The 66,286-nt window shown below is 38.4% G+C and overlaps 1 protein-coding gene across 5 annotated transcripts; it reads left to right on the top strand.

The window, feature by feature from the left end:
* The first annotated feature begins 14,797 nt into the window (after positions 1–14,797).
* Positions 14,798–29,231, top strand: RWDD3 (RWD domain containing 3). Of its 5 annotated transcripts, XM_025359375.1 has the most exons (5): positions 14,851–14,963; positions 20,149–20,281; positions 26,225–26,712; positions 28,544–28,659; positions 28,758–29,231. In XM_025359375.1, exons 3-5 carry the CDS (start codon positions 26,272–26,274, stop codon positions 28,870–28,872), a joined length of 672 nt encoding a protein of 223 aa, XP_025215160.1. In that variant the 5' UTR covers positions 14,851–14,963; positions 20,149–20,281; positions 26,225–26,271; the 3' UTR covers positions 28,873–29,231. The 5 variants fall into 5 exon arrangements, 4 of the variants coding, with proteins under 4 accessions (XP_025215149.1, XP_025215168.1, XP_025215180.1 ...); XR_003115922.1 differs by lacking the exon at positions 20,149–20,281 and having other exon boundaries at positions 14,798–14,963; positions 26,225–26,729; XM_025359364.1 differs by lacking the exon at positions 20,149–20,281 and having other exon boundaries at positions 14,798–14,963.
* The last annotated feature ends 37,055 nt before the right edge of the window (positions 29,232–66,286 follow it).

Here is a 66,286-nt window from a genome sequence, read left to right on the forward strand (position 1 = left end):
TACTGTCCTTATGGATGGAAGTCACTATGTGAAGTCTGTACTCAAGGAGTGGGCAATTGTATTCTACCTCCTTGAGGGTGAGGTTCTACATAAATTATTTGGAATTTTTATGCATCAGAGTTTTGTCTCGTCTCCCCAGGATAAATGGATTTTTAATCCTTAAAAAGACTGAATGACAGCCGGGTGTGGTGGCTCACACCTGTAACTTTGAGAGGTCGAGGCGGGTGGATCATGAGGTCAGGAGATCGAGACCATCCTGGCTAACACAGTGAAACTCCGTCTCTACTAACAATACAAAATGTTACCTGGGCATGGTGGCATGCACCTGTAGTCCCAGCTACTCAGGAGGCTGAGGCAGGAGAATTGCTTGAGCCCAGGAGGTGGAGGTTGCAGTGAGCCAAGATCACACCACTGCACTGCAGCCTGGGTGACAGAGCGAGACTCCATCTCAAAAAAAAAAAAAAAAAAAGACTGAATGACTTCATGCCTTGCCTACTAAGATTAAACTCATAGGATAAATTTTATCCAGGAAGCTAGCTATTTGGTTCATTTTTTTCAATACAGATTAACATGCTGATGGTAGCAGAAGTTGAGAGCAGTGAAGAAGAGCCTCACGAAAATAATATTGAACGTGTCTTATTCACATGTTTCTTTGCACAGTCATTAACATTTCCACAGGCCAAGTAAAAAGTCATATAGTGGAAACGACTTGTAACTGAGTGATTTGAATAACACAAAGCTGAAGTACTGGATCAAGATCTTTTTTTTAATATTTATTTTTTGAAACAGGGTCTTGCTGTGTCAGCCAAGCTGGAGTGCAGTGGTATGATTACAGTTCACTGTAATCTTGACCTTCTGGGCTCAAGTCATTCTTGCACCTCAGCCTCTTGAATAGCTGGGACCACAGGTGTATGTGTATTTTTAATTTTTTTTTTGTAGAGACAGGATCTTGCTATGTTGCTCAGGCTGGTCTTGAACACCTGGGCTCAAGTGATCCTCCTGCATCAGCCTCCCAAAATGCTGGAATTATAGGCATGAGCCACTGCACCTGGCCTAATTGTCACTTTTCATTTTCTGACTTCTGAATAGGTAGTATCGTGTAAAAAATTAGAGAGTTTCTGCTCTCTATAATTAGCATTGGGAATAGAAGAGAAACCGCAGAAGAAAGCAAACTGGTTGTGCTGGTCAGCCATAGTTCATCTAAATTCTACCACTTACTAGTTGTGTGACCTAGGGAAAATTACTTGACCTCTGTAAGCCTCAATTTTCTCACCCATAAATTGAGAAAAGTAATAATACCTACATAACATAATTTTGGGGGACTAAATGAGATAATATACTTTTAAGTGTATTTGTAAACTCTAAAGTTGCACTGGTTGCTCAAGCTGACACTCAATTGCTGGGGCTGACACTCAGCCAGGGTGCACTGCACCAGCCAGCAGAGATGTTTATACCTAGTGTTTGTTAGATTGGCCAGGCCTCAAGCTGCATTCACTGTTAAATATTGTGAATATCACCACTGCTAGCGACTGGGGAGCCATACTGAGTCAGCTTCCTCCTGGCAGTCACAGCCATTTATGTACTGTTGGAACTAGCACCGTAGCTGGGCCTCACTACATGTGGATGACTAAGATTCTCTGATGTCTGGGGATATGAGTGTGGGCAGCCAAAGATTTACCTTGATGGATTTTGAAACACAAACTTTCCTCTTGCAGAAGGCGTACTGGCTATCCTTGGGTCAGCATGTAATGCTGGTGTATTGCTTCACAGAGTATGCACAGACAGGCAGACAGACATTCCTGTATTCATTCTGCGGATGAAAACAGTGGACATAATTAGTATTTAGTAAATATAGTTTTGTTCCTTTCCTTGCTTTCCCTTTCTTAAAATGTTACCCAAAGTAATGAACACATGACGGAAATCATACCCTTGAATAATTGCTTAAGTATCAGTAGGTTAGGCATCAATACAAAGCTATCAAAAATTCCAAGCCATAAATATTACTGACTTTGGAGATGGTTCTTTCAGTGAATCATATCACACCATTAAATATAAAAATATATTGAGTCGCATCCCCTCAAATACATTATAACTTTAACGCTCTTTATTGAATCAATTCTACTTTTGTTGGGAAAAAAAATGATTTGTGCTTTTGAGAGAAACGATAATAGAATAATTTCCAAATTGCATCCTATGCTTTGTTTTTCCAAGTCAACATTTTGGCTAAGGAGTTTAGTTTTTGATTTGTAAAACTGTATCAATTGGCTAAGATTGAGTACACAAACTTTTTTATAATTGCAAGTTACTTATTAAGGTGGGCTTTTAAAAGGTCATGATTTTGGTGACAAAAGCAATCCCACATTCAATTTTGGTAATAAAAGTTAAAATCAAGCTGGGTGCTGTGGCTCACACCTGTAATCCCAGCACTTTGGGAGGTCAAGGCAGGTGGATCACTTGAGGCCAGGAATTCAAGACCAGCCTGGCCAACATGGCGAAACGTTGTCGCTACAAAAAACACAAAAATTAGTTGGGCATGGTGGTGTACTCCTGTAATCCCAGCTACTCAGGTGGCTGAGAGATGAGCCTTGCTTGAACCCATAAGTTGAAGGTTGCAGTATGCCTAGATTGTGCCACTGCACTCCAGCCTGGGCAACAGAACAAGACTGTCTCAAAAAAGAAAAAAATAAATAAAATCAATAGTCCATGAGGAAAAACAAGAACATTTCCATTTCCTTCTCATTATCTAGCTTTGAAGATCTGACTTCAACTGCAGGGAGAATGGAAACTTTCTGCACCATTTCAGAACTTAGTGATATTTCCTTTCCCCAGTCACAAGTCTTATAGTATAAAAACTATCATGAGGTAGTTGGAGATAAGGTTTATAACATCAGTTTATTCTTTTATTTCATCCATAGGTATTTCATAGTTCTTAGAAATTCTCACTACTGAGCACAGTGGCATTGTCTTCATTTAATTTTGTTAAGCATATCACTTGACAATACTGAATTTGAATTCTATTAAGAAGACAATACATATGATCAAAGAAACTGGGAGTGAAATGGGCCATGAAATCCACTGGATATACTCACATGTAACCCATGCAATGTCTGGATGACTTTAATCTGTGTGAGAGGAAAGAATTTTAAAAACCAGAAAGGTTCTCAGAAATCATCGTGTAATTTGCATCTTTTTACAGTGGAGGAAACTTTCATCGAAGTTAAGCAACTTACACTAAAACAGAGCTGCTCAGGAAAACTGAGCTGACTCATGGTCTAAGTTCTTTGTGCTTATTTTACTGCTTCTTACCCAGTGCTGATTAGGGCATAGTTTAATCCTACAGAGAATCAGATGCTTCCAAAGCCACAGACTTGTAACTGAAACAGTCAGCTTCATTCATTGCACTTTTAAAGAAGTGAGACAGCAGGGCTCAAATCTGGCTGTTAGAGGTGTGTGAAAAGTAATGTTTTATTATTACTAGTAAAATGTATAAATGGTATACATTACAATAGTATGCTTTTGGTTACAAGGAATAAAATCCCAAATAGAACTAGCTAAGGTAAAAAAAAAAAGAGGATGCTTTGATATTAGGATTCTAAGATATCTTACATAATTGAAGAAAGAGCTGCACCACCAAATCAAAGGTAAAGCTGGCTTTGAGAACAACCTGAACAGTGGCTGAATGTTGCTGGGATTCTCATTCTCTCTATCTCTTTCTAGCTCTCAGAACCTTCTTTAAGCTTTCACTTTGAACTCCTAGGGATGTTGGGGGTGGGGTGAGGGAAGTTGCTGAACAGAAAGTAAGAGCTTTTTTTTGAGGGGGGGTTACTCAAAACTAGGTTCAAATTCTGCTTTGCAGTTTTACCTTGGACATATTATTTAATGTCTCTGAAGGAATAAAAGTTCAATAATAACTGCCTTTTGGGGTTTTGGGGAAGAATAACATGCAACAATGTACATAATGCACTTAGCATAACTGTTGGCCTATAGTAGCTACTCAATAAATGGTACGGTTATTGTTATACATTTAAGATATTATTTGATTCCAGGTCTTTCGTCCCTACTCTTCCACCATAACCCTGGCTGAAAAGCCAACAGACACAAAGCCAACTGATAAATATCAGTTTTCATAGAATCTAAGGTGCCACCACAATTCCCCCCAAAACTCCACTAATACCTCCAGGACTTCTTTCCAAGATGTTAATAGTCATTTTGTCATTCTGTAAGATTTCATGATCTCAGAAATCAAGTCATCAAGGAAATGACAAAATAATGCATGTGCAAGCCATCTTGTCTGCTGCCTGGCTAATGCCAAGGCAAGATGCCATTGATGGTATGGAGCTTCTTGATTTCAGAGATGTTTATATATATATATATATATATAATGCATCTAAAAAGTGATATACAGTCTGGGCATGGTGGCTCACACCTGTAATCCCAGCAGTTTGGGATGCTGAGGCAGAAGGATCATTTGAGATCAGGAGTTTTAGACCAGCCTGGACAACATAGCAAGACCCTGTTTCTACAAATAATAATAATAAAATAAAAAGTGATATATAAAGAATACTAGACTGCCCATATCACTACAGGTACCTGACTTAGCAAAAAATAAATATCATTATAAAATTATTTGAAATAGTGAGTTCATTTAATGCATTAAAAATTATTTGAATAACGGCTGGCTGCAGTGGCTCATGTCTGTAATCCCAGCACTTTGGAAGACTGATGTGGGCAGATCATTTGAGGTCAGGAGTTCAAGACCAACCTGGCCAACTTTGTGAAACCCTGTCTCTACTAAAAATACAAAAAATTAGCCAGGTGTGGTGGCTCATGCCTGTAGTCCCAGCTACTCAGGAGGCTGAGGCAAGAGAATCGCTTGAACCCAGGAGGTGGAGATTGCAGTGAGCTGAGATCGTACCACTTGGTGACAGCGAGACTTGGTCTCAAAAAAAAATTTTTTTTTGAATAACAGTCTGTGTAAAATAAGGTGTACTTGAATCGATCATTTTTTTTTTCTTTTGGTTAATATTAACAGACAATGGTAGGCTGAACTTTTAGGCTAAAAACAATTTTCCCTAAGTGAAGATTTGGTTTTCTTCAATTCTACTATCATTTCATTCACAGAGACAGATTGGTGCCAATTGAAGACACTTGAAACTTGTATTTTTTTCTTGCCAAGATTTGTTGTTATAACATAAAAATCAAGCAGTAGCAAAGCTTACATATTTTTTAAAAGAATAAATTCCCTTTAGTTTTTAAGCTGAGAGCATACTCAGCTCAAATTCAGAAAAAAACGGGAATCTTGTGAAAATATGAACTTGCTTACCTGTCTATTTTCCCCCAATACTTTAAAAAATTGAGATGTACATAAAATAAAATGCACAGCTCTTAAAGGTACAGTTAAATGGCTTAAACTCATGTAACTACTACCTCAATTAAGAAATAGAGCATTTTAATCAACAATAAAAATTTCCCTTGGATCCCTCTCCAGTGAATCCCCTACCCCCTTCAACATAATCTGATCTGTTAATTTAAGCCATGGTCAACAACATATTGAAGCATCAGAAAAATAAAAGGAGAAGCATCAGAAAAATTAAAAAAAATACAAAAGAAAAAGAAGCTTCTTAAGAGATCATGACCTATAGAGTTAGATATCTAAATGCCTCTTCTTAATTTTAATTACTATGGTTATATTGTTACACATCACTTGCCTATCTATGAGTGACTTAGTTATTTTAAAAGTGATTAATAGTAACTTGTATAGTAACAAAACATTATACCCTACTCACTTATTCAGGTGGAAATACGATAGATTTCTAGCTAGCCTGGATCAGGTACCATGGGGTATCTCATTTCAGTTTGGGACATAAATACTGTATAGATTTACCTACCACATGACTTCCAGACTCAACCCAGTAATTTCAAAAGTTTATATTGTATAGTAGCTTTAAATTACTTTAAAAGCCATTTTTATTTGCGCATAATATAATCAAGTGAAGTAGTAACTGTGAGCAACTATTAGTCAAATGTGAAAAGTTACTGTAAAGGTGGCATGCACTCCTCTTTTCGGCTCCTGTATGAAACTGTGGGGTTTCGTTAGGATTAATCCATTGTTTCATTTGCCCATTTGTATTTTCTTCACTACTGTCAATGTGAATCAAGTAAAGACATCAGTATTAATCTACCTGCTTAACACTGATGTGTGTCAACATGTTCAAGATCTAACAAAATCTGGTAGACATCAGAGTGGAGGTAATAAGAAAAGTGAACCATAACATATTTACTTACACACTATAACCATGCATTCATTCATTCTTGACTCATTCCACAAATATTCAATGTCTTTTACATGCCAGGCCCTGTGCTAAGAGTTGGAGATACTGAGAGGTGACAAGGTGCTAGCAGCCCTCACTCTAGGCGCCTCCTAGGCTTCAGTATCCACTCTGGCGGGGCTTGAGGAGACCTTCAGCCCACCACTGCACTGTGAGAGCCCCTCTCTGGGCTGGCCGAGGCTGGAGCCGATTCCCTCTGCTTGCTGGGGAGGTGTGGAGGGAGAGGCGCGGGCAGGAACCGGGGTCGCGTGTGTCCAGGCCAGCGCGAGGTCCGGGAAGCGTGATTGCAGGCTCCGCGGGCCCCGTACACGGAGCCGCAGGCCCAGGGCAGTGAGGGGCTTAGCACCCGGGCCAGCAGCTGCGGAGGTTGCGCCGGGTCCCCCAGCAGTGCTGGCCGGCCTGCGCTGCACTCGAATTCTCGCTGGGCCTTAGCTGCCTCCCCGCGGGGGCAGGGCTTGGGACCTGGAGCCAGCCACATCTGAGCTCCCCCGTGCAGTGGGCTCCCGGGGTCCTGAGCCTCCTGCTCCGTGGCGCCCAGTCCCATGGACAGCCCAAGGGCTGAGGAGCGCAGGCGCGGCTCAGGACTGGTGGGCAGCTCTGCCTGCAGCCCCTGTGCAGGATCCATTAGGTGAAGCCAGCTGGGCTCCTGAGCCAGATGGGAATTTGGAGAACTTTTATATCTAGCCCGAGGATCGTAAATACACCAATCAGCACTCTGTGTCTAGCTCAGGGTTTGTAAATACACCACTTGGTACTCTGTGTCTAGCTAACCTAGTGGGGACTGGGAGAACTTTTCCCTCTAGCACTCTGTGTCTAGCTCAAGGACTGTAAACGCACCAGTCAGCACTCTGTCAAAACGGACCAATTGGCTCTCTGTAAAATAGACCAATCAGCTCTCTGTAAAAATGGACCAATCAGCAGGATGTGGGTGGGCTCAGATAAGGGAATAAAAGCAGGCTGCCTGCGCTAACCAGCCGCAACCCGCTGGGGGTCCCTTCCGCATGGTGGAAGCCTTGTTCTTTAGCTCTTTGCAATAAATCTTGCTCCCTTTAAAAGCTGTAACACTCACCGCAAAGGTGTGCAGCTTCACCCCTGAAGCCATTAAGACCACGAACCCACTGGGAAGAACAAACAACTCCAGCTGTGCTGCCTTTTAAGAGCTGTACCACTCACTGCAAAGGTTTGCAGCTTCACTCCTGTCAGCGAGACCACGAACCCACCAGAAGGAAGAAGCTCCAGACACATCTGAATGTCTGAAGGAACAAACTCCGGAAACACCATCTTTAAGAACTGTAACACTCACCATGAGGGCCTCTGGCTTCATTTTTGAAGTCAGCCAGACCAAGAACCCACCAATTAGGGACACAATACCACTAAAGATGACATAGAAATGCACCCTCATCTCATGAAAGTCATAATCTACTGGGATTATAGACATATAAGCAAATACAGTTCCATATGATAAGTGATGGGGAAGTATAGGAGGAGTGGGATTCAGATCTCAAGAATGAATAAGAATTCACCAAGGGGAGAAGTAAGGAATTAGGAAAAAGGGGAAAGAGGTAATGACAAAGTATGTGGTAATATGATCCCAATAGTAGAAGCTCTGGCTGTGTTTCATCTGGATGTATAATGTTCATTTTGAAACTAATGAAGCTATCGGTGAAAAAATTTCTGGCTAATTAATGTTTTGAACGGCAATGAGAATCACATAAATGTACAAAGATTTTACCTAAAACAAAAAATGACAAAGTATTATAGCCTAGCCTTTTATTCTTAGATAGCTTTTATATCACTAAGGCAAAGAGACAGAGAAAGAGAGAGAGGCAGACAGACAGATAGAAACAAAAGCCAATGTGGTATTAGCAGGTGGCAATTGTGCTTCAAGGGAGATTTTCTCTATTTTGACTTCTTTCCCCAACTAAAAACAGAAGGAAATAATATTAAAAATTGAAAAACAACAGGGAAATGCAGCAACACTCCCACAAAGGGGTTATTGTTTTGATCCAGATTGTGTTAGAAACACCAGCAAAAGAGTGCTTCTTTGTTTCATTGCCAGGAAGTACATCACCGTCACTGTGAAATTCTTGTGATTCAGACCGGCAATCATCTACTTCCATGATTTCTGCAGGCTGCAGATGACCACATGTATGATCTTTTAAGACCTGTCCCTCCCACTACACTACAACTTCTAAGAGATTCCTGTTGCAAACCAGTTTCCCTGGGACCTGGTGCAATACTTGGCACATAGTAAGGTGCTCAATGAATGCTTGTTGAAGAATAAAGTCAGAGATCTATCTTTCCAGACACATTTCCTTAAGCTTTCTTCCTCCTCCCCTAATCCTATGATGGGGAAACTCTACCACAATGGCCAAACCAGGCATCCTAGGCCTTCTCCAATGGTCTTTTACTTCTTTGGCAGGACCTTCATCACTTCATCCCAGGAAATGCTGGTGCTCCTCTGGGATTAGATTCCAAGTGTCTGGAGGGCAGTGACTGTCTGATTCACTCATAAAAATGCCTGAAATTTTATAAAATGACTAGCATATGGTAGGTGCTTGATAAGTCTAAGTTATTTTATCAAGAATTTATGAACTTTATGATGAGTTTAATTGTATCAATAAATATGTATTGAATTCCTAATCTGCCAGGCACTGTTTTAGATTCCTAAAATCTAGATACAGAGGTGAACAAGCACGATAAGGCCCCTGGAAGTTTAATGGAAGTTTAAATTCTAGTGGAGACAAACTAGATACCTATCTTTCACCATATACAAAAATCAATTCAAAATAGATTAAAGACTTAAATTTAAGACTAGAAACTATGAAACTGGCCGGGCGCGGTGGCTCAAGCCTGTAATCCCAGCACTTTGGGAGGCCGAGACGGGCGGATCACGAGGTCAGGAGATCGAGACCATCCTGGCTAACACGGTGAAACCCCATCTCTACTAAAAAAATACAAAAAACTAGCCGGGCGAGATGGCGGGCACCTGTAGTCCCAGCTACTCCGGAGGCTGAGGCAGGAGAATGGCGTAAACCCGGGAGGCGGAGCTTGCAGTGAGCCGAGATCCGGCCACTGTACTCCAGCCTGGGCGACAGAGTGAGACTCATCTCAAAAAAAAAAAAAAAAAAAAAAAGAAACTATGAAACTACTAGAAGAAAACATAGGGGAAATGCATCAGGACATTGGTCTAGGCAAAGATTTTTTGGGTGAGACCTCAAAAGCAGAGGCAACAAAAACAATAGACAAATGAGATTACATCAAACTAAAAGCTTCTGCACAGCAAAGGAAGCAATCAACAGAGTGAAGAGGCAACCTACAGAATGGGAAAAAAAATTTGCAAGCTATCCGTCTGACCCAAACTCATCTTGATGAGTACAGGGCCTCTCAGATTAAAACCAACATTTTCAAGCTCCCTTTTAACTGGCAGCAGTCATGGGGACTGAGTTCTAGCCAATGAAATTGGACTGAATCCCATTCTTCTGACTGGTGGCTGGAGCTCCAAAAGCCACCGTGGACCACAGCATGACCATGGGAATCAAATCTGTGCAGAGCAGAGCCACAAAATAGATGGAACTTGTATCCTGACACTGGAGAGCACCAAAGCTCTGCCTACCTCCAGACTTGAATGTTTAAGAGAAAACCAATTGTATCTTGTTAAAGCCACTGCACTGTTAGGCTCTGTGCTTTTTACACCCGAACTAATCCTAAATCACACATCTGTTAAACACATCACTTTAGAACCTGTCATCTTCTGTCTCTTAATATCATCCACCAACTCTATTCACTCCATTTGGCTCTGGTTTTTCCTTTTCCTTCCCTCCTATTTTCCTGATTTATTTTTGTCCTTTTTCCCTTAGTTAAGCATTATGCAAAACTCAAATATCCTGATGTATCATCTACTGAACACATTTTAAAAATTAACATTTATTAAAAAGAATATGAAATACACAAATGTAGAGGGAATGAAATACTGAATCTTCATGTACCCATCACTCTACCCCACCAATCATTAACCTATGATCAGCTTCTGCCCCACTCACACTATAGCCTCTTCCCCCCTCCTATATTATTTTGAATCAAATTTCAGATCTCATATTGTTATTGAATCAAGTTTCAGACTTCTTTATTTAAGAAGCAGGCAAGTCAATCTTTTTTACTTTTTCCTGACATAAAGACAAATTCCTAACTCATGACTTCTTTTGCCTCATAAAAATCATCCTTTTCTTTCTGTATTTCTCCTCCTTTTCCCCCCTCCCGTTCCTCCCACCTCTTTTTTTTCTCTTTCTGTTTCCCTTCCTACCTTCTTCCCTCCTTCCACTATAATTTTTAAAAGGGAAATCCAGTTCTAATTTTCCGAGTTTTACCTGTGGTTCCTTGATATACATCTATCTTTCCATTTGCAATCACTTTTGCTAAAATGGCAGAGTTTACTCATGGATAGTCCCTTTATGAGTTTGGAGAAAAGGATATCTAAAAAGTCACACAATCCTCAACCCTCTTTTAGATAATAAAAACTGGCTACACTAGTAATACAGTGGGAAAATATAATGAATAAAAAGAATCCATTTATAGTATCACCAAAATTAAATATTGGATACTATTTTAACTAGAAAAACTCAAAAACCCTAATGATACCAGTGACTTGTTTTTATAACATTGAGAAGGCATTGAGCTTTTATATTGGTAAATTTGGGCCATATGGATGGGTTCCCATAAAGCAAGCTGGAACTGTCTTGATATCATTCACGCATAGAAATCAAGCATGGCAGAGTGCAGCCAATATTTTGGAGGGAGTACAGATTACTTGGACATGATGGAGGCAGATCTTTCCACACAATGGTACGATCACAGAACCAGTAGCAAATTCTCATATATTTTATTTGCTTTTCTTTTATCATGATGAAAAATAAATTTATGATCTGTATACTGTAACAAAACAAAACAACTATGACCAGTTAATATCCCAGACTTTGTGTACTTTTGGAGGGCTACTGTGTTCCTGAGCATTTCCAAATTATTTCTCCTCTGGGAAATTGTGGGAGGTATATGCTACTCCTACTCTGTTACTTTAACCTATACCATAATATTGCACTTCACACTGCTAAGGAAATGTGATAATTCTTGTACCCTCAGCTTGGTGAAAGAACTTGTAATTGTTGCATATTGTGTTTACTTGTCTAGACCAAAGGCTGTAGTCACTGGAAACATGGACTTGTTTTCATCTCTTAACTCTCCTCCTCTCCACACTCAGCCTGCAGAGCCCGGCCAACAATCAGTGAGTATCTAAGAACATTTTGTGAAATGAGTATGCGATTGCAGAAACTCTTTAGACAGAACCAGTAGCACAGTTTCTTCAGATTTATTTAGGAAGTTCAGATTTATTTAGGAAGTTGGCATTTAAGTCCTCTTTTGGTTGTTTTGGTGGTTCATGAAAGCACTTTTACCTTTCTTTGATTTGATATTTTTTCTTATCACACTCCACTCCCGTATTAGGAGCCTCACCGTTTTTTGACATAACACTTAAGTCTCCTAATATTCTTGAAATTGTGCATTCTCATTTCTATGCTCATGTGAGTTTTGACTTAAGATTTCAAACTTAGAGTTGAGTAAGTCTACATACTACTCATGAGAAAGTGAGTAGAACTGTTTCCCCTCAAAATGAAAAGAACTATCTTCTGGGTTATTGGTTTTAACTGAAGGCAAAAGGTTTTAAACCTTTCCCCCTTATGGTCTTGGGGAACCAACTATTTAGAAAATTTGCTTGTAAAAATAATTGTTCTAGCAAATCATACACCTTTGTGTGTACAAGGATGAGAAGGGAGAGAGAGAGATGGAGATAGACAATGCTCTAACTGTAGACATTCATCCTACATTTAAATATTTTGAATTTTCAGTAGCCTGTGAATACGAGGAAACTTATTACATTAAGGTAGACTTTAGAGATTTGACATGTAGCTGATATTTTCACAGTGCGAGAAATATCAAGCTGACATTATGCAGTCTCTGAGATGATTATTTCCAAATGTCAGAGTGCAGAAACTAATTCATGGGACTTCAGTGCCTTAGGATAGTGTCAATTTAAAAGACATCCACATTGACTTCTTTTTTATTTAAACACGCTAAATGAGGTATGAAAAGCAGGTTAAGAAATCAACTGAGAAAGGAAGAGCAAAGAAGAAACCTATTGACAAGAAAATTTTAATAATAGATTGATGTACTCTTTAATCAATTTTCACGGACCTCTTGCTCACAGCGGGCTTCAGCAATTGCTTCCTAATCCTTCCTACAGCTGTAATTTTGCTCTTCGTGTTATTTCACTCATCTCACATATAGTAAATTTGGAAAATTAAAAATAAGTAAAAACTATTTGAATATTTTACAGATTTTTGTTTTGTTTTGTTTTGTTTTGTTTTTTGCTTTTGAGACAGAGTCTCACTTGGTCGCCTAGGCTGGAGTGGTGCAAAGGTGTGATCTCGGCTCACTGCAAGCTCCGCCTCCCGGGTTCAAACGATTCTCCTGCCTCAGCTTCCTGAGTAGCTGGGATTATAGGTGCCTGCCACCACATCCAGCTAAGTTTTGTATTTTTAGGAGAGACGGCATTTCACCATGTTGGTCAGGCTGGTCCCGAACTCTTGACCTCATGTGATTCACCCTCCTCGGCCTCCCAAAGTGCTGGTATTACAGGCGTGAGCCACTGCACCCGGCCTATTTTATAGATTATTTTCAATAAATAAGTCAAAAACCAAATTGTTTGACTTTTAGTCGTAACACTGGATTTTGAATTAAAATAACAGTGATATTTTAAATTAAAAATTTATTCTTTTGTTCAATCTCTTTAGCAGTTAATTTGAACCTACTGAACTGCTGGAACGTCTGTTATTTTGGAAATAAAGGAGTTTTTTTTTTTTTTTTTTTTTAAGCCAGTTGGCCATATAAGGGATAACTTGGTTTAAATAAGCCTTCATCTTCCCAATTATGTGCTCCTAATTACTCGGGGTCACTGAAATCCCATGGCATCTTCTGAAAAGCATTTTCCCTGCAGTCCATCTTGTTCGGTTTCCTTTCTGTTCCGGGAAGCCAGTATCTTTTCCTTTATCAGATTCCTTTTTTACCAATAGCGGGAATGGTAATGGTGAATGGATGCAGGGTCTTAAAATCAGCCAACTTTGTTCTGACTTCTGTAGGTCAGTGACAGGAGTCACTGCATAACGACCTAAATTCCCATATTTATCTCATGAAATGTGATTTCTCATACAAACAAAAGTTGTGAGAACTCCATGAGCAAGACCAGCTGCTTTTGGGGGCTGCCAAATTTTAAATTGTTACTGGAAAAGCAAAGACCAGGCAAACATCCGAGAGACAGACCTACTGCAGATAAGTATTGTAATCTTGTTCACTATAATCAAAACAGAATAGATTGCTTATTCTGTTACCCTATTGATATTGCTCACATTTTAAAATTTAGGTGCTGGACTCAAGAATGATAATTTCATTAAGCTTCAAGAGTCACATTGTATTGTATGCATCGAATATCACGAAATCGAAAACACTGCAAAGCTAGTGTTTACACCCTTGGGTCATACCCCAACAGCCAAGGATTCCCACTGGCCACCTGCAGCAGGGCTGTCCCCTGTGAAGGCAGGAGACAAACGAGGAGCCTTAGGACACTTTGCTCCCAGGACTTTGGCGCACACTTCCCATGAGTCCTGGTCCGTCAAGTCAACATCCCGAAGCCAGGACTGGCAGGTCCTGACCCTCCCTTTTTGCACCCGTAAGGGGAAGGGCTCGGGAATCCGGACCTTGTCTAGAGTCCCGGCGCCAGTACCAGTTCGGAGGGCATCCTGGAGGTTGTTACTAACCCGGGCCTCTTCCGGGCTTCCCAGACACCAGGGTTGCTAACAGCTCCACGGGGGCGAAGAATTTTATTTTGTTAACTGTGGTTATCTCCAACACTCAGTTCAAACCTGAGCAGGGCAAGGTCTCACCTCGTCTCTCGGTCACTTCCCTGCTTGTTTGTTTCTTCCTAACTCCCAAGTGTCCTTCGCCCAGTTCACTCCCACCTCAGCAGCCCAAGGCTGGGCGGGGACGGTGGGGGTTCGAAGCCTGCAGCTAAACTTAGAGGGTTTCAGGCTTTGCTGGGAGGCTTCCCCGTGCTCAGAAGAGCCGGGGGTAAGCTGGGCGGTCGCCTCGGGTGCAGACAGAGGCGCCGGGCCTCGACCTCCAAGAAAATCTCCAAACCGAGGGTCTGAGCTTCGCGTCTGTAGTTAATGAGCAAGAGCTTCCGGGCGGAACTTCTAAGGGTCCAGCCCGCCCAGTCTCCCCCCGCCCTCACCCCGTCTCGCCCCGCCCACGTTCGTTTCGCTCCGCCCTCGCCCCATCTCGCTCCGCCCCCGTGCTGCCCGGCTGCGGAGGTGCGGGGTGCCCCCGGGTGGCCGCAGGCAGTGCTGCTCCTGGCCAATGGAGGCGGCGGCGGCGGCGGCGTCGGCGGCGGCGGCGGCGGCGGCTACAGCGGAAGGGGAAGCGCTGAGGGGGTGAGGCCCATAGCCATGGCGGAGCTCGTGCGTGAGGAACTCTCGGCCCTGGCCGCGATTTTCTGCGGGCCCCACGAGTGGGAGGTGCTGAGCCGCTCAGGTGACTACCCTCGCGCGGGAGGGACAGGGCGCCCTCAGGGGCCACCCGCGTTCTCTCTGCGGCTCCTCCCCACCACTGAGCCTGGGCACCCCGCCTGGGCCCACGTATGGGGACCGGGTTAGTTGAATGATGGAGTGACACGTCCTGGAGGCCGGAGTGGTGTCGCAGCGGGCGGGAGTTTGAGGCGACCCCAGATACACTAAGAGAGCGGTGCGGCCCACTGGGGCCTCTGCCGCCGGTCCTGCTCCCGGAGCCGCGGGCCCCTGCGGTGCGCGTCCCCAGGCCCTTCCCCAGCCTCCCACCATTCAGATCTCACCCTGTAAAGAAGCGTGTGCTGAGGCCCCCTCGTTGTTCTGTGTCATTCCTAAGCACTATGCCCTAGGCCCACGAGAGCACTCCCCGGTTTTAACTTTACACGGGTATTTGTACGTCTTAAGTTGCAGGAGGGCAGGGTCTGTTTGGTAATAACTCCAGGCACCTAGAATGGTGCTGGCCAGGCACATGGTAGGTAGTTGGTAAATGTTTGTTGACTGAACTTTTTAATTTATCCAGTGCTCAACCTCAACTTTATCTGCATTCTATTTCCAAGTTGTTTGCTTTTCTGATACTTTTTTTTTTTTTAGGTGGAGTCTCGCTCTGTTGCCCTGGCTAGAGTGCAGTGGATCCATCTCGTCTCACTACAGCCTCCGCCTCCCGAGTAGCTGGGATCACAGGCGTGTGCCACCATGCCTGGCTAATTTATATATATAAGATACTTTTAAAAATAATTTTTATATATATATACTTTTTTTTTAGGTGGAGTCTCGCTCTGTCCCCCAGGCACGCGATCTCGGCTCACTGCGGGCTCCGCCTCCCGGGTTCACGCCATTCTCCCTGCCTCAGCCTCCGGAGTAGCTGGGACTACAGAGTAGCTGGGACTACAGGCGCCCACCACCACGCCCGGCTAATTTTTTTAATTTTTAGTAGAGACGGGGTTTCACGGTGTTAACCAGGATGATCTGGATCTCCTGACCTCGTGATCCACCTGCCTCGGCCTCCCAGAGTACTGGGATTACAGGCGTGAGCCACCCGCGCCTGGTCTTCCTATACTTTTTTTTTAGAACACGCTCTTGAGAGCTTTATTAGTCAGTTAGCCCACATTTATTGAATTCCTGCTGCCTGCAGACTTTGTCAGGGTTTCAAAGACACCGCTACCCATGGCCTCTAGGAGCTTACAGTGTAGAGAGGTTCTTTTCACTATTTTTTGATGATAGGTGAAACTTACTGTCCCTGTATGTGGCTTCTATTGAGAAAAAAAAAAAAAAAAAAGCCATTTATGAGAAAGTGCAGTGACTCAGTTTTCACTTAGCTTTCAGATACGTTATGTACATGTTTGGGGCATGAGAGTTATCGTTCTAATGTTATATTGTAGCTACTATTAAAATTGACTTTCTGACCATAAATTGGTTAACCTTTAAGAAGGTTACCTTTAAGAAGGTAGTCTAGGCCGGGCGCGGTGACTCATGCCTGCAATCCCCGCACTCTGGGAGGCCGAGGCTGGCGGATCACCTGAGGTCAGGAGTTCGAGACTAGCCTGTCCAACATGGCAAAACCCCGTCTCTACTAAAAGTACAAAAATTAGCTGGGCGTGGTGGCATGTACCTGTAATCTCCGCTACTCAGGAGGCTGAGGCAGGAGAATCAATTGAACCCGGGAGGCGGAGGTTGCAGGGAGCCAAGATCTCACCATTGCACTGCAGCCTGGGTAACAAGAGTGAAACTCTGCCTCAGGGAAAAAAAAAAAAAAAAAGTAGTCTAAAATTGGGCTGGATGTTGTGAGAAAACCATCTAAGATTAAGATCCTTCATGGTATCCATTGGATGTGTTATTCACTGAAGGACAGGGAGTTGACTTCCATTTATTCCTTCTTGCATTCATCCATTTACATCCACTCATGGGGCACTGTTATGTTCCAGGCACTATGCACCTATTAGTGTAATGGAGTTGCTTTCTTTTTAGTTCCCGGCCTGACTTGCGTCTTTTGAAACAATTGTTTAAAATCCATATGAAGGGATTTACTCACTTTTAGTGTTTTCTTGTCATCCCTCTTCTGATTGGATAATTCTTCACCATCTCCCTCTCTGTCTCCACTGTTCTCTTTAGTGATAATTACTTCTGCCTGAGGCAGCTATTTGAAGAGATCATCAGTTTTCCTAAATTCCTTTATTATGGCTCAGTTGGGATTATCCTGGAAAAATGAACCTGCAATTTCCCATCACACCTTAAAGAACTGGTAATGATCTGGGTCATTAGTACACAGCTGAGCATAAAACACTGCTGAAGGGTCAGAGAAAACCCAAAAATGTAAGCATAGAAAGAAAACAGTTTCTTAATCTTGAGAACACTGTGGACCCTTTATCAGCTGTTAAATTAAGCATGACTTTCAAGCCATGCCTCCTAATTAATTTAATTCAGTGTTCTGGCATCAGTAAGTAATTGAATTATAAAAGAATTCAGTGTAACAACTTAGGACATTTTGTTGCTGAGAGGTAGAACAATTCAGTGATTGAAACGGGGATGTTTGATGTTCACAACTTGGAATTAAGGGTAAGGTAAGGCCTTTTCCCCCCCCCCCCCCCATGGTTTTCGTAACATCTCTTTACAAAGTAAGGACTTCTTTAACAGACCACAGTAAACATGCAGCAGACTGCTGGCTACCACTCACCATCACTGTCAGTTTGGGTTGGAGGATACACGCCTGATACCAGAACACTCTAAACACCAGTTCTTTTCTGGCCTCCCCCAAATAGGGTTCTCCCTTTTGCTGCTGGAATCAGGAGAATGTTGCAGAGGAATTGCATTCCTGGTAACGTGATAACCCAGCAAGACTCAGACTGCTAACCCAAGGATCAACTATTAAGGCCGTAAGATTGAAGAAGCTGAATAATTGGATTCCATTTAGCTGGACTAATTTTATGCTGAGAATTTCAAGGGATTTTATCTGCCTTTTGATCTCTTTACAATGGTTATAGTAAGCTCATAGTAAGAGGCATAACCGTCTCTTAGGGGTGCAAATTAAGTAAGTCCCTACACTCTCATCTACAAGGGAGGGCAATGGATAGACCCCATTAGGGATATTCTGTTTTTTTCTATGCATTGTAGTCAGTCCAGGTGCCAGATTTGATGGGGTGACCTGCCATGTATGTGATACTTGAAATACATCTTACTTGATGAGAGTTACTATTGGTCTTATTTCACAGAGAAGATAACTGATACTTAGACTGGTTAAATAACCACCAGGCTCCAGGTGTATGGGCCTTTGCACTGCATCATGCTCCTTAATAGAGAGATGGGGCTGTTGCATCAGGAAAATAGTTCTTGGAAAGCAAGGAAATACTTGTCCAGAGAGAGAGATAATGAGCACCCAGAGAAAAGACATGAGTGTGAGCCAACTTATGTTCAGAGCAATCCCAAAGGGGAGTGTTTGTGCATATATGTGTGGATCTATGAGAGGCGTGAGATTGGTGTTGTATCGCCATTTTCCTGATGGGGAAATTGAGTGACACAGATTATGTGGCCATAGTCAATGTTCATTTTATGTGGCAGTTGTGCTTCTGGAAATAATCTCACAGATAAAGTTGTAAGATGGGAGAATCCAATATCATGTAGTATGTTTTCACAGAAGCTGCAGAGTGAATTTTTGTATTTTATCAACACTAATGTTCAGATTAGTTTGGATGCTTTTATAAAATAAATCATGACTGTCACACATTGACCCTTCTAAACCTGCTCAGCTCGGTTTTCTGCTGATTGTCGGTATTGAGCTCACTTCTGTAAAACCGATGAGATTGCTACTTTTAGCTTCATTTATTTTTAGTTTTTTTTTTTTTTTTTCTTCTGAAGCTATATTGAAACTTATGTAAAAATCCAACTGAAGCATATAACAAGCACTGGTGTATGCTTGCCTGGGAGCTGCCCAGGAGCAAGAGGAGACAGTCTTGTCTTATCAAGTATGAGAGGGTGCTGGAGGTTTCTTAGTGGTTTTCTTCAAAGTTGTATGTTGAGGATATATAACAATTGCAAAGAAAAAAATACAAATATAGGGAAAGTCAGATGTATATGGTATGTAAATGATTTCTTAATGGGCTCTTAGTGAATCCTGAAGAACCCATTCTCTTCAATTTTACCTTTTTTAAAAGTGTTTTCTGTTATTTGCATTTATAGAGTTTCTGTCGTGTGTTGTATTTTATGAAGTATAATGAAACCTTAAATATAGCATTAGTGTGAATTTGGAGTTCTAAAAGTTTAGTTTCTCTAGTTTGAATTTCTGTTTGGAATGTGGTTAGGAGCATACTTTCAGATGTTTGTAAGGAAGTATAAGGTTTGAAACCTGTTTCAGTTTGTGTTTTAGGTATGAAAATGACACACTTACTATAAGACAGAATGATTTTGGTTAGAAACAAGTAGTCGATTTGTATCAACTTCAACCAGAGGGCAAGACCTATATCTTTTGGTAGGGTCTTTAGCCTTGGACTTAGGAAATGTTAGTTTTCTGGGGGCAAGCCTTAAGTTTTCTAGGGCATAGATGTTTGTTGAGAATGATCAGTTTGTGAATTAAGCTTATTAACTAAAGTTTTGGGGGGCTATGGAGGGGCAGAGATTAGTGTTAGATTTAGAGCATAATTATTTTTCTGCTAATCACTGTTTCTAAGCTGTTAATAACCTTAAAGCAGATAGGGGCAACTTTGTTTTCTTTTTCATTATGGCAAAAAAGAAAACAAAAAATCAGACTTACAGTGCATGTGTTATATGAAAAATTCTGAGGCAAAAAGGAGCCAGTTTAATTGCTTGTACAATGTCAAGCAGATGAGAAATGGAAGAGTACAATACATACTTCTAGAGTTTTCAGGAGAAAATGAGTTTTTAAAAGTATGTAATTTTATTGCCACATTAAATACCAGAAGAATGGAGGATGTTATTGGGCTTGTCAGTTTCTTGTAGAGATGACAGTATCATTTTGTATAATCTTATTTTGCAGCTGGTGGGCAGGGGGATTTACCAAGACCAATTAGGAAGAATGCTAATCCTTTCCAGTTCCTAAAAGAACTAAGGCGGTTTTCTTCCAAACATATAACTAGTATGGGGGTCACAGTTTTCTAACGTGAAAGTCAGGAGTTTCACCCGTTGCTATTCTGTTTGCTGACTAGGACCAGAAAATAACACAGAGAAAAATGAAAATTAGTAAGGACTGACATGGCTGGTTCAATAGCTTTTCAAGACTTTCCCCCTGGACTACCAACATGTTTCTTTCATGTGGTTTCCTGCACTAGAGAGGACTCAGTGGGTGTTTATATGGCACAGGTTGGAGAACATTATGGGTAGTCTCAGGGTCTTGATCAGAAAGGAATTCTTCAAAGTTTGCAGCATAGCATCTTGCTTCAGTGTGGATACATTGCCTTCTTCTGTAGTAAAATCTCTGTCTTCTCCTTATAAGGACCCTTGTGATTACATTCAGGGCTCACCTGGGTAATCCAGGCTAATCCCCCCCATCAAAATCCTTAATTTAATCATGTCTGCAGAGACCCTCTTGCCACGTGAGAGAACATATTCACAGCTTCTGGGGAACAGAATGTACACATCTTTGGGCCCATTATTTAACACAGGTACCAGGGATTTCTGTACCTGTGAGATCCATGATTACAAGCTACTAGCACAATTCCAAAAGCTATATGACTGTAAAGTTTAAAAGTTTTTTTGTATCCCCCCATTTTGGTTGCTGTTTAAAAAGAAAATCAAGATATTTCAGTGCTGGAAAAATGTTAATTTAGTTTAACTACAATAATTCTGGGCATGAAAATACCATGAAATAAGTTTGAAATACCATGGAAGTCATTAGGTGGAACTTAAGGAGGAACTGTGGAACTGGACAAAATTTTAGTAGACAGAAAGTTAAGGGCCTTCTTGGAGATAGTAGGAGCAAGAGGCAGAGATGGAACACCTGAGACTGAGGACATGGTATAAAATGGGTAATGAAGCAAAGAGTGAGGGGAGAGGAAGTCAGAGTGGTAGGCTGGCCCTAGGCGTTGCATGGAGGAATTTGTAATTCATTTCAGTTTGGGAGAGTGGTATTGGGATGATTTGGTGTGGGGAGAGGCAGGCGGCGAGGAGACCACTATTGCAGAAGCCAGAGAAAGGCCTGAATTAGGAGGGTGGAAGGGAGAGAAATTCTGGAGGACTTGTGGGATTTGGCAGTTGAATGCTAAGTATGAAAGGAGGGAAAAAAAAAGTGGAAGGCAGCTTTAAGATTTTATGCCTAGGCCAGGTGTTGTGAATCACACCTGTAATCCCAGCACTTTGGGAGGCCGAGGCCGAGGTGGGCGGATCACCTGAAGTCAGGTGTTTGAGACCAGCCTAGCCAACATGGTGAAACCCCATCTCTACTAAAAACACAAAAATGAGCCAGGTGTGGTGGCGGGCACATGTAATCCTGGCTACTCGGGAGGCTGAGGCAGGCGAATTGCTTGGACCTGGGAGGCGGAGGTTGCAGTGAGCCGAGATCACACCACTGCACTCCAGCCTGGGCAACAGAGCGAGACTCCATCTCAAAAAAAAAAAAAAAGCCTAGATAACTGGAGGAAGAAAGTTGTTTGTGGAATTATGCTTTAGAGAATGCCTGTCATTTAGGGGTTTAGGAAAAGTAGAAAAACAGTGCAGCGATGAGCAGGGATGTAGAAAAAGAACCAGGACACTGTGGTGCCTGGGTGGTAAGGGAAGAGAATTTTGAGATTGGTTCAGCAGGTTCAGAAGCTATAGAAGGGTAGGACTGGATAAGGGCCACAGAATGTGGCTATGTCAGGGGTGCCCAAAGCACCCTCACACTCAGTGATTTGTCAGAAGCACTTATAGGACCCAGAAAAACTGTTATATTCATGGTTGGAGTTTATTGCAGTGTAAGAATACAGACTAAAATGAACAAAGAAAGAGTTGCATGGAATGAAGTCCAGGAGAAACTGGGAGCAAGTGTCCAGGTGTCTCCTCTAGTAGGGTCACACAGACATGCTTAAGTTTCTTAGCAATCATGTGTGACAACATGTGACATGTGCTCCCAACCAGGACAGCTCATTTGAGCCTCCTTGTCAGAATTTTAATTGGGGTCAATCTTGTCAGCATGTAATACTTACGTGATTCATTTCAGCTACTCAGACTCCAGTCTCTAGAGCAAGAAGATTTACCATAAATCACATTTTTAGCCTAAATCCTTTAATCAGACTGTGTGGTCCAACACTTCAGGCATACAAAAAAAAAAAAAAAAAAAAAGAATAAATAAAAAATGAAACCCATACTCTTTTTTTTTTTTGAGATGGAGTCTTACTCTGTTGCCCAGGCTGGAGTGCAGTGACGTGATCTCGGCTCACTACAAGCTTCACCTCCTGATAAAACCCACACTATTAACAGGTAGAATGTTACCAGGACTCTTAGCTCAGCTCTTAGGAGCCAGTCCTGAAGACAGGCTGTTCGTGGGAATGTGCATAATTTGAGCACCCCACTCCTGCTGAGTTTTCTCTTTCTTGCACAGTGGTAATTAGGAGGTCATTGGTAACGTTTGAGAAAGGAGCTTCAGAGACAAGGTATGTCGGAAGCCATGGTACAAGTAGTTGTGAAAAGAGTGGCTTGTGGCAAAATGGATGAGAGAATTATATTTTAAGAAGACTGCAGATGAAAGGATAGAGAATGATAGGTCAGTAGCTTAAGGGAATTAGTAGCACTGAATTTTTTTTTTCATACAAGAAGATAAATATTTTCTTAGTAGAAGAGAGGAATAATTAGAGGGAGGGATAGAAAATACAAGCACTGCCCAGGTGTGGTGGCACACCACCTGTAATCCTAGCACTTTGGGAGGCCAATATGGGAGGATTGCTTGAGGCCAGAAGTTCAATACCAGCCTGGGCAACATAGCAAGGCCCCCATCTCTACAAAAAATAATAATAAAAATTAGCCAGGCATGATGGTACATGCCTGTAATCTCAGCTACTCAGGAGGCTGAGGTGGGAGGACTGTTTGAGCCCAGGAGGTCAACACTGCAGTGAGCCATGATCATCCCACTACACTCTAGCCTGGGTGACAGAGTGAGACCCAGTCTCAAAAAGCAAACAAAAACAAAAAACAAGCACAAGACCAGTGATAGGGTTTCCTGTGGAAGGGAGGAAGACACTTCTTTCTCAGATAAAACAGTTAAAAAGAGCAAGATGATTAAAAATAAAAAAAGTGTAATCAAGTGGCCCAGCAGTTCTTAGGTAGCAATGACAACTGCAGTTCCTTGGTCACTAGCACACTTCCATGGATTCAGCCAGTAAGGAGACAGTGAACCCAGATGGATTTGGACAGTCACTGCTTACTGCACAGCAGGCAGCATTAGCTTCGTGTTCACATTGATTCTCCTTGTCCCCCAAGTTCAATGGTGTGATGTGGAGGTAGGCTGAGGTGCATACTATGCATTCAGTGGGTCTTTGTTATAGCTGAGGGGCAGTGAGCTTAGGAACCCTCTGGTCTTATGAGGGGGCTGCTAGTGATCCTGCTCAATCTTTGTCCTGAAGGAGTATGTTACCTTATATTGCTTAGGAAACAAATCTGCCCCCTGACCTGGAGGGAGAAACTCTAGCTTCTAAGGCTGTTGGTTATACACATGTCCTTGAACAAAGCTGTTGATGCCCTTTTTTCAGAAGGCATTTAGAAATGCTAGATTGTGGCCGTCTGACCTGCACACACTGACCTAGCGATGGATGAGAGATGTACACTGACACAGATATTTTGCCTGTCAGTGTGGCTAAGGGGGTTCTGCTCCTGAATCTGCAGTGTGGGCCCCAATAAGCCGGCGAAGTTCACATTTATTTAGTACAGATTGACAAAGGCGACGAGTAAACACCACTAGTGGGTAATTAACATTGCCATCCCCTCGCCCGCCCCCAGTAGAGAGCAGTCATGCACCCATGGAAAATCAAAGGTTGGTCTTAGGACCACATGAGTAAACAAGTTATTTAGGTAAACTCCCCCACATTCCCTTGTTATTTGCTCTTTTGCTATCAACTCAAGGTAAAGAGGATTAGGCTGCTTTCAGCCAAATCTTTTACTGAAGCTATGCAACGCCCCCGGCCTTCCAAGAAGGTTTGTGACTATTTCCTATAACTATCTTTTAATTTTTCTTCTACAATTTTTCCCACCACTCTGACTGAACGCCCACTCCGGATCCCTGGAGAATTATCTACCAACACAGACATTTATGTTTATATAAATTATATGTACATGTATATGTATGCATATTTATGAATAAAGATGAATAAAGAAATGTTTAGGTGTAGAAGAGAAGTCAAGGAAGATCACTTGGAATATATCCCCGCTCTCGTGTTCTGAAACACTGGATTGAGTCAATATGATGGGATCTGTGTCTTACCTATCATTTTCCCTCAGAGACTAGTACAGTGCCTTGAGCTTAGTAGGTGTTCAGTGAATGTTGAATGATGAATGATTGAAGATCTTTAAAAGTTCTCCTCCTCCTTGAAGAGAGAATGTCAACTCTCTAGATGATTACTAGAAAGTTTATTCAGCCTAAATGGTCATATGTTGTCTGCAGTTATGTTTGTAATGTCTGTTTTACATATTGAAATGTACTCTTTTAACATAGGCAGCCTACTTTAACAATAAAATATTTTTTTAAAAAGGATAAGTACTTAGGCTGGGTGTGGTGGCTCATGCCTATAATCCCACCACTTTGGGAGGCCAAGGCGGGCGGATCACCTGAGGTCAGGAGTTTGAGACCATCCTGGCTAACATGGAAAAACCCTGTCTCTACTAAAAATAAAAAAATTAGTTGGGCATGGTGGCACATGCCTGTAATCCCAGCTACTCTGGAGGCTGAGGCAGGAGAATCATCTCCTGAACCTGGGAGGCGGAGGTTGCAGTGAGCCGAGATCATGCCACTGCACTCCAGTCTGGGCGACAGAGACTCTGTCTCAAAAAAAAAAAAAAAAAAAAAAAAAAAAGGATAAGTAACTAGATAGAAGAAGAAGGGATTTTGAGAAGCATAATGGGTTTTGGAGGAATGTACAAAGTTACATTTGGAAAATTTTTCTTATGAAATACACCTATTTATAACGGTTAACTGTCTGTGTTTCCAGATGATGTTCTAAAATAGTCGTTCCTTGCAGCTGGTACTGAAGAGTATATGAAAGAAAAACTCTATAACAGATGTATCTGGTCCTGTATGAATCAATGTCTGTAGCAATGGCTTTTATATATGTGGAATCAGAAGGCTAGGAAGCAGTTTTAATGTTCTATAAAATGGGGATACATTCAGGTTTCAGTTGCTGAGGCTGTTGAGCAGCAGTCCAGGTATGAAAATAGGAAAGATTTGACTGCTTCTCTCATGCAGAGGAATAAAGCAAAGGCACATGCAGAGGGAAGTAGGGGTGGAGAGAGGCAAGTTAGCTTCAGAGAGATTTATTTGCACCCAGTTCTGTTCTACTCAGCCTGACGTTTTATCATCTTTTTGAAAAGTTGCGTGAAGTGGTGTGGAACACATCAGAGGGTGAAGCCAAGCAAATCTGAAAGAGAGCAGAGGATTTCATATGATATCCTATGTATGCTTTCCCCTTCCTTCTTAGGAGCTGGAAGAAGCAGAATTGATGTCCACTCAATTTCAGTTCATCTTGCCACCTTCATGTTACACTGATACTAATATATTTGAAATAAGAAGAGAACATTCCAGGCAGTTACTGTGTCACATGCAGTCATCAGTTTCTCTGCAACCCTACAACCACAGGGGATTCCATTGTTTGCTTTGACTTGGACTTCCCATAAAATGACTTTCGTTGGATTTAGTGTATAATTTTTAAATTAATTACTGATTTTGTATATACATGGTATTGTATCTTTGAAAGCGCATATGAGTTTATTAGGGATTTTCAGAATTATCAACTAAGTCTGGCTAGAAAAAAAATTATCTGATGAAAAACCTTTCTGGTAACTTAATAAAAATGGAGTGATAGCAAGTGTAAATGACAGTTAAGTCCTGGGCGCTGGTGTGTGTGAATACATGAATACATGTGTATGGTTGAAGGAAATAATTTGTGAATCATAGCTTTCCTAGTATTACGTGTCCCTTCATAAAATAGCTCAAAGTTTTCTCATGAAAAATAAATTGACGTTTGAGACAAAAGTTTGAACTTCCTAGTGTTCCATTCAAATTAAATAATGTACAGCTAATGATTATTTTTGGATGCCTTTCAGAGACAGATGGGACCGTGTTCAGAATTCACACAAAAGCTGAAGGATTTATGGATGCGGATATACCTCTGGAATTGGTGTTCCATTTGCCAGTCAATTATCCTTCATGTCTACCTGGTATCTCGGTTAACTCTGAACGGTTGACCAGGGCCCAGTGTGTGACTGTGAAAGAGAAATTACTTGAGCAAGCAGAGAACCTTATGTCAGAGCCTATGGTTCATGAGCTGGTTCTCTGGATTCAGCAGAATCTTAGGCATATCCTCAACCAACCAGAAACTGGCAGTGGCAATGAAAAGTGTACTTTTTCAACAAGCACGACCATGGATGATGGATTGTGGATAACTCTTTTGCATTTAGATCACATGAGAGCAAAGACTAAATATGTCAAAACTGTGGAGAAGTGGGCTTCAGATTTAAGGCTGACAGGAAGACTGATGTTCATGGGTAAAATAATACTGATTTTACTACAGGGAGACAGAAACAACCTCAAGGTGCCAAAAAGTTAAATGTTGAGTATGAATCTGGCTATTTTCTGCTTAAAATGGTGTGTCTTTAAGTGTGTTTTGTAACAATGGGATAGATTAATTATTAAGATGTTTCTGCTTTCATTGTTACCATCTTAATGGATCTTCCTTTTCTTTTTAAAGAATGTCTGACTGCTAATTACAAGTACAAACTTGCAAAGCTAAGAATAAGATTACATTTTAAAAATCATGTTACTTAATAAAGTGACAGGTTTTTTAAAAGCTCTGTGGCACATGAGTGTTTGTTTCTGTAATTAGCTATGAGCTTGAACTTTATAAATGTGCACTAAAAGTTTGTGCATATTAATACTTCTTCCCATAGTTAGGCACAACAAGGTGTGTATTTGTGGATAGTCTGCAAGATTTGTAACTTTCTGGCTGTTAAAAATACATTCTGACACTTTAATTTGGTATCTATAATACCTGGAAACAGGAGCTTGTCTGTTATAACTGAGATTTCATGTTAGTAGAAGTAGAATCATTAGGGCTGTCAACTTGTCACCTCCTACCTAACTTTTGCTTTCCACCTGACTTGTTTCAGCAGTTGCTTTCAAAATCATCATCTTCTTCAGATTTTTCAAGTTCTTATTCTAATCTCATCTGACCTGTTTTAGGTGGGACAAGATGAGGAAAACTTTTTTATATTTTAAATCTTAGAAGAGCTACAAATCACTTAATAGGTTTTATACTTTCAGATACGTTAGGTCACGAATAATTACATTTGAATTTATTTAAGACAAATTTAGTGTGAACAGCCTATAATCTTAAAGATTTGTAGAATAATGACCTAGTTTTTTCATGATGGGCTCTTATCACAAAACTACTTTGGCATTTGGTTAACCAGACTCATGCTGGGTTAAACTATATAGATACAACAGTAATTCGGATTTAATACATATCTTGGATTGGGGCTGACTGAGGAACCTCTTGTTTTAAAGTGATTTGTAGTATATCTATAACGTTTGATCCTTTTGGGTAAAATAATAGCTGACAAAAAATAAATACAAATTAATTTTCTTGCTCATCTTTACCTAAAAGGCTCAGATTTCTCTTTAAGCCAGCTCAGGAATATTAGGCTAAACACAGCTATTTTGCAGATGTTGTTACTCAGATTGAAACATCAATTAATTAACAAGTATTTATTTATATTTACTAGAACCCTGCTAATGTAGAGAAATAATACTTTTTTAGGAGATCTTTTTTCAGCTCTCTCTAAAATGTCATTTTATATAAATTTCTCATATTTTTATAAGATTGTATACTAGGATTGAGGATGTATAGGTACGTATTTATAGATGCTATCAATTTGGAATGCTAAGTGCTGTGTGCCTGGTAATGTCATTTAGCTGCTGAATTTGTAATAGTAAGAACAGTGGCTTGTGCTCTCAAGCGTGCCATGGTGCTATATCCAGGTACTCCTCTAGTGCTTTGCATGTATTATTTCATTTAATCAGTACAACTTCCCCATGAGGTAGATCCTGCTATTAATCCCATTTTATGGAGAAGGCAACTGAGCCACAGAGGATTTAAGTAACCAGCCAAGAGTAAGAACTAGTAGGCAGTTCAATCCAGATTTAAACTTGGGGAGTTGGATTATATTGTTCTTTACTCCTGTATTCACCACTACATTATTCTGCCAAGTATGTAAAAACAAGTATGTAAAAATTCTTACTGCTTGATTTAAAAAAGGGGTATTCTTTAAGCATGAAAATAAGCCTACAGGTTTATGGCTCCTTTACAATTAGGACTTTAAGATTCAGAGTAAGACACGTATTTAATGTACTGATTTATTATTTAGGAGTACCTGATTCTTCAGAAAACCTCCAAAGTAGATGTGGACTCAAGTGGAAAGAAATGCAAAGAGAAAATGATTAGTGTGCTGTTTGAAACAAAAGTACAGACAGAACACAAAAGGTATAATTTAGTACTATTGCAGATGGAAAAGCAACTGAATCGATAATTATACTCTGACAAATCTAGGCATATTCATGAGTTTCTCTTGTATAATGCAGGTTTCTGGCATTTGAAGTCAAAGAGTATTCAGCGTTGGATGAATTACAAAAGGAATTTGAAACTGCAGGACTTAAGAAGCTTTTCTCCGAATTTGTACTTGCGCTGGTAAAATGAAATGGAAGACAGGAATCTTTTAGTAAAATAGCAGTGTTTTTGTTGTTTTTGCATTGGATTTTGGGAGTGGTTAACTGAAATAGTCACCAGGGAGCAATTTTAGTTTCTCTGAAGCAAAATGATAGGCATCATTCTAACTTCAGGAACAAAAGCCAGTTCTGTTTTATGAAATATTAAACATGAAGAAAACTTGTATATTCTAATGTTTGCCAGGAAAGACTAGGTTCAGTAGATGAGACATTATTTAAAAGACACATTCAAAAACACGGTAAATGAACACTTGTTTTTATAGACAATATTTGTTTGGAACTATGTAATTTTCTGGCTAATTTTCTTGTAATTAAATGATTTTTTAAAAAGAGATTTGTTTTCATGTTTACTTTTTCTATGTTTATATTTTTAGCATTTGATCACCATTTTCCCCCATTCAGCTTATGTCTAATGTTTTAATAAATGTTAAGAAAAATATAACACCGATTTTTTTTTATGGAATTACATAAATTGTTAGTTTAAATACAAAGTTCTATAGGACCAGATTTACAGTTGCTTTTTGAGGGTGTTTTAGAATAGCATGATACTTGCTAGCCTTAGGACTAGAGATTTGATTCCAATTAAAATTCTTATTTGAAAAATTGAACTTCTTGTTTTATAAGAAGAGAAATGTTCATACAGAATGAACCTGCCTTGCTAGATGGAGGAAATTATATAAAAATACTATTTTTATTATGAAATCTGTCAAAATATGGTAAAATATATTTATCATGAACTAATGAGAGAAGAAGCCATAAAACTTATATTAAAATCTGTAATAAAATATAAGTAGACATTTATATCTCAGAAAGGATATTTGTACACATGAAGCCACCTGGGCTGCTAAAATAAGGGGCTGAGTCATGGAAGAAAGGCCAAGTGAATCCCTTTCACTGCCACCTATGAAGTATAGTGGTATCATTATACAATTGTAACTGATGGGGGAGGGAAGTGAGGAGAATGTGGCTTGCTGAGCGGTGTTTCCTGACAGTAGTGTTCTGTGATGATGTCAGTTCAATCTGATTGTCTTATTTTCAGGTACCTTTGTAATTTAATTATACCTATCTGTTGATTATTTTATGGGTTTCTTTAATGAGGAGATGTTCAGTTTATTTACTCTTATTCTAGTGTGTGGTGTGTGTGTGTGTGTGTGTGTGTGTGTTTTGGAGAACTGGTAAATGTAGTTAGATTATTCTATGGCAAAAGCATGTAGAACAAGGAGAAGCTACCCTTCTGGTACGCAGAACTGAGAAAATAGGCTTGAAAATTTGGGGTTGCTCATTATTACCCCTTCATTTGATTTACTGAAGTTTCAGTGAAAATTAACATAACGAAAAAGAAAAGAGTGGAGAATATTGGCCATGTGGTTGAGATGGATTGAGGGGATCATGATATAATATTTTACCTTGACTCTTCTCTGCAAAAATATCTTCCTGCTTATGCTTTCTGTTGCCCTTTTAGCCTTTCATCCTCAAATTTGACTCTTTACAGAAGAGCTTGAATCAGATCAACTTGAATGTTCGCTGTAATGACTTTCTCCAACTTAATGATATTTCTATCTGCTAAAATTATTTTTTAAAAGTATTGGTTATTATTACTTTCTTAGATGTTTACATGTAAGTCTTTCACAGATACATACACATCAGAATAGAAAACTAAATCTTGACAGAGTTAGCGATTTATATAAATGTAATTTGACCTTTGGATAAAATAAAATTTTAAATTATATACCAAAAAGCTATGAGTCTCTTTGGTATTTCTTGAGTATTAGAGGAAGAGACTCTTAATTATTTCCATTGATATTTTTGCCTCAAACTCTGCTTTCTTTTCAGCTTGAGATACTTATGAAAAGATAATTAAGACTTCTGCTTCAGTGATGGCGGACCAGCTTTTCACTGAAGAAAACTAAAAACAAAATATAAAACACATCCTCTTAAAAAGAATCAAAGTCAGTAAGACAGTGAAAATTGCTGGGCTAAATCCTGGAGGGGAGAGGAATTCAGAGAAGTAAACCTAGCACTTAGGGCTATTTCTTCCTATGCGTACATTTGCCACCCTGCAATAGTCAGCTGAAGGGCTGAGTTCATTTTTGTCAGCTTGAAGATCTAGGGAGTAAATTTGGGGTCTGGAGGATAAAGCAGGTGGGGCCAAGAGGTAGGACCCCTAAAGGACTACACTGTGTTAATAAAGGTGAACTGTACATAAACCAATTGTCCTAGACTATAGGTAAGGTTTGAGAATTCTGGTGGGTCCAGAAAATCTTAAATCTTCAACTTGGATGAAGGTCTCTGTGATTCTAATACTCTCAAGTCCTCCAAATCTTCTTTGAAGGAAGCTAACATCTTCCTAAGGCCTCAAATTATATCTATAAATTATTTCAAAATTTAGTATCTAGCAAATGATCAGAGGTAACTGAATACAGGAAGAGACAAGATAGAAACAGCAGAAAAAACAGGCAATAGAAATGGTTGTGGTAGCTCGCATCTGTAATCCCAGGAACTTGTAAGGCTGAGGTGCGTAGATTGCTTGAACTCAGGAGTTCAAAACCAGCCTGGATAATGTGGTGAAACATGTCTCTGCAAAAAATATATAAACTGTTAGCTGGGCGTGGTGGCATGCACCTGTAGTCCCAGCTACTCAGGAGGCTGAGGTGGGAGGATTGCTTGAGCTGGGGAGTGAGCTGAGCTGAGATGGTGCCACTGCACTCCAGCCTGGGTGACAGATTGAGACTCTATCTCAAAAAAAAGAAAAACTCTGGAACTGAAAAATGCAGGCACTCAAGGGATGGTTAATCAGTTAAGGTCCAGTTAGGAAATCAGAAACTAGTGTAGGCATTTCAAACAGTAAATTTAAAACAGACATTGATTACAAATTAAAAAGGCTGTAAGAGTTAAAAGGAGAGGGAGTGGGGCTGGAGAAAAGAAAAGAAAAGGAGAAGGGTGAGACACTCAGAGTTTAGAAACTGCTAAGAGCCTACATCTGCTATTGCACTATTGGAGACTCCTCAAATCCTTCCTAGACCAGAGCTAAAATTGCTAACAGGTGCTGTCTCTGGTCCATTCGAATCTGGACTCACTCCACCCCTGTTACCGCTATACCGACTGCCAACAAGGATCACAGTGCTATCTGTGCTACCTTCTGATCTCCCAGAAGTGCCTTCTATTGACAAGCCTAACAGGAACCAAGCGGGCAAGGAAGTCTGGGGAATGTAGATCGCAGAATTTCAGCCTCAGGAGAACAGAGCTGACTATAGAAGGATGGCTATGTGTGTGTGAAATGGGGAGAGGGCTCAGTGCCCACAGAAAATAACCAACCAGTACCCTTACTTTCAGATATTAAGCATCCACACACATCTTTCTACCCATATTTAAATTTCTGTGCTGCAATAACAGTTTTATGCTTCTGTCTATGTAGATTTAACTCTCTGTTGTTTATGAAACTCATCATTGCCTCAGAAAGGGGAGAAAGAGTCCCACCAATTACTATTGTTCTCATTGGTGTTAATTCTTCTAGTTTAGTCACAGTCCCACCTGGATATTCTATAGCTTGAAGATTAAACTGTAAATCACTATCACTAGTATTAGTGGCATTCCTTATACTCCTAAGGCTTGAGAGGGGGAAGGAAAAAAATAGTTATTATATACAAAGATATTTAAACCAAGCAATGAAGCACATTTACACAACTACTTTGGTACTTGTTTCTGTAACTGGTCATGAAGCTGTAGTTGATATTTGTAACTTCTTCCTCTACTTAATTTTTCATTGCTCCTGGCCAGCACTTTAGCTGGCAAACGTTCTTTACCTAGTAGGGAAGCTGAATCTTCATTCTGGATTGGTCTGAGTCCTTAGTAGCTGAGGTGCTTATTAATTTTCACTATTAAATAGGTGTTAAGAGGCAATCCAGAGATTCCCCTGGGGTCCTTGACCTCATTGTGTAGCAGCAAACCAATATCCCTAATAATACTCTAGGTCAGTCACCCCACCAATACAGGGATCTCTTTGTTTTTTAGTTTAGTGTCATAAGAAGCCTAATATATTTAGGCATCAGTCTCAATTTTCAATTCATTTGAACCATTTTATGTGCCCTGGTAGAAGCATTCTTCCCTTGTGAACTAAGACCTGTAAACTAGCATAGTCCAAGTTTACAGGGATGAGAATTAGAAATTCTGTGAGAGGTTTATTAAGTATACTACTAAGAGGAATCAGTCCTATTTTTATCCCTTGATTCCTGGACCCATGTATTCTGGCAATGGCAGAAATATAATTGTATGCTGATCACTGGTTCAAACTATATGCTACATTTTCTATAATAGCAATGAAATCTCTCAGGGGCTTGTCTCCCACCAGGACTAATAACTGAGTTTGGTGTTTTTTTTTTTTTTTTTTTTTTTTTTTAGACAGTCTTGCTCTGCCACCCAGGCTGGAGTGCAGTGGTGTGATCTCAGCTCACTGCAACATCTACCTCCTGGGTTCAAGTGATTCTCATGCTTCAGCCTCCTGAGTAGCTGGGATTACAGGTGCATGTCACCACACCCAGCTATTTTTTTTGCATTTTTAGTAGAGACGAGGTTTCACCATGTCGGCCAGGTGGGTCTCGAACTCCTGACCTCAAGTGATCTGCCTGCCTCAGCCTCCCAAAGTGCTGGGATTATAGACGTGAGCCACCACACCCAGCATAACTGAGTCTTAACAGGTCATTATGTTATTCTACCAAGCCAGCCACTTTGGGGTGATTAGGTATATGGAAAGGCCTATGAATTTCATCCATTGCTACATTTATTTTGTTGTGAAATGAGTTTCTGATTCAGAAGTTATATTGTGAGGGATATCATGTCTATAGGATCATAGTTGGTTGTATTAGAGGAAGGGACTTCAGATTCATATCCAGAAGTATCAGTTTAATAAGGACAATTTGCTGGCCCTTCCATTAGGGAAGGGATCCCATGTAATTAATCAGCCACCAGGGAGCTGGTGTTTTTTAGGAGGGGAGGCCTTTTTGGTGGCTCACTATGGGTCTTTGTTTTTAGCAGGTTAGGTACTCAGCAGGTTAGCAAGATTACCCTTGGTGAGGGAAATTTCATGTTGTTGAACCCATGAATAACCTCCTTCCCTGCTGCTGTATTTAATTTGTACCTGAGCCCACTAAGCAAGCACTGGGGTGCTAGGGAAAGAGGCTGACTAACATGCACAGGAGGATTCAACTCATCTATTTGATGGATGGAGGTCTTCTCTGCAGTGGTTTCCCTTTGATAAACATCACATGGGACACAAATATCCTCACATTTTGTGCTCAGCCTGAGAACTCCATTCATATACCTCTGCCCCATGTCTCTTTTTCATTAGTTCTTTTATTTTGTTCTTCAAAGTCTGTGACCTTCTGATCAACCTGTTAGCTGCTGCTCATGAAATACTATAAAAATACCTCGGGGTATCTCTTTACCTAGAGAAGGTACACAACCAGAATTACTGCTCCAAGTTCTACCCACTGAGTAAATTTCTCTTGACTTCTATCTTTCGGAGACACTCCAGATTGGAGTCGAAATTGCTGAAGTGAAGAATATTGTGAAGAACCACCCATAAATCAGGCCTGAAATCTGTCTTCCTTGGTTATCAAGTTATCGGAACTCCCCATAAGATCCTCAGTGTGGACTGAGAAAGAGGAAGCTGTGCAGAAGAGTAGCTACTACAGATAACTGAGCCACTTGATCATGCAGTTTACTTGTACCTTTGGGACCCACTTGTGCCTGATCTTATATATATTACTCCATCTGCACATGCCCAACTTCACAATTTCATGAATGAAGGAAGTAATTCCCAGTTCGTGATATGTAGCTCCATGTTCAACTGATGTCTCATGGTCAATTGTTCAATTTTATCTAAGACCCGGTACCAAGCTAGGAGCTCCTTTTTGAAAGAAGGGGCTGGCGCGGTGGCTCACGCCTGTAATCCCAGCACTTTGGGAGGCCGAGGTGGGTAGATCACGAGGTCAGGAGATCGAGACCATCCTGGCTTTAGTAGACACGGTGAAACCCCGTCTCTACTACAAATATGAAAAATTAGCCGGGTGTGGTGGTGGATGCCTGTAGTCCCAGCTACTTGGGAGACTGAGGCAGGAGAATGGCCTGAACCTGGGAGGTGGAGCTTGCAGTGAGCTGAGATCACACCACTGTACTCCAGCCTGGGCAACAGAGTGAGACTCCATCTCAAAAAAAAAAAAAAAAAGAAGAAGAAGGATAATTATTGCAGAAGAGGGCATGGCTTTGATTAAAATCTTAAGGCTCTGTTGGGCTTGTGAGTTCTCTAATATAGCATTATTATAGGCCATAACTATATTGAGCACCATTGGATCTTAAGGGTCATAAAGCCCAAGTAGCAGGGCAGCTTCATTATAGTCTGGATCTGTAGCCTATTATTTTGCTCTGGGCCCCACTCAAAACAGGCAACTCCAAGAATTAATCACTAAATAGGTCAGAGTATACATTCAAATATGAGATATATTGCCACCAAAATCCAAAGATACCTAGGAAACATCATACCTTAATGGTAGGAGTACAAGGTAAAGTAAGTACCCTTTCACATTGGAATATTCTGGGATATACCTTAAAACACTAGACCCTTAAAAACTTCACTAAGGTAATTGGCTTCTACATTTTCATGGGTTTTATCTCCCTCCCTCTGATAAGTGTCTTCTAAGGCATTTAGGGTTTTTGCTACATTCTTTTCACCAGGTTCAATCAGCAAGTTTGGTGAGATGTTAAAATGAATGAAGTCCTTGAATACTGGTTTATGACACAGAAAGGTTGAGAGAGTCCTAAAGTAAGATACAGTCCTAAAGTGGAAGTTCGTGGTTGTGGTTACTTCTTGTGGCCTTTGCAAATTAATATAGAGTAAAAAGTATTTGCCAAATCAAGAGCTAGATATCAAGTACCCACAGGTATGTTGATTTGCTTCAGTATAAGACTATATTTGGAAGAACAGCTGTAATTAGAGCCACCAGCTATTTAAATTTGATAATCTGCAGTTACCCTCTAAGACCAACTTGATTCTGGACAAGCCCAAAAGGTGAGTTAAATGGGGATGTTATAGGAATCACACTGAGCACGAACAGTCTTTTCAACACATGGTCCTGGCACAACTAAATTTTACTCCTATCTCATATACTCTAGATTAATTTCAGATGGATTCCAGTCCTGTGTGAATATAGAATATTTTCTTGACTTTTGGATCCTAGTCTTAAACAGGACACAAAGCAATAATCCGTACAGAAAAGACTGATAGATTGTACTACATCAAAACTAGGAACAACTGCTCATCAAAAGATATCATTAAAGATAACAGAAAAACAAAACTCAGAATGGGAGAAGTTATTTGAACACATTTAATTGCTATTGTTCAAATATTTAGAACATTAATAAGAAATAGCAACCTAATAGAAAAATGGGCACAAGAATTTTGAACAAGTGTTTCACAAGTGACAATATCCAAATAGCCAAAAAACATATGGAAAGGTGCTCAACTTTATTAGTAATCAAGGGAAATGCAGAGATAAAACTATAGTAAGATACCACTAGTCACCCACTAGAACAATTAAAATTTAAAAGACGAATATTTGCATCCACTGAAGTACAGAAATAAAATGTTTAAAAATATATATATATATATATTTTAAAAGATGGATAATAGCAAGAGTTGGCAAAGAAGTGGAGCAATGCCAATGCTGATATACCATTGGTGGGAGTACATATTTTGACCCAACTGTTTTGAACAAACAGTTGGATATTATCCATAAAAACTCAAGATTCTATACCTTATAACCCAGCAATTCTACTTCCAGGTACATACCTAACAAAAATGTGTACATATGTGTAGGAAGTTACATGTACAAACATGTTTGTGACATTATTTTTAATAGCCCAAATGAAACAACCCAAGAATTTATCAGCATAAAATGGACAAGTAAATTGTGGTATATTTATACAATGGAATACTATATAGCAAACTAAATGAGCGAATTACAGCCTCATAGGGCAACATGGATCCATCTTTAAAAAATCAACATTGAACCAAGTGAAGTAAACACAAAAGAATATATACTATCTGATTCCAAACATTCAAAAGTAGGCAAAACGACGCTTAATTATGAGGGACACATACTTAAGTGGTGAAACTAAAAGATGAGCAAGGAAGTTGTTATAATAAAAGTTAGGATGGCAGTTACAAATCGGGGCATGGAAGGGGTTGTGACTGGAGAGAGGCATGCAAGGATATTTTTTGGGAGATGGCGACCTCCTGTTTCCTGACCAGGGTGCTGGTTTATCAGACATTTTGGTTATAATAATTCATTAAGCTATACAATGACTTTAAGATATATTTCTGTATTTCTTCCCCCAATAAAAGTAAGCTTGGCTTAAAAGTGCCAATTATTACAATATTTTTAGTAAATAAAAATATTAAAGATAATTCTTAAATCTTTGTAATTAACAATAATATTTCAATCCTAAAATTTGACTTAGCCACAGACAAAATTGTAAGGTAGATGCTGAAGGGTAGGCTATTATAAGTAGAGTGGTTAGAGAAATCTCCAAGGAGATGGCATTTGAACCAACACCTGAATGAAAAGGGACCAACCACTGGAAGATGAGCAAAGTTGAAGACAATTTGGTTTAAAATCAACTGGTAGAATTGGGGAGTATCAGTCACTGTTTTTTCCTCCTACTGGTAATTTTGGTGAATCACGGACTAAGTAAATTTGCAATGTTTGCACTTTTGAGTCTCCCGTAACCTTGCTACTCAAGCTGCAGCTAATGGACCAGCATCATCTATTGTTAGAAATACAGAATCCCATGCACTATCCCAGACCCACTAAATTTGAATCTACAATTTAATAAGATTCCCAGGTGGTTTGTGTGCATATTAAAGTTTGAGAAGCATTATCCTATAATTATATGTTCATAAATAGATATGAGGAGATTGAATGTGAAAAGTTGAAAATAGACATACATATTGTAAAGGACATTCCAGTCCTAGAAAGCTAAAAATATATAAAATTCATAATTATCCTTTGTCTGTCAGTCAAACAATATTGATCATATTGCTTTAGCATTCTTACATATTTTAAATTTTGTTCTTTGCCTCATGATTGAACACTCAAGTGAGTAAAGATTAATGATTGTTGTATGATACAAGTTGTACATCCACCTTTCTTAGCATGACAACTGATCTCCATCTTATCTCAATTATGCTAACTTTATGAGAACTTTTCTTGTTAGCACTATTTTTGATCCTTCAATTTGTTGTTTTTCACTTATTTTTATACGAAAGAGAACACACACCATTCAAATAATAGTACAAATACAACTATGTAAGATGAAGATGCTGTTGAAATTTTGGAACCTTCACAAAGTAGTTTAATTTGTTAGTTGATGCACAAAAGTCTAACTATGGGCAATAAAAAAAGTTTTAAAGTATTCACTATTATAAAATGTGTAGGGCAAGAAAATGAATTTGAAATTAAAAGATTCAAAGTAGGAGCAATCTCCATACTATGAAAAACAGACAGAAATACCTAAAATTTGCAAAATTGCCAATGATGCATAAAAATTACCAAGAAGTGAAAAAAGTTGGGGAATGGAATCTTCATGTTTGATAAGTTAATGATTTCAACTAATTTAATATCTCAATCAGTTTGCTTTCCACCATTTTGTTTTTGAGAAGATTGCTTTTTTCTAAGTAACCTGGATCATAGGTTTCAATTTCTTCAGATCACTTGGTTATGTTGCTTTATTCCTTCCATCCCTTTTGTATTAGTAAGGGTTCTCCAGAGAAACAATACCTGTGTGTGTGTGTGTGTGTGTGTGTATGACAGAAAGGGAGAGAGAGATTTATTTCAAATAATTGGCTCATGCATTTGTGGAGGCTAGCAAGTCTGCAGACTCAGAAACAGCCCGTGTTGCAGTTCAAGTTTGAAGACTCTGAAGATGGATACCCAGGGAAGAGCTAATGTTGCAGTTGATGTCTGAAGATAGTCTGCTGGCAGAATTCCCTTTTGCTTGGGGGTGGAGTTGGAGGGTGGGGTCAGCCTTTAATTTGATTCAGGCTTTCCACTGATTGGAAGAGACCCGATCACATTATAGAGGTCAATCTGTTTTACTCAGAGTTCACCAATTTAAATGTAAATCTCATCCAAAATACCCTCACAGAAACAGAATAATGTTTGACCAAGAACCGGGCCTATTCGAATTGCCACATAAAATTAACTATCACACCTCTCAAGAAATACCCTGTCAGTTGCTTTGCTTTTAGAGGTGAGGAATGTGGCTTTCAGTTCATATCTGCTTAACTCATTGCCATCTCTTCCCTACCATGGTTTCATTGCTATAAAACATTAAATACTGATATGAATTTGTAGTAGCATCGGTAAAACAGATACCTTTTACAAAATAAGTTAACAACTTGACAAACTATAGTTTACTTTGGCTTGAGTGACTCCTGTTGAGTCACAACTAACCATGATAACAGATTCCACAAAAAACTACATTTCTGCTAGCCTAGGAGTATAACAAATGTTGATTGAAGGATATATTTTGATTTTTTTTTTTTTAAAGTGAGCTCATCTGCATTGGGATATCTCTCCAAAGCTGTGAACTTGTGTTTGCTCAGTTCACTGTTGGCAAGACACCCTGAAGTAGTTATAAGGAAGAAATTCAGGAATTGCACTTTTAGCTGTGTGAGCCTTCACCTGGTGCATTTCTGGTGCTTCTGATAACGCTGCCCCTCTATCACTAAGGCATGGTTAGCATTTGTTAATCTTTAGCAATAGATCTTTCATGCAGCCAGGAGAACTATGCTGTAAAGTGCTCACGATTTACCAAAATTCCATGCATGAATTTCTTGATTCTTTGAGAATTCCATACATTTTCATAACTTTCATTGTTCCCCTCTATGTGGTTGAGTCTCATATTTACACCTCAGGTCCTGACCTCTCACCTGACCTCTAAACACTCATTTCTAACTCTCTGCCTCACATTACAACCTAGATGTCCTTCCAACACCTTAAATCCAGTATGATTAAAGTAAATCCATCAGTGATCTCATTTTTGTTATTGTTGACTGTTGAAATTACTACTAGGCTTCCAGGATTAATCTTGGATTTTCCTGACTTCTTCCTTACTCCCTTACATCCAGTTAGCTTCCAAGTATAGTGTCTAGTGATTCTTATATTCACCCATCTTTTCCATTCTCATGGCCACCACTGTATGTAAGTGACCAGGACTATTGGAGGTCACGAAACTGGCCTTCTCACCTCTGTTCTTCCACTTATTCCATTCTATACATTGTTACAGTTGATAATCCCTCATCTAAAACTGTTGGTATTAAATCTGTTTTTAGAATGAAGATTTTTCTTTTTAATTTTTGCAGTTTTAGAAAGTTAATATGGTTGTACCATATATTTTTAAAAAATCTACCCAATGGGGCTGGGGCAACATCCTGTAATCAAACACAGTTACTTCTTCAGTGAAACACGTGAATACTCACATTAAGATAAATAAAGAGTATAAATATTCTCACTTTGATTCAGGTTAAACTTGGATGCTAAATGAATTCAGATTAGACTGACTTTTTAAGCTTTCAGAAAAAAACCTTAATATGTTTTGTTTTTTAGAACTTTGTGGATTTTGGAATTGTGAATTAGGGATGGCAGACGTGGACTAGATAAATCTTCCTCAAGTAATAGTATCACTCCCGTTTCCTACTGAATTAGTTGTAAACTCTTCACTCTGGTATCTTCAAATGCCTTCTCAATTTGACCCCACATCATTATTTTCTGGGTTTATTTTCCACTCATTCTCTATGTAGCTTTTTTTGCCTCAGTCAAACTGTATAAGTATTGCTTATTTTTCTTTCCTCTGCATATAATCAAATTTGTCCTTCTTCTTGAAATGTTATTTTTTTCTTGTCCATTCTTCTACAAACTGTCTGTTGACATCTTTTCTATATTTCCAGAGCTGTTTCCTATATAAACTGCTCGATCCCTATTTTGGGATCAATAATTGTTCTCTGATCTGAATTCCTGTAGCAAGCTTCAGTTTTGACATATGTACAATCAATCAGAATAATACCCCTTTCTTATCTCTTAGACTTGTCATTACATTAAATAATGCACAAATGCCTCTAGCACGGTGTCTGACACATAGTAGGAACTAAATTGACATTAATTATTCCCTTTTCCTCTCTTTCTCCTTCCTTTCCTTTTCTTAGTATATACTGTATGTTATCATTTTAAATGTACTTTGTTCTTCCCATTACTGGATCGGAAGTTTTTGAGGGTAGGACCTTACTTATTGGAGGCACAGTAAATATTGAGTTATGTGAAATGAAAACGAATAGTGTTACTAGAGAAAGTTAAACTCCTCTTCTGGATTCTGGAAAGACACTGGTTTGTGTATATATGAATGTACATTGAAACTTCAAACAAAACAAAACCTATGATCACAAATATAAGTTAAGTCTTCAAAATCTCCATCAATAACATTCTAACTGCCAGAGATCACCCAGTATGACCTTCCATATACTTCCTCTGGTTCAAATATTCTTTGTATTATTATTCCCTTCTCCTTCCTAATCTGGAGACAGAATGGTTGTCTTTTGTAAGATAAGACCACTTGCCTATACACTTGATTCCATCCTCTGTCTTCTGTGAGATTTCATAACATTAATTTTCTCTTACATTTTTAATCTTCAATAATACAAATGCTCAAATATTTCCTCTTATAAATAGTGTTCTCTCTTTGATTCCCACTTTGTTTTGTTCATTGAACTGATATCTATTATGTTATTATGTCATCACCTCCCATGCCTCTTTAAAAAATTGTTCGTGTTGTGAAATATAACACTCATACATAAATGAATAAGATATAATTGTACAGCTAAAGAAATTATTATGAAGTAAAATCTGTATAAATACCACCTGTTCAAGAAATAGAACTTTGCTAGCATCTTTACACTTCCCAGTCTCAACCCCCTGAATTGACCACTATTTGGATGTTTATGGCAATAATTTCCTTGTTGTTCTTTTTTTCTTTTACTACCTAAGTAAGCTGACAGTATAATTTAGTTTTTTAACTTTTTAAAACTCTTTATAATAAAGTCTGATCATTTCTGCTCAGTCTTACATTTGTAAAATTCATCTATTTTATTGTATATAGCTATAAGGCATTCATTTTCATTGTTGTATGGTATTCCATCATATTTATATAGCACAATTTATTTATTGAGTCTACTATAGATTGTTATTTATCTAAATATTTAAATTTTTTGCTATCACAAATGGTGGTACAATAAATATTGTTGTAGCTATCTCCTGGTACATGTAAATACACATAATTGTTGAGTATACAACTAGCAGTGTGAGTACAAGGTTTTAATGTTTGCATATCTTCAACTTTACTGGATGATGCTAAACTGTGCTCCCAAGTGGTTGGGGCAATTTACACTCCTGCCAATACTTGGTACTGACTGTCTTTTTAATTTTAGTCATTAGAGTGCATATCTAGTGATGCTGGATATTAATAATATTGAGCACATTCTAGTATATGTTAGCCATTTGGAGATCCTCTTTTGTGAATTGTATATTCAAATCCTTCATTCATTATTCTACTGGGCAGTCTGTTGTTTTCTTATTGGGTGTACATTATGCATTCTGGATATGAGCTCTTTGTTGGATATATATATTGCAATTAGCTTCTCTCACTCTGTGGTTTGCCTTTTCCTTGTGTCTTTTGATGAACAGTTCTTTTTTTTTTTAATAATATGACTATAAAAATAAAATTCACTCATTTTAAGGTTACAATTTGATGCCTTTTGACTCATGCACACATCTGTAATCATCAACCACTACTTCAATTGTTGGGTCTGCCAACATCCTCTCTGCCTTCTTCCTGTGTCCTGGCCAAGAAAAACAGAGTGCCTTGACCACTCTGTGACCTGGCCAGCTACCTGTTTTTCCTGTGTCCTTAAATCCAAGCTAGGACATTGAACATTCTCAGCTACTGATAAAGCTGTTTAGGTTGTTGCTGGAAACACAGAGATTGATCATATTACTATACATGTAGAAGGCGGCTCAGAAAAATTCTTTAAGCCCTCACATAAACTCCATAACCGAACCCCTCATTGCAGACACACCCAGGAAGAACATCTCCCCTCGCTGTCGCTCAGACAGACCTGTTGAGCTTCCTCCTGTGTAACTTGTAAGTTCCCCTAATACATGCTTCAGATTGGTCACCCTGGAATTTAGCGCTTCCTTCTCTGAAACCCAAGCCAGCTCAATCTCAGGAAGGTTTGGGATAGTCCCTTGAAGGGATTCCCCTGTCACTGCTCTTGGGGTGACTCCAGCTGCTGGGTTTGGCCAGAGAGAAAACCAATCTATACGTACAACCTTTCCACCTTTCCACCTCCCCAGAACCTTTCCACCTCCCCAGAAATTTCCCTCAGCCCCATTGCAGTCAGTCTCCTCCCCTCCTCTCCTTAGGTAATCACTGTTCTGATTTCTATCACTGTAGATTAGCTTTGCCTGTTCTAGAATAAAGGTGTTATTGAATAATGTGTACTCTTCTGTGTCCAGCTTCTTTCACTGTCTGTGATTTCATCTACATTATGTTGTGTATCAGTGCTTTGTTCCCTTTTATTGGTGGCCAGTAGTCCACCGTATAAATTTGTTTAGCCATTCACTTATCGATGGATATTATTGATAAAGCTGCATAAATATTTAGGTATAAGTCTTTTTATAGATACACATTTTCACATCTTTTGGTAAATATCTAGGAGTGGAATTTCTATGATATGTCTGTTTAATTTTATAAGAAATAGCCAAATTGTTTCCAAAGTGGTTGCACCATTTTATGCTTCCATTGGCAATGTATTAGGTTGGTGCAAAAGTAATTGTGGTTTTAGCCATTACTTTGAATGCAAAAACTGTGTTTATTTTTATTTTATTTTATTTTTTTTTTGAGATGGAGTTTCGCTCTTGTCACCCAGGCTGGAGTGCAATGGCACGGTCTCAGCTCACTGCAACCTCTGCCTCCTGGGTTCAAGCGATTCTCCTGCCTCAGCCTTCTGAGTAGCTGGGATTACAGGTGCCCACCACCAGATCCGGCTAATGTTTGTATTTTTAGTGGAGACGGAGTTTCGCCATGTTGGCCAGGCTGGTCTTGAGCTCCTGACCTCAGGTGATCTGCCTGCTTCAGCTTCCCAAAGTGCTGAGATTAGAGACGTGAGCCACTGCGCCCAGTCAAAAACCGTGATCACTTTTGCACCAACCTACCTATGTTCCATTCCTTCACCAAAAACACGTATTGCTATTCTTTTTCATTTTAATCACTCTAGTGGGTGGGATATTACATCAAGGTTTATGTTTGGTTATCTGTAGTTTTCCTTAAATAGTCTGAAATAAGTAATTAGCTCGGAATAAAATATTTTAGGAACCAACGCTGGCAGGATTACATCTATAAAGAGGATATTTTTCACCAGTTTTGGTTCTGAGCAATCTTGAGCTAGTCCTGTGCTGGTGTGAAGTGTGCTGGTGCGAAGTGTGCTGGTGCTTTTTTATACAATCAGGATGCATCTTGATGGCTGGTGTAATAAGTAATAATTTCTGTTTCAGTGGTCTTCTGAATGTCCAGAGCCATTGTAAGGGGGATTGCCTATGCAGGCCATGCCAAGTCTCAGAGCATAGCAGAACATATTATAATACTTCTGGTGCAGTTATAGGCCACTGTGCTTTTGGGGGTCCCTTTCCAGAAACTAGTGGTCAGGATGATTAATGAAGATCTTCTGCACAGTGAGATAAGGTGCTCACTTGAATGAAACCTGGGTAGTGGCAGGGCATTGACTCTGTTCCCAGATCGTTCCCTGGGGCTCACTCTAGGTGGTCTATGAATACCACCTTTGCCTTTGTCCACCTGGTCCTTTCAGTTTGGTTCCCCTTATCTTCAATCTCTACTGTCTCACCCTCTCAAAACAATTCCTCTAAAGGCTCTTAAACCACAACCCAGAGAAAATTATGTTCTCTAGTGGGAGAAAAGCTAGTGATGGTAGAGATCACTAGGTATTTACATAGTTTCCATTTTAACCTTCCTTTATAGTAATGAGCCCCAATTTCTACCTAGGCACAGTGCCATTTAGAATAAAATCCATATTTTTTAGATTTCCTTTAAACTAGGCAGGGCCATAAGGCCAAATTCTGGGTCCTGAATGTGACTTCCAGGAAGGCTTCTTGAAGGTGCTGGCTCACTGGGCGCTGTCTCTTTTGCCCTCCCCCTTCCTCCCCCTGGCATGTGGACACGGTCCCAGACATTCTAAAGGCAGTCTGGGATGATGAGGTGAGCTTGAGGGTGAAAGTGGAGCAGACAATAGGAGTTACCCTCTAAATGTTTTTTTTTTATGTGAAAGAATGTAACTCTGTGGCTTTCAGCCACATTTTAAGTTTTCTATCACATGTCATCAAATCTATTCCTGATGTACATGTATGAAATTTGGAACCTACTATAAGTAACAGAGTATAAAATGTGACTGACGCTGAGTCATTCCAAATCTATTATTTATGGCTTAAACTTTTTGCCCACAGTTCTTAGAAACCTAGATTTTCTTAAAGTAAGCTTTTGAAATATAATATCCAAGAATTTAATTTTTCTTTACCTGTGTCCAGCTTTAACAACTCTTCTTTCTTGCGGTGAAGGCGAGATGACCTTGTGATTTGGGCTGAGAAAAAGATACAAACAAAATGCAAGGGGAAAAGACAAATAAGTTAATATTTTAAAATACCATCCCGTATCATATTAAATAAATATTTCTTTGACTATTTGTAGCAAACTATCACCTTAGCACATTCTCAGTTTGTGTTCCTATGTTTCTAATAAGACAATTTGGTATGCTTTTTTGTTATTATAGTCTGTTTCCTAGAATTATTACTAATAATTATTCATAATTTCCATGGTGTTAAGATAGTATACTTAGAATGGCACTAAAGTTCTTGCTTTTATTTCTCCTGAAGACACAGATTCCTATGAAAATAACACACAGGGTGGGGGAAAAAGGAGAAAAATCTGCGGTGAATTTAATATCTGGTCATTTCTTGGTTTTCTTTAGGCCCACTGCTGGATTTACATTATCAGGCCACAAGAGTGTGAATTCCCAAGAAACTCAAGTAGAAAGAGAATAGAGAGAAGGGCAGAAAACATTTGATTTCTTTACAGTTAGAGCTTTGTTCTAGGTCCTCAAGTATGAAGTTATTTAGATCTACTTATAAATCATCTATGTATCTATATTCATAAACCAACTCCATGTGCAAGGGAGCATCTCAGTTAACTTTGAATGAATGAAGTTCCCTACGATCCAAAGGTCAGTTCCTTAATTAGCAAGGCCTTTTTGGAAACATTTCAGAGATTAAATATTTTAAAATGTTTTAGTCATGTGCATTAGTCTGTTCTCACACTGCTATAAAGAACTACCTGAGACTGGGTAATTTACAGAGAAAAGAGGTTTAATCAGCTCTGAGTTGTGTGGGCTACATAGGCTTCTGCTTCTGGGGAGGCCTCGGGAAACTTACAATCATAGCGGAAGGTGAAGAGGAAGCAGGCATGTCTTACATGGCCGGCATGAGAGACAGAGAGAGAGAGACAGAGAGAGAGAGAGAAAGAGAGGAAGTGCTGTGCTCTTTATAGCAACTAGATCTCATGAGAATTTATTCACTATCACAAGAACAGCAAGCAGGGAGTCCGCCCTCCATGGTTCAGTCACCTCACACCAGGCCCCTACTCCAACACTGGGATTACAATTCCACATGAGATTTGGTTGGGGACACAGAGCCAAACCAAATCAGTATATTCAAAGTAGATTGAATATGCTAAGTACGGTGCAACAGGGGTTGGCACTAACAGCTTTAATTACACCCTGTTGTGATATGAAGGAGCTCTCTGCAGTTCTATTGAAGTAGAAGAACCTCAGCTTCCATATTTTGCAGTCATCTGATAAACAGAGTAGATTGAATTTACTAAGTGCAATGCACCTGGGGGTTGGCACTAATAGTCCCAATTCCATCCTGTTGTGATACCAGGAAGCTCTCCAGTTCTATTGAGGGAGAAGAACCTCACCTTCCACATTTTGTGAATGGCCCCATTGCCTTCAGCTTCCAGAAAGTGTTTGACACTCTTCCTTTTGCTATCTTTGTTTCATTTCTATCTCTGCTTTTCCCTACTTGCCATTCTTGATGCTTCTTTTAATCTCTGCCATTGTAGAGACTGGCTGCTTACTGATTTCTTTCCTCTTCCCTCTTTCTTGTCTTTTTTCTTCTTTGCTGTCTTCTCTTTCCCTTTCTTGCCACTTCTTCCAAATTTTATGGTTTTATTTTATGGTAGCAGGGGTTAGCTTTTATAGTCATCATCATTAATGAGAGTGGATCTTCTTTCAGTCAGTGCAACAACTGATCACAACAAATTTCCCTTGGTACAATTACAGGTTTTAGAAATTGGTTTTAAGTTTATGGTCTGCTCCTGAAGGTTGACAGTGCTTGACTGCATAAGTGGCGTATTGTATATGTAGAATCCACAGACCTGAGAACTAGAAAGAACTAAAAAGATCATCTAATCTGCTTTTTTTAAAAAGTGGGGCTACTGAGGTAAGTTAACTTACCCAAGGCCACTCATATATCTGATAGCAAAACCACAACTAGGACATAGGTCTATAAAACTATACTCGGGAGACAATTAGCTCTTTAGTCCTGTAAACAATGCAAAGAGAACTCAAGGAACCAATGAACAATTGTTGTCCAATAGTTACAGCCTTTTAGGGAAAATATCTGCTCCATTCTGTTCGGGTACTTTAGAGAGGAGAGATGATTTCCTTCCTTCTTTCTTTCTTTTTTTTGCAACAGAATCTCCCTCTATCACCCAGGCTGGAGTGCCATGGTGTGATCTCGGCTCACTGCAACCTCCACCTTCTGGGTTCAAGTGATTCTCATGCCTTAGCCTCCCGAGTAGTTGGAACTATAGGCATGTGCCACCACGCCTGGCTAATTTTTGTGTTTTTAGTAGAGACAGGGTTTCTCCATGTTGGTCAGGATGGTCTTGAACTCCTGACCTCAAGTGATCCACCTGCCTCGGCCTCCCAAAGTGCTGGGATTACAGGCATGAGCCACTGCGCCTGGCCAATTTCCTTTATTCTTGAATTGTAAAATTATCCTTACATTTATACTCACAGTGAATTCCAGAGTTTCTTCACAAATAAAATCTCTTTTCTTAACATTGCAATTATTTATGTATGAATAGAACATATAGTACCTGATGCCTGAAATTTGCTATACTTCTTGTTTCATACATATTGGGAGTTTCAAATGACCAGATGATTTTTTGTTAGGGAGTAAGCATTATATGTGTATTATATTATATATGTATCACATTATATATGTATCACAAAATCTTATATTTATTTTTAAAAAATCTAATTAAAATATTTTGCCGTCAGATAAATGAGCATGCAATAAAAATCTCATTTTGAGCTACATTTATGCATTTCATTTTATATAGACAAATAGAATTTGAAACTTGGGAAGAAGCTTAGAGATTTTTGGTTCAACTTTCCAACCAGTGCAGTAATTGTTAAAAATTGTAACTGTGATAGCCATCCACCTCCTGCTTGAAAAACTCCAGAGATTAGTGTCACCCTTGTGAGCAGCTGTTGTTACTGCACAGCACAGTAGACAGAAAGTTATTTCTTGCATTTAATCAAAATCTACATTTCTTAACCTATGGCTTTTTATTCTAGTTCTGGCCTCTGGAGCAACACGGAATTAGTATACTCTTCTCTCTATGACAGCTCTTCAAATATTTGAAAGTAGTTATTATGTCTTTTCTTATTCTTCACCTCCCAAGTTTCTTGAATAATTTATCAAAAATTATAGCTTCTTCCACTCACCTGGACATTTGCCTTTCATTACATTCTAATTGGTCAATGTCCCTCTTAAAATGTGGCATCCAGAATTGAATTCTATGTTATAGACATGGTTTAACTAGCCAGAAATACAATATAACTGTCACAGGTAGTGTGGGTAGTAATTTCTCAAGAAAGCCTCATCCTTAAGATAGACTAAGACCCATAAAAGAAAGGGGCTTGCAGGAAAACGCTTGGTAAATTCTAGAGTGCTTTATAAATGAAATAATTTGCTATGTCCCATTTAAGACTTTAAAATACAACAAATAATCAAAGAATGTACTTTTTTAACACATTCTTTATAGCATTTTACACAGGGCTGATTTCAACCATTGTCTGCAGAGTTAGCAAAAGGGTTAGTTTTTTTTTTTTTTTTTTCCTGTGGAAAAGTAGAAAAACACTTTAAATCTCAGCCATTATTCTGGGTCACTGGGCCTTTCCTGAGTTGAACAAATTTTATAGTCTTTTTTAGAACATGATTTTTTGAAACAAATGATAAACGTCATTTTTTTACCTGTACCTACTTATTTAATGAGATAATAGCAGAATCTTCTATTGACAAGAGCTTTTAATAAGTAGAACCACTTTTACATTTGAAGTAGTTTTAAATATGTAACCTATGTTTCTTCAATTTTAAAGTAAATTTAGACTTTTCTGATTTTAGCTAATTCAGAGTAGAATGGGAATTTTACCTGAATATGGTTTAATACTGTCATTTGACCATTCATTCACTCTCAGTTGCTTACTTAGTATTGATTACATGGTAAGGACTTGAAAAAAATAAATTGTTAATTCTTCTTTCATTATTAACCCTAGAAAAGTTTTTTAAAAGAATAACTTTCTTCTAAGATGTTTGGCATATATCTGTATGCTGAACATTCTGATTAAGGATTCTAACATTCTAACAGCAGGTTATAGTTGGCAAATACAAAGTGAATATGAATGTGTATAAAAAATATTGTGAAATATAAATATGTGGCCCCAATGGGATAATCAATAATGAGTGCCCAGCACACTCCCTGGCACATAGTAGATTCTTAACTACTTAATATTCATATTTGCCATATGAATATTACATGTTAGGGGAATATTATTCCTAATCTTGGCAGTGAACCTGTTATTACAATGGGAGATTGAGTCCTATAGATTTCTGTGCCATTTTTCAAATAAGTGAGACATTTTGGGACTGCACTATATTTTAAGACCTCATATCTCTTTTGGAGGAACATTATTTCTTGGTTTAAAGAAATTATTGTATTTTCTAAAACATGACATTGTGGTGGTTGTAGTTTGATTTGTAACATGTGTCAAACTCTAAAAAGCATAAATTCTTTAAAACTACATAAATACTCAGAATAAAATCAGTCATTTAGTACTAGCTACATTGGAAATAAATTTAAGAAAAACCTAGTAAATCACTTCTAAGGATATAGTATTCTAAAATTTATTTAGAAATATAAGAGAAAATTAGAATTCTGGAGAAGCATCCATTTTTTTGCACACTTTTTAAAAAATTGTGCAATTTAAACTTTTTTTTCCTGTTACAAATCTTGGCTATGGCAAAACTAGGGCAATGTAAATTAGAGGGTACTTGCTTTGTAAAATTAGATTTGAAGTCATGTAATTTAAATTTATACCAGTAGGTCCACAATTTCCCTTTCTATTAAATTTACTTTCTTTTTAATAGTTTAAAAAATTATTATTCAAATAGGTAAACATTTCCAGAGAAGGACTGTGTTTTCTTTTAGTTTATGAACTTAAATCTTCCTAAGCTAGGTATTATTTGGCTAATCATAGAATTTATACTCATAATAGGCTGAAGAGCTATAAATATTCTAATAGCTTCTAGTGGTTATTGTTTTTGGCAATATGATGTGTGGGCTTTTATATCAATATTAGCTAGTGTTTTCTAAACTTCATAGTATTTTCCTCCAGCAAAGAACTGTCTCTTTTCTGAGTAGGAAGAAAATTTTTGCTTATAAAATGAGGCCATTTTGCATGTTAATTAGGACGTCTTTGAACTCTAAGGATAAAATCCATTAATGCTTTGGGTATGGAACAATTATGCATTCAAGGACTTTAATTTTATGCTAATAATGTGACAAGCTTTACATTTTTCTTTGTTTTGTTTGCATTTTCTAAAGATAATTTAATGCAAATAATCCATCCATATACTGCATAGAGCGTGTCAGATGGTTTCCCTATAGTTAAGATTGTATCAGCTCTCCTATTATAAATCTCTATTACCCATGGTTTGTAATTTAATTGAAAAAACTCACTGCAGGCAGAAATTCAACACTTAGAGTTTCAGGCTAAAAGCAATATTTCTTTTTTTAAAAATTGCCTTCTCTATTTAATTTCATAGTTAATGGAAATATAAGAAGGATGATCCTGGAGCTGATTTTCAACAAAGACAAACAGACCATTGTCTATAACTAAAATAATTTCTAAATAACAGTAGTTGATATCTTATCATTGGTCTAATACTACAATGTTTAACCAAATAAGAAAAGACAACAGTGAATTCTGTTTATCCTTTCCCTATATGAAAAATACACACTTACAAGGAGAACAAGAAAATTCTGTAAGACCAGACATGTGTAAAATGTATATTTGACAATATTGTCTGAGGTGTTATGTTTTTATTTGATTTCAAAGTGCATACTTTACACCTTTTAGTGGATCTAGACTAATGCTGTGAAATCTGCTTTTTGTTGAACGAATATAGGAACAGGGCATAGGGCAGGAAGATGCATGCTCCAAAATTCTTCACTTTATCTGTCTTCATCTTAAGTTTATACTTCAAATACCTTGATGGGATTCAGGGGTTAATTAACAGGCATAGCAACTTCAGCTGCCTTACCCAGTAAAACTGAGAAGAGTTTTTAGACCCATGGTGGTTTTGTCATCAGCTTTTGAACTCAAATCCTGTAGTATAGAAAGGTTAACTTGCCAGGTGATATGCAATCTCCAATCAAGAGTAGTAGTTTTATCAAGCGCAATGAGACAAAGAAAATATGAGTGAGTTGGAGCAATATGTACCCTATTTCCCTCAACCCATGAACATTTTCCTATTTAATTCTTACTTGTAATGCTACATGTGACATATATACCATAATTTTCTAACCGTAGGTAGTTATTGGAAACTTGCTTAAAAATGATCTGGCTCTCAATATCATACTGAATGGGCAAAAACTGGAAGCATTCCCTTTGAAAACTGGCACAAGACAAGGATGCTCTCTCTAGCCACTCCTATTCAACATAGTGTTGGAAGTTCTGGCCAAGGCAATCAGGCAAAAGAAAGAAATAAAGTGTATTTAAATAGGAAAAGAGGAAGTAAAACTGTCCCTGTTTGCAGGTGACATGATTTTATATCCAAAAAACCCCATGGTCTCAGCCCAAAATCTTAAGCTGATAAGCAACTTCAGCAAAGTCTCAGGATACAAAATCAATGTGCAAAACTCACAAGAATTCCTATATACCAATAACAGACAAACAGAGAGCCAAATCATGAGTGAACTCCCATTCACAATTGCCTCAAAGACACTAAAATACCTAGGAATCCAACTTACAGAGGATGTGAAGGACCTCTTCAAGGAGAACTACAAACCACTGCTCAACGAAATAAAAGAGAACACAAACAAATGGAAGAACATTCCATGCTCATGGATAGGAAGAATCAATATCGTAAAAATGGCCATATTGCCCAAGATAATTTATAGATTCAAAGCCATCCCCATCAAGCTACCAATGACTTTCTTCACAGAATTGGAAAAAACTACTCTAAAGTTCATATGAAACCAAAAAAGAGCCCACATTGCCAAGACAATCCTAAGCAAAAAGGACAAAGCTGGAGGCATCACACTACCAGACTTCAAACTATACTACAAGGCTACAGTAACCAAAACAGCATGGTACTGGTACCAAAACAGAGATACAGACCAACGGAACAGAATAGAGCCCTCAGAAATAACACCACACATCTACAACCATCTGATCTTTCACAAACCTGAGAAAAACAAGAAATGGGGAAAGAATTCCCTATTTAACAAATGGTGCTGGAAAAACTGGCTAGCCATATGTAGAAAGTTGAAACTGGATCCCTTCCTTACACCTTGTACAAAAATTAATTTAACATGGATTAAAGACTTAAATGTTAGACTTAAACCATGAAAACCCTAGAAGAAAATGTAGGCAATACCATTCAGGACATAGGCATGGGCAAGGACTTCATGACTAAAACACCAAAAGCAATGGCAACAAAAGCTAAAATTGAGAAATGGGATCTAATTAAACTAAAGAGCTTCTACACAGCAAAAGAAACTACCATCAGAGTGAACAGGAAACCTACAGAATGTGAGAAAATTCTTATAATCCACCCATCTGACAAACGGCTAATATCCGGAATCTACAAAGAACTTAAACAAATTTACAAGAAAAAAATCAAACAACCCCATCAAAAAGTGGGCAAAGAATATGAACAGACACTTGGCAAAAGAAGACATTTACGCAACAAACAGACACATGAAAAAAATGCTCATCATCACTGGCCATCAGAGAAATGCGAATCAAAACCACAATGAGATACCATCTCACACCAGTTAGAATTGCGATCATTAAAAAGTCTGGAAACAAGAAGTGCTGGAGAGGATGTGGAGAAATAGGAACACTTTTACACTGTTGGTGAGACTGTAAACTAGTTCAACCATTGTGGAAGACAGTGTGGTGATTCCTCAAGGATCTAAAACTAGAAATACCATTTGACCCAGTCATTCCATTACTGGGCATATACCTAAAGGATTATAAATCATGCTGCTATAAAGATACATGCACACATATGATTATTGCAGCACTATTCACAATAGCAAAGAAATGGGGAAAGAATTCTCTATTTAACAAATGGTGCTGGAAAAAAACTTGGAACCAACCCAAATGTCCATCAAATAGACTGGATTAAGAAAATGTGGCACATATACACCATGGAATGCTATGCAGCCATAAAAATGGATGAGTTTGTGTCCTTTGTAGGGACATGGATGAAGCTGGAAACCATCATTCTCAGCAAACTATCACAAGGACAGAAAACCAAACACCGCATTTTCTCACTCATAAGTGGGAACTGAACAATGAGAACAGTTGGACACAGGTGGGGAACATGACACACCAGGGCTTGTTGTAGGGTGGAGAGAGGGGGAAGGGATATAATTAGGCGATATACCTATTGTAAATGATGAGTTGATGGGTGCAGTACACCAACATGGCACATGTATACATATGTAACAAACCTGCACATTGTGCACATGCACCCTAGAACTTAAAGTATAATAATAAAAAATATAAAAATTTAAAAAAAGATCTGGTTCTATCTATGCAATGTATTGTGTTTCTAAATCAGTTTCCTTTGAGCCTCTAAGGAAAATTATTGAGGACAATATACAAACTTACATCTCTTATAAAACTTCACTATCTGCAGAAGGCTTTGATACACATGATATACACAAATGCTGAGATAATAGAGAAAGCAGAAGCTAAAATATTAAGTAACTTGTTCAAGATGATGAAGCTAACAAGCGGTGCTTAGTGCTAACATTCTGTCTTCAGGCTAATATACCTTTTCCTGTAGCCCAGTGGCTCACTCCTTGTGGTTCCTTTGGGGGACCTCATATTTTTAACTTTGAGAAATAGAGTCAGTGATACTGTCTTAGTTTGTTCCTAGTGTTAAAACAACGTATCTTAGACTAGGAAATTTGTAAGTAATGGAAGTTTATTTCTTACAGTTTTGGAGGCTGGGAATCCCAAGATTAAGGGGCTGGTATATTTGGTGCCTGGTGAGGGCTTGCTTTCTGTTTCATAGATGGTGCTTTGTTGCTGCATCTTCTAGAAGGGACAAATGCGGTGTCCTCACACGGTAGAAGGAATTGAAAGAAAAGGCAGATTTCTGAAGCTTCTTTTATAATAGCATTAATACCATTAATAAGGGCAAAACCCTTAATCACTCCTCAAAATACCTCACCTCTTAGACTACACAATGGAGATTAAATTTTAACATGAATTTGGGAGAGCCACGAACATTAAGTATATAGCAGATATCATGAGGAGAATGCCTTGTACTTACTTGACATGTGTCAGAAACCATAAAGGAATTTATAAAGTTTCTAGTCAAATTCTCAAAATATTCCATGTTATCTTAGATTCATAAATAAATAACTTAAAGCTTAGATAAAATGTATGTACATCTTAAGTATAACCTTGAATGTAAATGGATTAAATTTCTTGTTTAAAAAATATAAGACTGGCTAAATGGATTAAAAAAACACCTAAGACTCAACTATATGCTGCCTGCAAAAAACTCACCTCACCAGCAAAAACACACATACACCAAAAGAGAAGGGATGGAAAAAGATACTCCATGCAATTAGAAACCAAAAATGAGCAGGAATAGCTATACATACATCAGACAAAACAGACTCCAAGTCAAAAGCTATACAGTCAAAGACGGACATTATATGATAATAAACTGATAAATTCAGCAAGAGAATATTACAATTGTAAATATATATGCACAAAACATCAGAGTACTCAGATCTATAGAGCAAATATTATTAGATTCAAAGAAAGAGATAGACTGAAACACAATAATACCTGGGGACTTCAACATCCCACTCTCAGCATTGGTCAGATCATCTAGACAGAAAATCAACATAGAAACTCTGGATTTACAGCATATAAACAGAACCAAAGACAAGAACCACATGATTATCTCAATAGATGCAGAAAAGGCTTTTGACAAAATTCAACAGCCCTTCATGCTAAAAACGCTCAATAAATTCGGTATTGATGGAACGTACCTCAAAATAATAAGAGCTATTTATGACAAACCCACAGCCAATATCATACTGAATGGGCAAAAACTGGAAAAATTCCCTTTGAAAACTGGCACAAGACAGGGATGCCCTCTCTCACCACTCCTATTCAACATAGTGTTGGAAGTTCTGGCTAGGGCAATCAGGCAAGAGAAAGAAATCAAGGGTACTCAGTTAGGAAAAGAAGAAGTCAAATTGTCCCTCTTTGCAGATGACATGATTGTATATTTAGAAAATCCCATTGTCTCAGCCCAAAATCTCCTTAAGCTGATAAGCAACTTCAGCAAAGTCTCAGGATACAAAATTAATGTGCAAAAATCACAAGCATTCTTATACACCAGTAACAGACAGATAGAGAGCCAAATCATGAATGAACTTCCATTCACAATTGCTTCAAAGAGAATAAAATACCTAGGAATCCAACTTACAAGGGAGGTAAAGGACCTCTTCAAGGAGAACTACAAACCACTGCTCAATGAAATAAAAGAGGACACAAACAAATGGAAGAACATACCATGCTCATGGATAGGAAGAATCAATATCGTGAAAATGGCAATACTGCCCAAGGTAATTTATAGATTCAATGCCATCCCCATCAAGCTACCAATGAGTTTCTTCACAGAATTGGAAAAAACTGCTTTAAAGTTCATATAGAACCAAAAAAGAGCCCGCATCTCCAAGACAATCCTAAGTCAAAAGAACAAAGCTGGAGGCATCACGCTAACTGACTTCAAACTATACTACAAGGCTACATTAACCAAAACAGCATGGTACTGGTACCAAAACAGAGATATAGACCAATGGAACAGAACAGAGTCCTCAGAAATAATTCCACACATCTACAGCCATCTGATCTTTGACAAACCTGAGAGAAACAAGAAATGGGGAAAGGATTCCCTATTTAATAAATGGTGCTGGGAAAATTGGCTAGCCATAAGTAGAAAGCTGAAACTGGATCCTTTCCTTACTCCTTATACGAAAATTAATTCAAGATGGATTAGAGACTTAAATGTTAGACCTAATGCCATAAAAACTCTAGAGGAAAACCTAGGTAGTACCATTCAGGACATAGGCATGGGCAAAGACTTCATGTCTAAAACACCAAAAGCAATGGCAGCAAAAGCCAAAATTGACAAATGGGATCTCATTAAACTAAAGAGCTTCTGCACAGCCAAAGAAACTACCATCAGAGTGAACAGGCAACCTACAGAATGGGAGAAAATTTTTGCAATCTACTCATCTGACAAAGGGCTAATATCCAGAACCTACAAAGAACCCAAACAAATTTACAAGAAAAAAACAAACAACCCCATCAAAAAGTGGGCAAAGGATATGAACAGACATTTCTCAAAAGAAGACATTCATACAGCCAACAGACACATGAAAAAATGCTCATCATCACTGGCCGTCAGAGAAATGCAAATCAAAACCACAATGAGATACCATCTCACACCAGTTAGAATGGCGATCATTAAAAAGTCAGGAAACAACAGGTGCTGGAGAGGATGTGGAGAAATAGGAACACTTTTACACTGTTGGTGGGATTGTAAACTAGTTCAACCATTATGGAAAACAGTATGGCGATTCCTCAAGGATCTAGAACTAGATGTACCATATGACCCAGCCATCCCATTACTGGGTATATACCCAAAGGATTATAAATCATGCTGCTCTAAAGACACACGTACACATATGTTTATTGCGGCACTATTCACAATAGCAAAGACTTGGAATCAACCCAAATGTCCATCAGTGACAGACTGGATTAAGAAAATGTGGCACATATACACCATGGAATACTATGCAGCCATAAAAAAGGATGAGTTTGTGTCCTTTGTAGGGACATGGATGCAGCTGGAATCCATCATTCTTAGCAAACTATCACAAGAACAGAAAACCAAACACCGCATGTTCTCACTCATAGGTGGGAACTGAACAATGAGATCACTTGGACTCGGGAAGGGGGACATCACTCACCGGGGCCTATCATGGGGAGGGGGGAGGGGGGAGGGATTGCATTGGGAGTTATACCTGATGTAAATGACGAGTTGATGGGTGCTGACAAGTTGATGGGTGCAGCACAGCAACATGGCACAAGTATACATATGTAACAAATCTGCACGTTATGCACATGTACCCTAGAACTTAAAGTATAATAATAAAAAATAAATAAAAAATAAAATAAAATAAATTAAAAAAAATAAAAAAAAAGAAACTCTGGATTTAAATCATACCACAGACCCAATAGACCTAACAGACATTTATAGAACATTTCACCCAACTGATGCAGAATATATATATTTTTTTCATCAGTATGTGGGACATTCTCCAGGACTGACCATATGTTAGGACACAAAGCAAGTCTCAAAAGTTTTTTAAGAAGTGAAATCACATCAAGTTTCTTATTTGAACCATGATGGAATAATACTAGACATCAGTAATAGGAAGAACATTTGAAAATATACAAATACATGACAATTAAACAACATACTCTTGGATAACCAACAAGTGAAGAAACAAACTAAGAATAAAATTTACAAAATTTCTTGAAACAAATGAAAATAGAAATATAACTTACCAAAATATTTGAGACACAGCAAAAGCAGTATTTAAAAAAATTATTAACTTTATACAAGTTTAGAAAAGCAGTATTAAGAGGCAAGTTCATAGTAATAAATGCCAACATAAAAACTAGGTATATTTAAAAAAACCTAATGATGCATCTGAAGGAACTAGAAAAGCAAAAATAAACTAAATCCAAAGTTAGTAAATGGAAAGAAATAATAAAGATTAGAGCACAAATAAAGGAAATTGAGACTAAAAAGAAACACAAAAAATCAATGAACAAAAATGCTTTTTTGAAAAAGATAAAAAATTGACAGACTAAGAAAAACAAGAGAGAAGACCAAAATAAATAAAAGCATAAATGAAAAAGGAGACATCACAATGAATACCACATAAGTAAAAAAAATCACTACAGAGTACTATGAACAACTATATGCCAACAAACTTGAAAACACAAAGAAAATAGATAAATTACTGGACAATTTATCAACCTAAAAAGATTGAATCAAGAAGAAATAGAAAATCTGAACAGACTAAAAACGTAAAACAAGAGTGAATCAATAATAAAAAGTCTCCCAACAAAGAAAAGTTCAGGACTGAATGGCTTCACTACTGAATTCTATCAAACCTTTAAAGAAAAATGAATAACAATTCTTTCAAACTATTCAAAAAAATTAAAGCAAAGGGAATTCTTCTTGATAACTCATTCTGTGAGGCCAGCATAACCCTGATGCAAAAGTCAGATATGGACATAACAGAGAGAGACAGAGAGAGAGAGAGAGAACTACAGGTTAATAACATCCCTGATGAACACAGTTGCAAAAATTCTCAAGAAAATACTAGCAAAGCAAATCGAACAATGCATCAAGAAGATAACACACTGGCTGGGCACAGTGACTCACACCTGTAATCCCAGTACTTTGGGAGACTGAGGTGGGTGGATCACGAGGTCAGGAGATTGAGACCATCCTGGCTAACACGGACAAATCCCGTCTCTACTGAAAATACAAAAAATTAGCCGGGTGTAGTGGTGGGTGCTTGTAGTCTCAGCTACTCCAGAGGCTGAGGCAGGAGAACGGTGTGAACCTGGGAGGCGGAGCTTGCAGTGAGCTGAGATCCTGCCATTGCCTAGAGCAAGACTCCGTCTCCAAAAAAAAAAAAAAAAAAAGATAACACACTATGCTCAAGTGGAATTTATTCCAGGAATGCAAGGATAGTGCAACACAGGCAAATCAATAAAATGTCATGGATCACATCAGTAGAATGAAGGTCAAAAGACCATATAATTATATAATTGTCTTAAATGTTGAAGAAAAATCATTGAGAAAATTAAACATCCCTTCATGATTAAAACTCTTGGTAAATTAAGTATAAATTACCTCAACATAATAAATGCCATGTATGAGAAACCTGCAGCTAACATCTTACTGAATGAAAAAAAGCTGAAAGCTTTTTCTCTAAGAACTGGACTAAGACAAAGATACCTGCTCTACCATTCTCATTCCATATAGTACTGCAGTTCTACCTTGAGCAATTAGGCAAGAGAAAGAAATAAAGGGCATCCAGTTTGGAAAAGAGAAAGTCAAACTGTCCCTTTTTGCAGATGATGTGATCTTATATATAGAAAAACCTAAAGATTCTACTATGTAATTTTTGAACTGATAAATTCAATAAAGTTGCCAGATGCAAAATCAACATAAAAAATTAGTAACATTTCTATATGCCAAGAGTGAACAATCTGAAAAATAAACCAAGAAAGTAATCCTACTTATAGTAGCTACAAATAAAATAAAATTCTTAGGAATAAATTTAAACCAAGGAGGTGAAAGACCTCTACAAGGAAAACTACAAAATATGGGTGAAAGAAATTGAAGAGGATATAAACAAATGGAAGACATCCCATGATTACATATCAGAAGAATTAAAAATATTGTTAAAAAGACCATACCAATCAAAGCAATCTGCAGATTCAATGCAATCCCTATCAAAATACCAATGACATTCTTCACAGACATAGAAAAATAAAACCTAAAATGTGTGCAGAACCACATACACACACATGAAAATCCCAAAGAGCCAAAACAATCTTAAGCAAAAAGAACAAAGCTAAAGGCATCACGTTACCAGACTTTGAAGTATAATACAATGCTGTAGTAACCAAAACAGTATGGTACTAGCATAATAACAGACACACAGACCAATGGAACAAAATAGAGAACCCATAAACTAATCCACGTATTTACAGTCAACTGATTTTTGACAAAGGTGCCAAGAACACTTATTGTGGAAAGAGCAATCTCTTTAATAATGATGCTAGGGAAACTGGATACCCATATACAGAAGAAGGAAACTAGACCCCTACCTCTCACTCTATACAAAAATCAACTGTAAATGGATCAAAGATCTAAATGTAACACCCAAAACTGTAAAATTACTAGAAGAAAACATATGGGAAACATTGGCTTGGGAAGAGACTTATTATGAATGAGACCTCAAAAGCACAGACAGCAAAAGCAAAAATAAACAAATGGGATTATATCAAACCAAAAAGCTTTTGCACAGCAAAGGAAACAACCAATAGAGTGAAAAGACAGCCTACAGAATAGGAGAAAATATTTGCAAACTGTTCATCTGACAGGAGACTTATATCTAGAATATACAAGGAATTCAAACATCTCAATAACAAAAAGGCAAAAAAAAATCTGATTAAAAAGTGGGTAAAGGATCTGAACAGACATTTTTCAAAAGAGAAATACAAACGAACAACAAAGGTATAAAAAGATGCTCAACAAGAGTAATAATCAGGGACATGCAAATAAAAACAACAGTAAGCTATCTCACCATGGTTTGGATGCCTATTATCAAAAAGACAAAAAATAAATGCTGGTGAGGATACAGAGAATGGGGACTCTTATACACTGTTGGTGGGAATGTAAACTAGGGAAGCTACTATGGAGAACAATATGGGAGTTCCTCAAAAAAACACAAATAGAAGTACCATATGATTCAGCAATCCTGCTACTGGGCATTTATTCAAAAGAAAGGAAATCAGTATATTGAAGAGACTGCACCCCCATGTTTATTGCAGCACTATTTATAATAGCCAAGATATGGAATCAACCTAGGTGTCCATGAATGGGTAAAGAAAATGTGGTATATATACACAATGAAATACTATTCAGCAATAAAAAAGTAAAATCCTGTCATTCTTGGAAACACAGATGGAACTGGAGGACATTTTGTTAAGTGAAATAAGCCAGAAACAGAACATTCAATACTGCATGCCCTCACACATATGTAGAAGTTAAAAGAAAAGCAGATCTCATAGAAGTAAAAAGTAGATTGAAGGATATTAGTGGTTTGGAAGGGGAGGGGAAAGGGAGGAATAGGGAGAAATGTATTAAAGGATACAAAATTATAGCTAGATAGAAGGAATAAGTTCTAGTATTCTATACCACTGTAGAATAACTATTGTTAACAATAGTACATAGTTTCAAATAGCTGGAAAGAGAATATTGAATGTTCCCAACACAAAGAAATAATAAATGTTTGAGATGATAGATATGTTAATTACCCTAAATCGATCACTCTAATTGTATGAAAACATTACTATGTACCCCATAAATATGTACAACTGTTATGTGTCAATTAAACCTACTAAAATCCATATATATCTAAGCTACACAGTACATCAGTAATAAAATAAAAGGAAGTCATGAATCTACTAGTCTGTCTGATGAAAAATTGTTCTTAATATTTTGATTATATAAAAAACATTGCTTAGGTATTAAGGTTATAAGAAAAGATTGTGTGAACACATGTGACTATTTAGTCTTAAAGAGATTTTTGAGAAAATAGTAGATAATTTCCAAGGATGTTTTAAGGTAGTAATAGTATAATAAAACAGGGAATGCACTAAGAAAACCTCTAGGATTACTTTGAATCTGGAAGTTCATATATTTTGTATATAGTGAAAAAGCAGACTATTTCTGAAATTTACAAACCAATTCAAATTTCTTTTTTTCCATTATAAGAATTTGAATAAGTCATTACTTCTATCCCTTTTATTTGTTGCTTTTGAATTGAATAAATTTAGAATATAAGGTAGGGTTTACTTTTAAACTTTCTTTTCTCAAAAAAGTTTTCCTGACTCATTAGGTTTTGTGAATGTTGAGTGATATCGAGTTCAGGTATTCAACTTGATAACATTTCATGTAACTGAATGGTCAGTCCGTATGTCACGTAAGAATCAATAACCCTGTTTCCTTCTACCTTGTCCTGAGCAGACATTATCATCGAACTCTCTTCATTCTTACAACTTGAATTTGTTCATCCTCTTTTATCTTTTTTGCACTGAAATACTCTTGGTAGGGCTCCCAGAGATCTCTCAACGGTAGCAACCAATGTATAATTTTTAGGCAGTACCTGGAGAGACAGTGAGATGTATTTGAAAGATGATGTGTTTTTTTATTTAGACCAGGTGTTGGCAAACTTTCTGCAAAAGACCAGGTAGTAAATATTTTAGTTATTGTGGTCCATATGATCTCTGTCACAACTACTTCACTCTGCCACTGCAGCATTAAAGCAGGTATAAGAAATATTTAAACAACTAAGCATGACTGTGTTCCAATAAATGCTATTTATGAACACTGAAACTTGAATTTCAAATAATTCATGTGTCACAAAGTATTTTTCTAAATTTTTTCAACAACTAAAAAATATAAAAGTCAGCTGGGTGCCCGGTGGCCCACGCCTGTAATTCCAGCACTTTGGGAGGCCGAGGTGGGTGGATCACTAGAGGTCAGGGGTTCGAGACCAGCCTGGCCAACATGGTGAAATCCCATCTCCACTAAAAAAACAAAAATTAGCCGGGCATGGTGGTGGGCACCTGTAATCACAGCTACTCAGGAGACTGAGGCAGGAGAATCACTTGAACCTGGGAGTGGAAGTTGCAGTGAACTGAGATCACGCCACTACACTCCAGCCTGGGTGACAGAGTGAAACCTGGTCTCAAAAAACAAAACAGTAAAAGTCATTCTTAGCTCACAGGCCGTGGAAAAATGAGGGGTGGCTGGCATTTGGCACGTGGGTTATAGTTTGCAGATCCCTCCTTGCTTTGGGCAGACCTGGCGTTACATAGCGGCTCCATTAATTGTTGGCTTTATGTTCTCAGGTACATTAGTTTACTTTTCTGAGTTTCAGGTTTGTCAGTAAAATTGGAATTTGTGTATGAAATATTTGTAAGGATTAAACTAGATAATGTATGTAAAACACTTAGTCCAGTAATTGTTAATAGTAAGTAATTTGTAAATAGCAAATATAAGGGCAATCCAAATTTTGAATCATAAATGATTAACTTACTTGATGACTCTTCCTCAGTTAATGTTGTTAACTCCTTTTTTCTCACATGGAAACATCTTTCTTATTCATGATTAAAATAATACATATTATGTTAAAAATAATATGAAATAGAAAGATAAGAATAATAAGATGATAGCCAGGCACGGTGGCTCACGCTTGTAATCCCAGCACTTTGGGAGGCCAAGGTGGGCGGATCTCCTGAGGTCAGGAGTTCGAGACCAGCCTGATCAACAAAGAGAAAACCCATCTCTACTAAAAATACTAAATTAGTCGGGCGTGGTGGTGCATGCCTGTAATCCCAGCTACTCGGGAGGCTGAGGCAGGAAATCGCTTGAACCCGGGAGGTGGAGGTTAAAAAAAAAAATAATAAGACTAAGAATAAGAATAAAGATAAGAATAAGATTAACCTACAGGGTATATCCCATAACAACCCTAGTATATAGATATGACCATCTCTTTCATTTCATATATAAGGAGACTGAGGCTCAGAGATGTTAGGTATTGCCTAAGGTTACCATGTATGTAATGTTTATTTACCTTTTCCTGCTCAGAAAAAAATTTCTCTCTTGGGGAATTGTGCTTTTTCTATCCCAAATGTGATTGTGGTGGGGGGTAATCAGATACTCACACTCTGTAGCTGCAGGGTAGACATGTGTGTCAGAAAGGGTCTAACCCCATGCCCTGCTGCCCTGGCCTGCTGTGTTATTTGTCCACGGTTGACCACGTGATCCAGGCATGCCTGGATCAGCAGCATTTCCTGAAATAATTTTAATAGAAGCGCCCGGGAACCTCTTTTCTCTTTAGCCACGAATCTTGGAGAACATAAATTTACTATTGCCTGAAGCCATGGATTGAACTTGTGGGAACAGCTGGCCTGGGAGAATGAAGCCAGTATGAGGAAGCAGTGCTGGTAGGCTCTGGGAAGGAGAAAGAAAAAACCTGATGACGTTTGACTCCCCAGATCCAGGCATTTCTGAAGGCAGATCTGCCCCTGGATTCCCTATGGCTTGATGGTGCAAGCCTTGACCAAAACTTTTTCCTTTTGTAAAATGACTGTGCAAATATTGTGGTATATGTGAATACTTAAATTTATCACTTATTGCCAAATTATCATCCAATTTGGCTTTACTAATTTATACTTGCCCCAACACTGTCACACTGGATATCTTCTGTTGCTTCTCCAGGTGCACCCCATACTCCTTTCCATCCGTACCAACTCCTGCCTGTTTTGTGCTCTGGGAGGCTGACCTGGGAGTAAAGGTTCCTTGGCTTCTGCCTTATGGTAGTGCTGGATTAATGAGAGATACTGGCAGGAGATGAGAAGGAAAGAGGAGAGTTCAGTTGAGGTTTGCTTCTCCTGGCTTTGTCTGCAGGGTTGATGAGCTGTGGCTGCCTCCCTTGACCCAGTGTCACAGTTCCTGGTCATTGAGCCTGTCTGCTCAGCTTTGTCTCTCTGCTTGTAGCCCTGGGGACTGCACCGTCCTTTATAGGTTCTCTCCACCCTATCCTCACCCATATTAATAATCCTTTTGTTAAACGCTCTCAAATTACCGTATTTTAATGTGATCTTTGTTTTCTGTCTGGACTCAGTAATACTACTCATATGAATATCTTTTCCCTCCACATTTCATGTCAAGATATGGTATTACCACGTTTTAAATCATTTCAGTTCTCATAAGGGGAAAATGGCATCTTGTTTTAATTTATATTTTTTTGATTATTATTGAGTTTGAACATCTGTTCATATGTTAATTGGCTATTTGCATATTCTTGTTAATTGCTTATTAATATTCTTTGCCCATTTTTCTTTTGGGTGATCTCTCTCCCTTTCAAATTCCTATTATGAGTGGAATATTTTTTCTATTATGTTTTCCAACTGATTGCTGTTAGTATAAGTGAAAATTATTGATTTTGTGTTTTTCTGTATTCTTCTGAACTGTTTTATAAGTTTTAATAGGTTTTAGTTGATTTTCTTGGATTTTCTAATATCATTTGCAAAGAATGACAATACTGTCTCTTCCTTCCAATTTATGCCACATTTCTTTATCTTGTTTTACTGCATTGGCTAGATCCTCCAAAATACTGTTGGACAATAGTGGTGTTAACGGGAATCAGGAGTGTTAGTGGGAAACACTGGGCAATAGGGGTATTAGTGGGGATCATTGGGCAATAGGGGTGCTAGTGGGAATTTTTGTCTCATTTGTGACTATAACTCAGCTCTTCACAGAATGTGTTTCACAGAATACTACCACAGAGAGTCAACCCCTTGAGAGAGTTCAGACTTGTGCGGAAGCACTGCACACTCTTAAGGAATCTCAATGCACATAAGCATGTTAAAGTCTCTGAGACTTTTATTTTGTCCTTGCCTAGCTCTGGTAATGAATTTTATGCAGTACATTTTCAGTTCAATAATTTGCATGGGTCCTGGAGGGCCAAAATACAAACAAAATGTTTTGCAATAATATAGCTAAACCACTGTGGTTTTATGGAAAAATTCTGCTGAATTATTCTAAGAATTATTTATTATACCCCTTCTCAATGCTTCTTACTTTAGAAACATAAGCCACTATATTTTGTATTAAGGGATCAGATGGATCATTCACTGTTTTGGCATG

The sequence above is a fragment of the Theropithecus gelada genome, chromosome 1 (genome assembly GCF_003255815.1).
Source record: "Theropithecus gelada isolate Dixy chromosome 1, Tgel_1.0, whole genome shotgun sequence".
Lineage (NCBI taxonomy): Eukaryota > Metazoa > Chordata > Mammalia > Primates > Cercopithecidae > Theropithecus > Theropithecus gelada.

Bases quoted from the DNA above. Each gene is read 5' to 3' on its own strand.
- RWDD3 (XM_025359364.1), top strand. From the start codon at position 14,879: ATGGCGGAGCTCGTGCGTGAGGAACTCTCGGCCCTGGCCGCGATTTTC. The intron at 14,964-26,224 runs GTGACTACCCTC...GATGCCTTTCAG, and splicing joins GGAGGTGCTGAGCCGCTCAG to AGACAGATGGGACCGTGTTC. The intron at 26,713-28,543 runs GTGCCAAAAAGT...TTTATTATTTAG, and splicing joins GAGACAGAAACAACCTCAAG to GAGTACCTGATTCTTCAGAA.